Below are 72,089 nucleotides of genomic sequence, written 5' to 3'. Positions count from 1 at the left end.
CCTGGGTCACATCCTACCATTTCTCCAGCAGCAGTAGTCCATATGGCATTGGGGTCTCCAGGTTCCCCAGCACCAGACACTCCCTTGGGTTCCGATAGCTGCATGCCTCTGGTCCAGGTTTCTGGCTCTTCAGCTCTCGTAGATATGGGCTGTAGTGGCTCCTGGGCTGGAGCCTCTGCCGAGCATCCTTCCTCCTCGGCAGCCAGCCCTGACTGAGCAACTGTGCAGGCTGTTATACCTGACTTTCAGTTGGAGCATGCCCACCAGAGTCACAGGGACATGGCTTCCTCTGCTAGGAGGGAAGGGTTAACCCTCTCTGTACCAGTGTGGGTCCAATCTGCCCTGTCACCCCCACCCTCCAAATCAAACCAAACCCCATTGGAAAAGTCATAAAATATAATGGACACATAAGCAATAGGGTTCTATAGAAAGTACTGTAAAAATAAAACACAGGCTATAATAGAAGATATCTTTCTATAGAATTCTATTGGTCAGTTTAAAAAAATTATAACAAGGACACAGTTCTCTTTTGCATTCCAAAGGAGAGTCTAATAAGTCAAAAGAATGTACATCATTCTGTAAGACACAAGGAGACTTCAGGAAACTGCATGACTGAAAAAATATACAGTTATGGGTCAGAGGATATTCAGAATCCTTGCACTCTGACTTAGGACAATTTCATTTCATTGTTAGTAATGATTATAATTTTACAAATATAGATCTCCCAAGGTAATACAATCTTTTCAAAGTGACTATAAAAACAGCATTGAAGATTCCATGTTTACTCTCTTTCAATGGCTTTCAAATAACAGTTTGCTTAGGGCATATTCTAATTCCCATTACAATCAATAGTTCCCACTTATTTCAGTGTGAGTTATATCAGATAGGAAGGAAGTACAAGTTTGTTTGTTTGTTTTCTAACTGCATATTCATCTTGGCATGTATAAGTCAAGCTGTGTCTTTCTAGTTTGTGAATCATCATCCATAATAAAGACTCTATTGGCTGAAATCCCTCCTCATGCCTCCCCCCACAACATTCAGTTACAGCTACAACTATGCAAGCCTACCATCTTTGAATTATGCCCTCATTTACACCCTCACGACCCATTTGTCTTCAGTAGAGCTGCTGAGGTGTAAATGAGAGCAGAATTTGGCCCTGTGTCATAGATCTCGTTGAGGATCCGCTTTTGGACATGGTACCAGCAACTGAATGCCTTGGTGTTTTAAGTCCCCGGAATCCGAATGGAGTCCAGGTACTGTCCCAACGTTGGGCACCCTAGACACACTCTCAGGGTGAAAGCCTTTTGTCTAGCCACCCCCTTTTGAGAGCTTAGACCACACTTCCCTCTGTCTAGTCCCTGGAATCAGTGATGATCCCTCAGGTTCCCTCCCACCCACATTGCTTAAGCACACTCTACTTAAAGGTGTGAGCCTTCTGATTTATCGCTTCAAAACCTTTTGCAGGCAACTGAAAGGCCCAGGAATTTTGCACAGAGATCTCTAATGCTATCATTCTTTATTTAATTGCACAATACACAGAGAATACAGACCACATATAAAACAACAAATATCCTGAATGCAGTTCCTCTCATTCTAACTTACCCTTTCCTTGGCAGTCCTAGAGGGAGAATCTGAATTTCAGTTAATTGTAAGAAGAAAGCCTCGTCAACCTCATCCTCCTAGTACTGTGGTCTAAAGCACACACCTACCACAACATCACCCTTGTTGCTCTCAGTTCTAAATTTAACCCAAAGACTCTCAACAGGCTTTTCTCCAGCTTCATACTGGAACTCTGAGCAATCATACTGCTCTCTTACATACAGTGCAACTCCTCCACCTTTCCTCCCCTGCCAACACTCCTGAAAAGTTTATACCCATCCATGACAGTGATCCAGTCATGTGAGCTACCCCACCAAGTCTGTGTTATTCCAATCACATCATAGTTCTTTGACTGGGCCAGGACTTCCAATTCTTCCTGCTTGTTTCCCAGGCTTCTTGCGTTTGTGTACATGCACCTAAGATAACTAGCTGATTGCCCTTCTTTCTCAGTATGAATAAGGAGCCCCCCTCCCCCGCCCCGCTCATTGTACTCTCTTCTTTGTTTCAGAGTAGCAGCCGTGTTAGTCTGTATTCACAAAAAGAAAAGGAGTACCAGTGGCACCATAGAGACTAACCAATTTATTTGAGCATAAGCTTTTGTGAGCTACAGCTCACTTCATCGGATGCATCCGATGAAGTGAGCTGTAGCTCACGAAAGCTTATGCTCAAATAAATTGGTTAGTCTCTAAGGTGCCACTAGTACTCCTTTTCTCTTCCTTGTGTTTCCTCCCGGTATCCCACTTCCCCACTTACCTCAGGGCTGAGGTCACCATCCCCCAGCAAACCTAGTTTAAAGCCCTCCTCACTAGGTTAGCAAGCCTGCTTGCGAAGATACTCTTCCCTCTCTTTGTTAGGTGGATCCCATCTTTTCCTAGCAATCCTTCTTCCCAGAACAACATCCCATGGTCAAAGAATCCAAAGCCCTCTCTCCAACACCTTCTGCATAACCACGCATTTACTTCCACAGTTTGATGGTCCCTACCTGGGCCTTTTCCTTCAACAGGGAGGATGGACAAGAACACTACTTATACCTCAAACTCCTTTATCCTTCTTCCCAGACCCAGGTAGTCTGCAGTGACCCCTCTCAAGGTCATTCTTGGCAGTATCATTGTTTCCCATGTGGAGAAGTAGGAAGGGGTAGCGGTCCGAGGGCTTGATCAGTCTCGGCAGACACTCCATCATATCCTGAATTCTAGCTTCAGGCAAGCAGCACACTTCTCAAGTCTCTCGGTCTGGTTGGCAGATGGATGACTCTGTCCCCTTAGGGAGGGAGTCCCCGAACACCACCACCCATCTCCTCCTCTCGGGAGGGGTGGTAGTGGAACTCCCATCCCTATGACAATGCATCTCATATCTTCTGATCAATGGGGTTTCCTTCTGATCCCTTCCCTCATATGGCTCTTCCAAATCACTCTCTGCAGTAGTATCTGTGCAGAGAGCCTGAAAACGGTTTCTTACCTCTATCTGCACAGGGGGTACATGGGTTCTCCTCATTCTTCTTCTGTAGGTCATATGTTGCCAATTTTCTTCTCCATTATGCACTGCCCTCTCTGATTCTTTGGCATATTGTGCTTCCAGAACCAAATGCTGACTTCTATCCAGAAAGTCTTCATTTTCTCCGATGCAATGCAAGGTTGATACTTGCGTCTCTAGTCCTTTAACTTTTTCTTCCAATACGGAGACCAGTTTGCACTTTGCACAGACGAAGTCGCTTCTATCCTCTGGGAGAAAGATAAATATGGCACATCCTGTGCAGGTCACAACAGCTGATCACTCACTATCCATGTGTTCCTTCTAAAAGCATCCTCAGATGTTGTATTTATTTCTCACAGAAGCCTGAAAGGCAAAAACACTTTGTGGGAAATATTAGGCAAACTCCCAGGCAAACACCCTGTGTTTGCCTGTCCTCCGTTCACCACTGACTCAGTTCATAGCTGGCTGCATTTTTATAAGGCTGCTGGCTCAAAGCCTTTCCTCCAATAAACCACTCAAGGCCCACCTGAAACAAAGCACTCACAATTCACACTTTTCAAACAAACAAACAAACAAACAAACAAACACACACACACACACACCACCATCAAATGGTCCCTGCAGCTAGCTCAAGTCAAACAAATGGTCACAACAGACAGGCACTCGGATATTCACCCCACCAGCTCACAACACAGTTCCCTAAGGCAGCACTCACTGTAGCTCCTCTCGGACGGTTCCCAGGCAAACTCTCTGTTACTTGTCCTCTGTTTTGACTTCCTTTAAAGCACAAAAAATAAAATCCTTTATGTTTCTTGGCAAAAAAACTTGAGAATTTTTAAAGAAAGCAGACACTATCGTAAAAATAACCTTTGTTTTGTTGAAACCCCAATTTTCTGTTAAAAAAGTATTTGACAAATCATATTGTATTAACTGTGCTGTGTTAAGAAGAGTAACTATAGTATGTAGTAACAAATGTAGGCCCTGATCCTGGAGTTATTCACTCATGTAAGTAATTTTATAGCTATGTAATTTTATAGATATTAGAGATCCAAATGAAGACTATTAATGAGTAATATTACATGCCTGTAGGACCTGTACCTTATTTTTGGAACCAAAGATTAGAGGTTAGAATGATGCACTCAGACAGTGGGCCAACATGATGTGTAAAACATTGCCATTTGTAGTTACTTTTCACAATACAACCACATTTTAAAGGGATAAAATTGACCACATTCTCCTTCTCAGTTATTCACTACTGCAGTTGCTTAGGGGTAAACTTTAACTTGACTCTCTGGCTCACCACCATGTACTTTGATGTTTCTTCAGTGAGAGAAAAAGCTGCCCACAGGCACTGTCTGTTTCATCTTTGATATATCCCTTTTAATTTTTCATGTTTATATTATTTTCCCTTGGTTTTCAGTGGAAAGGGTTGTTTCTCTGCCTTTATCTCCTTTTCACTGAGTCAAACCACGAAAGTCTTGATGTGTTGCAGTCCTGCCGTTTCCTTCCTAATTTCTCAATTGCAGAAAGTTTTAGTCTTTAATAACAGAAACAGACTTAAGTTTATTCAGGTTTATATTTTAACAATAGTTAAATGGGGATGAAGAGACTTCTGCATCAAGGGGAGGATATACCTTACTCTTCAATCCCTACAACCTTGGCTTGCCTAAGTACCAACAGAATAAAGCAAACAAAAGCCTCTGAAAACACTTACCAGAACAGGCCTCATGTCACCGTGTCAAAGTGGGTCACAGCTGAGAATACCAAATTCAGGGTAGATTGCTGAGAAATAGTGCAGACTCACCCCAAACTGGTGGTTATTCTATCATTAGATCATACCAAGCCAGTAACAAAAGTGAACTTCTGGTTCTGGTTAACAAAAAGTCCAAAATGCAATCTCTTGAGGCATTCCAGCCCTTGGCTAACCACACAGACACTAGACTTTATGATGAGTGGTTACTGAAAACCAATTTAATCAAATATAGGGTCCTTCTAATCCAAAGTCATCAGCCACTTATCCAGGTCAATATATAACTCAGATCTTACCCAATAATCATGCTGATGCCAATCATTTAGTAACTAAAAACCTAAAGGTTTAATAATAAAAGAAAAGAAGAGAGTTATAAATGGTTAATAGGACATATACATACAAATAATTGCAAAATCCTTGTGTCAGGTTTGTAGAAATGATGGAATAGATGGCTGGCTTGTACAATCTCTCTGGTAACTTCCAAAAGATTAGAAGGTCCTCAGTCCATTGTTCAAAATGCTCCTTTTATGTGTAAATCCACAGTCCAGAGAATCAGGGCAGGAAAGAGGCAGAATGGAGATATCCCAGGGGTCTTTTATATCCTCTGCCATGTGCCTGGAAATGTACTGTCTCAAACAAAGATCACAGCTCAGGTGCCTGGGAAATAATTGTCCAAAGAGGGAGTCCAGGGTCACATGAGCATACCACATGTCCTTACATAGTTTACTGTAGCACAGGGGATGGCCATTGGCCCCTGAGAATTGGAGGTGTCTGCAGGACAAGCTATCTGGGTGGAATGAGTTTCTTCTATGGTCCATTGTGAGACTGAAGTGTCCTTGATGGGCCATCAATATATAGCTGCCGGGCCTTAATGTATATTCAATCTGGTGGGTTTTACTCAGTAAGACAACACATGTGTATGATACCAGTCCATAGCCAATATCCATAACTTCAGATACAAAGATGATACATGTATATAAACCTGATAATCATAATCATAATTTTCCATTGTCACCTTACATGACATACTTTGTACAAAGATTTGTTGCAATTGTATAGCAGTGGGAGCAACAATGATATAAATAGTCATCATCAATTATAAGCATCACACCTCACAGGAGAGAGAAACAAGGTGTTAACTGCCTGAGGATCCTGCTGTGGCTTAGGCATGAGCTTGGCACCTCGGCACACACAGTTGCACTGAAGTTCTGACACACAAGGGCAGTAATTTAGGTGCCTGGGGGACTTTATCCACAGAAGTTTAAGCACTGAGGAAACTTAGGCGTGTACATGGTTAGGCGAGGATTGTGAATGCAGTGCATGTTGAGGACTGATGCCAGCGCACACAGTATAAAAAGCTGTTGGTAGCATTGCACAGAGCAGACAAAAGTAATAGGTATCCTGCCATGCCGAAAGCGGGTGGCAAAATCCCACAATTAACTATTGCCAGCCTGAAAAGTGACCCCTTTTATAAACTATGAGGGTAAAGGTAAGACAAACACTAGTCTTGGTCTTCAGGATGCAAGTCCTTTCAAGCTCACAAGTAGCTGAGTTGTGCACCAGGTGCCTCCCTCACTAAGCTAAGGAGCAGGAGCTGAGTCAATAATGCAACCCTAAGACCTTAGAGCTACAACAGCTCCTGTTGGGTCTGGAGGAGCTAAGAACTACTCCCCTGCACCTCCCAAGTCTGGCTTCTGTCTAGCTTCTAAAACCCATTGTTCAATGGTACATGGGGTACTGCCATAAAGTAGAAAGCTCTGCCACACTGACAGGTGAAGTGATGTATACAAGTCATGGACAACTCCTATATTTTCAAATTCTGCCCTTCCATGAGCAGAATTCCAGGAGTTCCACTGTTGCTGGGGATATATTTACTCAGGAGAGAAGGGGGCATAATTTGCCCCTGAAAAGTTTTATACACACACATAAATTTTGCCTCATTTTGAACACACAGTTAACTCTCTGTCCTGCTTCTTTCCCGGAAGAAGAGTTTTTCACAAGTTTATGGTGTCACATTCAGGGAGAAAACATCACGTGTTCTAAAAAGGAGAGGACAGGTTTCTTTCAAATGAGATGTCTGGAAGGACAACAACCTTTTCTCACCTTCCCTCTCCCTCCAGCATACAGAGCATCAGGCAGGCTGGGGCAGACTTGGGAGATGGACCCTAAACCTTTCTGAGAGTTCAAAGTTAAAGGGAGAGAAGGATTGGGAAACACCATGGACTGCAATATAGTGAAGTTGGGCAGCTGAAAACTTTGATTTGTGATGCTGAGGGTGGAGGGAGAGGAAGAGAAGATATCTGGAGGGAGATCTATTGCCTTTATCCTCCCACTTAGTGACAGATCAAAGGGATGGAAAAGTGTACAGTGGAAGCTTGTGGCAGTCAGTTGACAGTACATGGGAAGGAGCAATTCAGATGACTAGAACTATGCTTGCTATGCTACCGAGTTCTGAAGCAGCATTCTGCTGCCTGTTACTTACCACCATGCCTTTTGGAATTTATCTCTTGGGGTGTTTGAGAAGGAGTACGTGTTCTTGGTCAACTCCGATTACTAGTAGGCAGTGAAGCTCCATTTAGCTAGGAACTATACATAAATTGGCAAAATATTTTTTAAGCCACTCTGTAATTGAACATTTTAAACTAAAAGTATTTTGTTTCACCTTTGAATTACAGGCATTTTTATGGCTAGTGAGTTGAATCCTTATGCTGACTTCTTGTCATTTCTATTAGGCCACTGATTTCTGCTAATCTTTAGGGAGCTGCTTATGTATTTTTCAAGATAACTTCAGTATTCACTTTTTTTTTCTTCAAAATTTACAACTCTGTATGGTAATATAGTTCATATATCAATAAACAGACATGTATTACTATCTGCAGCTTCTGCCATATGGATTCAAACACCGCTGGAGGCATTGTTTCAAATGAGTTACTTTAGCAAGCATTTCAATTTCTATTGGATTGTCCTTTTGGTTGGTTAGCCTTTGGTGTCCATTGGGGAGCCAAATGCACTAATCAATTACATTTTTCAGATTTGTTTGCTTGGGTTTATTTGTTTTGCTGTGGTTTGGTATTAAATATAAAATAGAATGTGTGTGTTAGAGAATACTACAAAGAGAAATGTGAGTTAAAGCTACATACAAACAAATAGCTACATACAAACAAATAGCTGATTACAAATAGCTGATTACCTCATAGTACACAAAACTGTGTTAATGTAGAGTTGCTCATGGTCCATTTCCTTTAATGAAATCACTAAAAATGAAGGAAATCACCAGCTAAAGGAATACTGAGATCCAGAACGATTTTGATTCACAAGATTACTACCCCCACACTATGATTCTCAATACATTTGGACTCCTTGCCTTTACAAATTCCCTTTTCCCTTGGAAAACACTCATATGACCAATACATTTGAATGGCAGGGATTTTTTATTTCAAGGTCTGTAATCTGCTACTATATCTGAAAAGTTGGGCAGTTGGAGTTAAAGTTGTGCATGTGAGTGTGATTTTGAGGGATTGGATATGCATGTTGTAAGTGAAAGGGAATTAGCTAGGGAGGTGGAGTCATTTGGATATTATATGTTAGAGATAAGGCATATGAAATTAATCATATAGTTTAACTGCACAGGAGACTCTTCATAGCATGGGCTTGGTGTAGGGCTGTGTGCTCAGAGGAAAGAGAAGTAGTTTAGGATATGGGTGGGGAAAGGGCATGTGGCAGCCAGAACAAAGGGGCATGGCAGGTGGTAATGTGAGACAATAAGGTACTGGAGGGTGTGTGGAAGTGAGAGGTACCAGTCTTGGAGACTGGGGCAGGATTAGGATATGTGAGTATATCCCCTGTGTGGGGACAATTGAGAAAGGCAGTGTCATAATGGAACAAAGGTTCATCAGGGGAACTTGTAGAAAGCAGCATGAGTACAGCTTCACTCCTGAGCAGCCTGCACCAGCTAGACAATCCACTTCAGGGATGCTAATGGGCTCCTGCATGAAGCATTAAAAAAAGTATTACAATGTTTTAAATGATTTTTGTAGAAACGTTATGTTGATTGATTTTTTTCCAGCCTACTGCTTAAATGAATCTTTTGCTTTTCATGGAGATTTCATTCTAACAAAAAATTTCTAAGCATCTTTAAAAATACCTACTCACTCTTCTCAAGATGTTCAGAACAGATAATAGTTGCCAACAGACTTAATTATCAGTGTATGGATGCATGATTTTTGTTTCATGAGAGGGGTTCCAAATCAGTATTATCAAGGCAGCCTGGTTGCATCCTCAACTATGGAATGTCTACTAACTCCACAATGGGACTGAGAGGAGCAAAGTTAAGGTGAAGTGAAAATCATAAGGAATGAAGTATGAGATAAAGATGCAACATTAGCTATATGTTTTGTTTGTTTAATGTTCTATTAATGTCCCATGAAGGATTTTTTTCTTCACTGATATTCAAACAATAATGGAAGTTATTGTTAGTGAAACTAAATGTGAACATGATTTCTCTAATTTGCACAATCTCAAATATTGAATTGATATGGAGAATAGAATTCAGATATACGTGCAAATGGTCCTTTTCTTTTTGAGAAACATTATTGTCACTGAAGAGTGCTGAAAGTAAAAGTGAGCCAAGATGAAATCAAAGACCAAACAACGGAATGAATTCAAGCAAAATTGCATCAAATAAAAGCACAAGTGATCACTAACCAAGATCATGTGAACTATCAGAACAATAATGGGTAAAATGCAGTAAAGAGACAGCTGAAAAACAAACAGTAATACATAAAATCAATAAATGCAATATTTCCAAGAATGCTTGATTAAAACAAATTGAACATATATTGTGGCAGAGCTCTGGCTTTGCCTCAGGGGGGAGCGGATGGTCCTGCCCTTCTAGGTGGTTAGGGCTTGCCTCAGAGGTTTTCTGTGACCCTTAATGTAGCCTTTCTCCCCTCATGACCATGCTTGTTCTTCTGGGTCTTTTACTGCTCATCTTCTTTCTCCCAGTCTTTCCACAACACACACCTTCTTACTCCCAGCTCCTACCAGCTGGCCTCTCTGAAACAGCTTCCTTTTAAACTAGTCCCAGCCAGTTCTAAATGGGCTTCAGGTGATCTGATTAGCCTGTTTCCCTTGATTGCTTCTAATCAGTTCTTAACTGGTTCCAGGTGTCTTATGGATTCTGCCTGACTTATTTCCTTCTAGCACCTTCCTGACTGCTCTTGCCCCTGCTCTGGTCACTCAGGAAACAGAAAACTATTCATCCAGTATGCAGTGTGTTTTCCTTCGACCAGACTCCTGCACCCAACCGGTCTGGGTCTGTCACAATATTTATACAGCATCTATTTTTTTTGAGATGAAGCTTACCAAGACTTTAGAAGACTAACTTTTGTTCAAAAACCCAACTCTTGGTAGACCACTGAAGGTAAAACAGAAGAGGTAAAGCACCCCCTTCCATCATTAAATCCAACACTGCATTTCCACTTTCAAAGGTCACGGAGAAGTGTCTACTCAGCTAATCTGATTTATTGACTAATTAAAAGATCAGTGTTTTAAAAATGCTTTTTGGGCCCAATCCAATGCCTTCAGTTGAAAGATACTCATTGCCCACATCAGCTGAAAGATACTAATTGCTGTCTATTGGTTTGGATCTAGCCTTTATACTTATTTGTGTGTAAACTGCAACCATTTTATAATCCAGATTATGAAGCCTCAATCATGCAAACACTTATACATATGGTTAATTCTTCCATGAATTAACTTTCATGAGTAGTTTAATTGTTTTTAGTGGAACTACTCATGTGAGTAAAGTTACATGGATGTATAAGTGTTTGCAGGATCAGGGCCTAAGCAATGAATATGAGCACATCAAATCTAGAAAGATTATGTCATCAAATCTCGACATGACATTATATCAGTAAAATCTTGCTGATATCAGCTTTACAGGAGAAGAATAATGGAAATCTTCTTATGCCCAATTTAAAATAATAAGTCAAAGAACCTTTGGACTAAGGAACAAAAAGTGCTCTTTCTTGTTGCATCTCTAAAGGTACAATACTTAGTTTGCTAAGCAATTTGTCAGGAAAAGACCGTAAGAACTATCAAGCATCAGTAGCTGCATTAACTAGTCATTTTTGAGTTGGACATCAAACAGAACTGGCCACTGTGCTGTTCAAAAACCATATTAGATGGCATGAAAAATCTCTAGCAGAACTGACTTGAGACATTGTGTGATTGGTATATCAGGAATATCCAGATACCTCAAAGGAATTACAAGCCATCTTCATCTGATCAGTTAATAGATTCTTTACTTGTCCTGAATTAGAAGCTGAAGATAAAATGTACTTTATAGAAAATATGGACTATGCCTGCAAATTGTAATTTTTTATCAAGCAAATCTCCCAATGTTATCTGAAGTAATTTAGAATTAAATAATGAAAGAAATAATTTGTTTTTCTTTTCATAAGAATGCTTTGCTATGTGGCAAAAAAGCTGTTTCTCACAGTGTATGAAGTGCTGGCCAAGCATCAAATTTACTTGTTTCTAGTGCTGTCAAGCGATTAAAAAATTAATCGTGATAAATGAGAGATTAAAAAATTAATCATGATTAATCACGTGATTAATCACACGTTTAATAATAAAATATAATGTATTTAAATATTTTTGGATATTTTCTACATTTTCAAATATATTGATTTCAGTTACAACACAGAATACAAAGTGTACGGTGCTCACTTTATATTTATTTTTGTTACAAATATTAGCACTGTAAAAAACAAAAGAAATCATATTTTTCAATTCACCTCATACAAGTACTATAATGAAATCTCTTTCTGATGAAAGTTGAACTTACAAATGTAGAATTATGTACAAATAATAACTGAATTCAGACATAAAACAATAGAGACTACACATCCACTCAATCCTGTTTCTTGTTCAGCCAATCACTCACACAAACAAGCTTGTTACATTTGCAGGAGATAATGACATTGTTCACAATGTCATCTGAAAGTGAGAACAGGAGTTTGCATGGTACTGTTGCAGCTGGCGTCGCAAGATATTTACAGGCCAGATGTGCTAAAGATTCATATGTCCCTTCATGCTTCATCCAGCATTCCAGAGGACACGCGCCCATGCTGATGACAGGTTCTGCTCAATAACAGTTGAAAGCAGTGCAGACCAATGCATGTTCATTTTCATCATCTGAGTGAGATGCCAGCAGCAGAAGGTTGATTTTCATTTTTGGTGGTTTGAGTTTTGTAGTTTCTGCATTGGAGTGTTGCTCTTTGAATACTTCAGAAAGCATGCTCCTCATCTCGTCCCTCTCAGGTTTCGGACGGCACTCCAGATTCTTAAACCTTGGTTCGAGTGCTGTAGCTATCTTTAGAAATCTTATATTGATACCTTCTTTGCCTTTTGTAAAATCTGTGGTAAAAGTGTTCTTAAAATGAACACCATGTGCTGAGTCATCATCCGAGACTACTATAACATGAAATATAGGGCAGAATGTGTGTAAAACACAGCCAGAGACATACAATTCTCGACCAAAGAGTTCAGTCACAAATTTAATTAATGCATTATTTTTTTAACAAGTGTAATCAGCATGGATGCATGTACTCTGAAATGGTGGTCGAAGCATGAAGGGGCATACGCAATGTTTAGCATATCTGGCATGTAAATACCTTGCAATCTGAACTACAAAAGTCCCATGTGAACGCCTATTCTCACTTTCTGGTGACACTGTAAATAAGAAGTGGGCAGCATTATCTCCTGTAAATGTAAACAAACTTTTTTGTCTTAGCGATTGGTTGAACAAGAAGTAGGACTGAGTGGACTTGCGATTAAAACTGCGATTAATCACAATTAATTTTTTGAGATAACTGCATGAGTTAACTGCGATTAATCGACAGCCCTACGTTTTTCATGTTTTAAACTGTCCCCCTTTACATTTCCAGGTTTTTGTTAGCATTAATGGAAGAAATGATAGTGATGGAAAAATGGTAGTGATAAGTTTAATGCATTCAGAATGTCATAGAGTCCTCCAGTCCTAGAGAATTGATTTGAATCTAGTTTTGGTCATTACTATTTCTTGGCTGATCAGTGTCCTATGTGAAATGGTTGGTCAACTTAGTTCTTAGTGAACAGGTGTCCTAATCGGCAACTTTACCAGCAAAATTATAGCAAAGGAGCCAAGGATTAAATCTCTATGAATAATGAACTGACACCTCACCTGAAGAGGCATGTTTCCCTGTTAAATGTTGAGACCATTTGGATCAATTGAGTATTGTGTGTCCAAGCTATTTAGTAAATACGAATACATTTACAGAGATCATGGCTGATTAATGAATGCTCCACAAACAGAAGAAAGGGATGTTTTAGGAATAGATATTATTTGCAATGAATAATTTGACCACATCTAGTAAATGTGTAATGACTGACACCATTGTGCAATGAGAAATATTAATAATGGGTTCCCTGAAAAGTAAATACCATTTAAACTAAAAACTAAACATTGTTGTGACAAAGTGGTTAGAGGGCTTGGATTTTCCACAATGCTCACCATTGAGCAACCTTTGCTCCCATTGATGTGAATGAGAGTTTTACCATTGATGTGAATGGGAACAGAGCTAGGCAAGCAGTGAGAACTTCTGAAGTGTTCACAATGTCTGAGAATAAAAATCCATTTTCCAAGGAAAGAAGAAAAAGTGAAATTAATATTTTGGATTTAGTATGCTTATAATCTGTCAGAATATTTTTCTAGTTCTTTAGGGTTGCTGACAGCAAAAATCAACAAATGTAGAGAGGTAAAAATACCTAGAATCTCTTTGTATTCTAAGATGTTACTAGATTCATAGATTTTAAGGCCAGAAGTTACCATTATGATGTCTGATCTCCTGTATACCACAAATCCTAGAACTTCCCCAAAATAATTCCTAGAGCAGATATTTTAGAAAAAAAATCCAATCTTGATATTAAAATTGTCAGTGATGGAGAATCCATCACAATCCCAATGTTCCAGTGCTTAATTACTGTCGCCATTAAAAATTATACCTTATTTGCAGTCTGAATTTGCCTCACTTCACCTTATGATCATTGGATCATGTAACATCTTTCTCTGCTAGATTGAAGAACCCATTACTAAATATTTGTTCTATATACTGATATTTATAGACTGTAATCAAGACATCCCTAAACCTTCTCTTTGTGAAGCTAGAGATAGATTGAGCTCTTTAAGTCTATCACTATAAGCATGTTTCTAATCCTTTAATCATTCTTGTGGCTCTTCTCTGAACCCTTTCCAATTGATCAACATCATTCTGGAATTGTGAGCATCAGAACACAATATTCCAGCAGCAAGTACACCAGTTACAAATACAAAGGTAAAATAACCTCTCTATGATTACTCAAAATTCCCATTTATGCATCCCAGGTTTGCGTTAGTTCTTTTAGCCACAGGTTTGCACTGGGAGCTTATGTTGAGTTGATTATCCACTACAACTGCGAAACCTTTTTCAGAGTCACTGCTTCCAGAGTCCCCCATCCTGTAACTATGGGCTACATTCTTTCATCCTAGATGTAGACATTTACATATAGCCATATTAAAGTGAATATTGTTTGCTTTTGCCCAGTTAACCAAGTGACCCAGATTGTTCTGAATCAGTGACCTGTCCTCTTCATTGTTGAACATTTCACTAATTTTTGTGTCATCAGCAAACACTATCAGTGATAATTTTATATCTTCTTCCAGACCATTGATAAACTTGTTAAATGGCATAGAGCCAAGACCTGATCTCTGTCGGACAGCACTGAAAACAGACCCGCTTCATGATGATTCCCTGTTTTACAGTTACATTTTGAGATCTATCAGTTAGCCAGCACTTAATCCATTTAATATATGCCATTTTTTATATTGTTCTAGTTTTTTAATCAAAATATCATGCAGTACCAAGTCAAATGCCTTACAGAAGTCTAAGTATATTATGTCAACACTAATACCTTTATCAATCAAAGTTGTAATCTCATAAAAATATGTCAGGTTAGTTTGACAAAATCTATTTTCCATAACCCATTTTGATTTGCATTAAGTACATTATTCTCCTGTAGTTCTTCATTAATTGAGACCCTATCAGTCTCTCAGTGATCTTGCTGGGATAAATCTCAGGCTGACAAACAGGTCATCCTGATTTCCCTTTTTAAAAATTGGCACAACATTAGCTTTCTTCTACTCTCCTGGAACTTCCCCAGAGCTCCAAGACTTATTGAAAAAGAAGATTAATAGTTCAGCAAGTTCCTCAGATAGATCTTTTAAAACTTTTGGATGCAAGTTTTCTGGCCCTGCTGATTTTAAAATGTCTAATTTCTGTATCTTCTGTTTAACATCCTCCAGAGTTACTAGTGGAATGAAAAAAGTATTACCATCATAAGTTGACTATATCATTTGTTTTTAGCCCAAATACAGAACAGAAATATTTATTGAACATTTCTGTTTTTTCCCCGTTATTATTGATAGTTCTGGATCAATATAATTGTTAGAATTATTTTCTGTTCCTAATATATTTTAAAAACTCCTTCTTATTGTCTTCAACTTTACTGGTTATAGATTTCTCCTTGTGTCCCTTGGCTTCCCTTATCAATTTTCTACAGTTCTTTAACTTCTGATTTATTGATTACTATCAACTTCCCCTTTCTTCCATTTTTTACAATCATAGCTGCCTTCACTTTCCTGCAAAGTCAGGTTGGTTTTTTTAGTCAGCATAGCCTTCTTCCTTAACTGTGAGGCATCTAGTAACATATTCTTAAATTATTCCCAGTTATGATTACCATTTTTATGATTATTTAAATATTATCCACTTCTAGTAGTAAAGTAGCACACCACCCTGCTTCACCATGTAAATTTTATTCTGCTTAAGTAACAGTAATCTCAGTGTAACATTTAATTCCTTCTCTAACATTTTAGAAAGCTGCACAATTTCATCACAGTGACAATTTTGCAGCATTTTTCTGAACTATAAATACTAAACACTTCTTTGCTATTCTTTTTCCTTAACCATTTATTTTTAAGAGCTGCTACCCTCTAAAATTGGTTAGAACCTGAAAGATGAGGGCCATGAGATGAGTAATTGTGTTCTTTACCATATAATTCTACATTACAAAAACTAAATATTCCAAGTCAGTCATATTTGATTGAATCATAAGGTAAAAACTTCTAATTTTTTTGTTTCTTCTTCTTCTTCTTCAAAAAGTGACTTGAGAAACTGGAACGGGGGAATGAAAAAAACAAACAACTTGTAAGATTTTCTCTAATTCAGTAAGCTCCAGTTGTAATGAATACTTAGGTCTGTCATGCAAGGCAACTCCTAATAGAGTGCATCTAAATATTAAAGCTGGTCAGGACATTTTAAATTATTTTAAATTTCAAGGACAACTGGAAAAAAATCTGTAATTTCCCCCCTTACTTTATTGCCAATTCTTGAGTGGTTCTCTCTCAAAATCTTCAGTTGAAGCTGTTCCATGTGTAGAAATAAATAGTCATTTGAGCTAAGAGTTGGGTCTTCTAACCACTCGTATAAGTGCCCTAACCATCAGGCTACAGAGTCATTCTCGGTCTTGTTCTCTCTCTCTGGCCTAATGACTATTACTGTTGCTTTTTGACCAGTTCTGCAATATACAGCATGCCACTAGTGAAACAGGAATTTTCTAGCCTAAACACTGGAGCTAATGGACAAACTAAAACAGACACAAATGTGCAAAAAAATATTGTCGCATAATGATCTTTTATAGATGAGTGTACATTTGTGTCATAGTGGTAACCTCCCACCAACAACTCTCTCTCATAGTCCAAATGAAATCCCATTGATTTCAAGAACAAGAATTTCATCCCAGTTTTTGAACATATTGTTTTCCTAACTTGTTCATGAAGGACCCTCTCATTTCAATGTTTTTTTTTAAATGTATAAGATCTGAGCAGATAGCACTTGACTGACACTTTTTCTACATAGTGAACATGTTGATTTAGCTGATTACCAACAGGTACAGCAACTGTGTTAGTCAGATATTTCAGCCATACTCCATATCTAGGCAAAACAAAACTGACTCAATGAATAAGAACATGATTTCCATCTATCTTCAAAGACAAGCTAATTCAGCTCTGGTATAGTTTAATATTTCTAGGAAAGTTGATCTTGTAAACCCTTGCAAGTGACAGCTCAAGAAAAGACAAAATTAGCTTGTGTGAGATTATACTAAAAACCTCAGTAAACCTAATGAAAACTGTAGAACAAACGTGAGAATTAGAAAGACTAAAGGTCTTTTGAAGCTGATTTATTGTATCCTCTTGACCCAGTCCTTGCATTAATGTTACTTTTGTGATTTGTAGCGTCTATTAGAACAAAAAAAGAAAGAAAAGCATGATTAGCATCTGTGGCATTAAGAAAATCATCAAAGAGTACAAAGAAATAGAAGAAAGGGAGGAAATGCTGAAGTCTTCAGAGGAAAAAAAACGTTTTATCTATTTTTCATTTGCTTTCATATTTATGATGAAGTTCTGTCTGCCTGATAGCACTGTAGAATGTTATGTCCTTTCCTGACATTGTAGGTAATCTGTGTTTAAGGGGAAATTATGTTACTAATTCATTTTAAGACTAGGGACCAATCCTGCAGTTCTTTCTCAGGAAAAATATCCAGTGAGTTTAATAGGACTTATTCTGAATAAAGACTTCAGTATAGAAACTGTAGTTATTCAGTAATATTTTAGCTAACTATCCGAAAGGAGAGGGATGATCCTACCATAAAGATCTTCACAATCTACTGTGACATCTCATTTCAGCACTACAGGTGGGTGGCATTTGGGAGAGTACCACCATCTTCCCCCCACACACAGTCAAATGTCACTAGCCCAACATGGTATCAATGTCGTAAGAAGGTGGCAAGCTTAAGGACCCCAGGGTGAAATCGGAACTCCAGGGAGGGGAGGTCATTCCCAAGGAACCTAGCTGAACCACAGGTTCATCCAAACTCTAGTGAGGGAGAACCAAACTTGAAGATCCCAGAGAAGATGTCTGATCATAGTTTGAACATATTCTTTATCTGCTATGAGCAGTATCTTATCTTGGTATCTCAAGTGGGCAAAAAAATCTGTTGTGCCCAGCACTTGGAAGAGTTTCACAAGCTCCATTCCCCAATTCCATCACTGTTTGAAATAGCATGTTTCTGCATTTCTTGGGTACGTATCATGATTGATGAGTCCTTTATTACACAAGTTCTAGTCCCACTCTAATTAGTTGAGGGATCTAGCCCTCTGAATAGTTAAGAACCAAGAGACTTCTTTGCTTTCTGTGGTTGTAGTTAAAAATCACTATTGGCCAACAGTTAATCCAAACGGAGTCTGAGATAGCACCATTTTCCTCTATTTGGAGAATAGTTGTGAGATAACTACTGGCATATGCTGGCTATTTTATAGTAAATATTGTTAACAACATCTACATAGGCATGATTCTCCTCTGTCATTGTAATAGAAGATGTCTGTGTTCACACTAGACTCTATTGTAATAATGTTTGTACAAGGTATGCCTTATGAGTTATTATTTAAAACACTCATAATTTGTTGCTCAATATTGGCTGGTTAAATATGTGTGGCAACATTGTATGTGAAGTTTTAAGATTCCCCTATAAGTTTCCCAAATAGACAGACCTCAGCACATGCCCTGCTCTTCTGAAACTTAATACTTGTTTTCCTCAAGGCAATTGGCTCTCCTCCTGTCCCTCCTGGAGCTCTCTCTCTCTCTCTCTCTCTCTCTCTCTCTTTCTCTCTCTCTCTCTCTCTCTCTCTCTCTCGGCAATCCTTCAGCTTCCCAGTCTTCTTGGGAATTACCTATAATCTTCTTTTGTTCTGGAGCAGTTTTTCCCATTAGTAATTCTTCAGCCTCCAGTCTTCTTAGTCATTGCCTCTACTCCTGTGTCTCTGGAATGACCTGGGCCTGGCTTATATTGACACCAGACCACTTACACACCCAGCAGCCTTGAAAAGGGTAATTAATTGGAGTCTCATAGACTCATAGACTCATAGACATTAAGGTCAGAAGGGATCATTATGATTATCTAGTCTGACCTCCTGCACAACGCAGGCCACAGAATCTCATCCACCCACTCCTACAATAAACCTCTCACCTATGTCTGAGCTACTGAAGTCCTCAAATCATGGTTTAAAGACTTTGAGGTGCAAAAAGAATCCTTCAGCAAGTGACCCATGCCCCATGCTGCAGAGGAAGGAGAAAAAACCCCAGGGCCTCTTCCAATCTGCCCTGGAGGAAAATTCCTTCCCCACCCCAAATATGGCGATCAGCTGAACCCTGAGCATGTGGGTAAAATTCACCAGCCAGACACCCAGTAAATAATTCTCTGTAGTAACTCAGATTCCCACCTTGTCTAACATCCCATCACAGGCCATTGGGCCTATTTACCATGAATAGTTAAAGATCAATTAATTACCAATATCATATTATCCCATCATACCATCTCCTCCAGAAACGTAATGAGTTTAATCTTGAAGCCAGATAGATCTTTTGCTCCCACTGCTTCCCTTGGAAGGCTATTCCAGAACTTTACTCCTCTGATGGTTAAAAACCTTCGTCTAATTTCAAGTCTAAACTTCCTGATGGCCAGTTTATATCCATTTGTTCTTGTGTCCACATTGAGCTTAAATAATTCCTCTCCCTCCCTAGTATTATCAGCTGGTTGGTTATGTTTTGTTTGCTTGGTTCACTGTTTTTTCTCCTCCATGTGACAGTTCCCACTGTCACAGTACCAAGTGTAATTCAGACAGAGGAGACGAAAGGCTGCCCAGGAACCAGTTTCAGGTCCCTGATCTCGTGCTGCCTGGCCCAAAGTAAGCTGCTGAGCACCAACTCTAACTTATGCCACTGGTGTAAGATCCTTATGCAGTGGAAAACTGGGTGTAACAGTTCTGATTCTCTCTGTTATGCCCCTCCCTACACCCACGATAACATGCCATCTCCGTTCCCTTATGCCAGGGATAGAAGGCAACAGCTGGAACAGGAGGTGGCACTTCCACCAGTTTTATGTCAGTTGGAGTTTCCTTTAGCAAAATTCTCTGCTGGCAAGTTCAGTGAGAATATCATTCATTAGAAGAGCCCATTCTCCAGGAGTGCACAATTTCAGTAATGCCAGGGTAAAGGCCTAAATTGCTTACCTTCAAGTTTTCTCCCAATACTGTATCATGAATTGTGATCACCGTTTTCTTTAAATAACACCAGTGACCCAGTATCCCCAAGACGCAAGAATGAATGCCATAACCAGATTCTTTGCTTGAAAAAGTTCTGCCTGTAAGTTTTTAGTCTATTCAATTTTAATTTCATGGCATGTTTCTTACTTTTTTATCTGTGTTAAAGGCCTAATTCACAATTAATAAGACCAAAAAAAGATTGCTTTTCAAGTTAATCCCCACAAGAAATGTGGTTGTGTGACTGAAACGTTCTCTTGATAAAGCCATATTTAACCATTCTGTTTGTTGTAAGACTGACTATACTATCTGTGACAAAATGATATTTTAAAATAAAATTAATTAGAATATTACTAGGAAAATTCTGTCAATCAGACAGTTTTAATTTCTAGGGGATTCTGACTTGTTATAAACCTTCTGTCATGTTCAGCTCTCTGTTTGCTTTGTTTTTTTAAACAACAACAACAAAATAATTTTGTCTAACATTAAAACAATTAACAAAAGATAGTAGTGGCTTTTAGATACTGCCAGTTTTTAGAGTACATCAGTGTATGTTCTTCTAATTTCAATCTGCCCCCTGCTTGAGAGAGACTTGATGACATGTCAGTGTCCTGCACTGGCATCAGGAAAGGGAAAAATATAAAAAAAATCTAATATGTCTTTAAAAGTCATATTCATCTAAACTGTGATCAAAAACACTACAATTTCTTCTTTATAATCAGACAATTATTTCGTGACACCACTGAAAGGACAGAGTGGGGGGAAATAAGGGCTTTTCTTTTTAGCCCATCTAGTCTGACAGATACTTTCCACAACCAAGTAAAACAGATAATGCAGTTGTTCTGGGAAACAAATAAAAATGAATAATAGTCTTTATTTATTACATACATTTGGAGAATGTCCATCACCATGGTACCATTTGCCAATGTCATATATTTTTAGAAGATTTTGTATTTTCTGCACTTAGGAAAAAAACAAGCAGCTTGCTTTTACACTTACGTCAAGCTTCCCTGTGAATACTTCTCAATAGATGGACTTTACGTAACCCATTTTATTTGTGTATGCAGAACTTTTCAGAAGTAATGGCAAATATAAACTGTGTTGGTTATCTTCTAAGGATAACCGGGATAATTGATATATGTCCTTGACTATATAAAATACTATGAATAATTTCTGCAGGTTTCTGGCATAATTGGTACATATGTCTTCATGACCTTCAAAATAGTTTAAAAAATCAGACAAGGAAAAGGGATGAAATATTTGTACTAATTTGGGGAATTTTCTCCGCGTAAACAAGGAGTGTATAAATATACTCTGAGGTTAGCTCATAATCTTTGGATAAGTGAAAATTTGAGCTGCAAGCCTTCTCCCTGAATTAGATAATATATTAACCCTTTCTGTTTGTGCTGATCTATCTTTTACTAATAAACAACAGTTCAGCTGAGTTATTTGATGTCGTATCCATCAATAATCTAAACTGAATCCTCTTACAGTATCAAGGCACAAAATGTACTAAAGTTTGTGCCTGTAAATTCACAAATAGAGGGAAACAAGCAATGAGAACTAGAAGTGTTGCTAAATTATGAAAGTAAATTATAGTAGGCAAAACTGGAACATGGTGGAATGATTCTCATAAATAGAATATGAGAACATGTGGGTTCAGTTTATACAGGAGAGATAGAATAGTAAGAAAAGGTGGAGGAGTGGTTATATGTCAAAAATGTTCACAATTCCAGGGAGCCACAGTTAAGTGATGAAAAGAGTGATTGTGAAATCTCATGATATCCATTCACCTCTCAAATAATCCCCATAGTGGAGTATTGGAGGAAGCTCCATTGCCTGCAACACTTAAAACTCCTGAAGAGAACACTAGAACATGTACCAGAGAGAATAGTCCTACAGTAAAGGAAGGAGGAAAAGCTACTTAGCAGACCTTTTCAGTTCTAAATTCAATGGCTAGGGTGCTGACTATAACCCTACTGAATTCACGGTTTTAGTGAGTACCATCTCTAAACTTTGTTTAAATAAATATCCCTCATTTCGAACGATTGACATGACCTTGAGCAGTGAACAGGTGAAGGAAAAAATAATTCATTAACTTGCAAAGTACATTAGCAAACTTTATCTACCATCAAAGATTCAATCCAGGAAAGCATTTTCTAAAGTCAATGGGATTAAAAAGTGTTTGGTATTGAACAGATTCTGCAAGGGAAGTCAGTAATTGAGTGTTAGGTCCCCATTTTTTAAAATTACATTTTACTTCTTCAGTGATTAATAAACCATTTCATTAAATGACTCATGACTGGAGTACTCTCATAGATGGATATAAACTTTTCAGGAAGGACAGGCAGAGCAGAAAAGGTGGGGGAGTTGCATTGTATGTAAGAGAGCAGTATGACTACTCAGAGATCCAGTATGAAACTGCAAAAAAAACTGAGAGTCTCTGGATTAAGTTTAGAAGTGTGAGCAACAAGGGTGATGTCGTGGTAGGAGTCTGCTATAGACCACCAGACCAGGGGGATGAGGTGGACAAGGCTTTCTTCAGGCAACTAATGGAAGTTACTAGATTGCAGGCCCTGGTTCTCATGGGGGACTTCAATCACCCTGATATCTGCTGGGAGAGCAATACCGCAGTGAACAGACAATCCATGAAGTTTCTGGAAAGTGTAGGGGACAATTTTCTGTTCCAAGTGCTGGAGGAACCGACTAGGGGCAGAGCTCTTCTTGACCTGCTGCTCATAAACAGGGAAGAAGTAGTCGGGGAAGCAAAAGTGGAGGAGAACCTGGGAGGCAGTGACCATGAGATGGTCGAGTTCAGGATCCTGCACAAGGAAGAAAAGAGAGCAGCAGAATATGGACTCTGGACTTCAGAAAAGCAGACTTTGACTCCCTCAGGGAACTGATGGGCAGGATCCCCTGGGAGAATAACATGAGGGGGAAAGGAGTCCAGGAGAGCTGGCTGTATTTTAAAGAATCCTTATTGAGGTTGCAAGAACAAACCATCCCAATGTGTAGAAACAATAGTAAATATGGCAGGTGACCAGCTTGGCTTAACAGTGAAATCCTCGCTGGTCTTAAAAACAAAACAAAAAAAGCTTACAAGAAGTGGAAGATTGGACAGATGACCAGGGAGGAGAATAAAAATATTGCTCAGGCCTGCAGGAGTGAAATCAGGGAGGCCAAATCACACTTGGAGTTATAGCTAGCAAGGGATGTTAAGAGTAACAAGAAAGGTTTCTACAGGTATGTTAGCAACAAGAGGAAGGTCAAGGAAAGTGTGGGCCCCTTACTGAATGAGGGAGGCAACCTAGTGACAGAGGATTTGGAAAAGGCCAATGTACTCAATGATTTTTTGCCTTTGTCTTTACGAACAAGGTCAGCCCCCAGACTACTGCACTGGGCAGCACAGTATGGGGAGGAGGTGACCACCCCTCTGTGGAAAAAGAAGTGGTTCGGGACTATTTAGAAAAACTGGATGAGCACAAGTCCATGGTACTGGATGCACTGCATCCGAGGGAGTTGGCAGATGTTATTGCAGAGCCATTGGCCATTATCTTTGAAAACTCATGGCAATCGGGGGAGGTCCTGATGACTGGAAAAAGGCTAATGTAGTGCCCATCTTTAAAAAAGGGAAGGAGGAGGATCTGGGGAACTACAGGTCAGTCAGCCTCACCTCAGTCCTGGAAAAATCATGGAGCACATTCTCAAGGAATCAATTCTGAAGCACTTAGAGGAGAGGAAAGTGATCAGGAACAGTTAGCATGGATTCACCAAGGGCAAGTCATGCCTGACTAACCAAATTGCCTTCTATGATGAGATAACTGGCTCTGTGGATGAGGGGAAAGCAGTGGACATGTTATTCCTTCGCTTTGGCAAAGCTTTTGATACGGTCTCCCACAGTATTCCTGTCAGCAAGTTAAAGAAGTATGGGCTGGATGAATGGACTATAAGGTAGGCAGAAAGCTGGCTAGATCATCGGGCTTAACGGGTAGTGATCAATGGCTCCATGTCTAGTTGGCAGCCGATATCAAGAAGAGTGCCCCAAGGGTTGGTCCTGTGGCCAGTTTTGTTCAATATCTTCATTAATGATCTGGAGTATGGCGTGGATTGTACCCTCAGCAAGTTTGCAGATGACACTAAACTGGGAGGAGTGGTAGATATGTTGGAGGGTAGGGATAGGATACAGAGGGACCTAGAGATATTTGAGGATTGGGCCAAAAGAAATCTGATGAGGTTCAACAAGGACAAGTGCAGAGTCCTGCACTTAGGACAGAAGAATCCCATGCACTGCTACAGACTAGGGACTGAGTGGCTAGGCAGCAGTTCTGCAGAAAAAGACCTAGGGATTACAGTGGATGAGAAGCTGGATATGAGTCAACAGTGTGCCCTTGTTGCCAAGAAGGCTAACGGCATTTTGGGCTGTATAAGTAGGAGCACTGTCATCAGACAGAGGGATGTGATCATTCCCCTCTATTCGGCATTGATGAGGCCGCATCCAGAGTACTATGTCCAGTTTTGGGCCCCACACTACAAGAAGGATGTGGAAAAATTGGAAAGAGTCCAGTGCAGGGCAACAAAAATTATTAGCGGGCTGGAGTACATGACTTATGAGGAGAGGCTGCGGGAACTGGAATTATTTAGCCTGCAGAAGAGAAGAATGAGGGGGGATTTGATAGCTGCTTTCAACTACCTGAAAGGGGGTTCCAAAGAGGATGGATCTAGACTGTTCTCAGTAGTAGCAGATGATGGAACAAGGAGTAATGGTCTCAAGTTGCAGTGGGGGAGATTTAGGTTGGATATTAGGAAAAACTTTTTCACTAGGAGGGTGGTGAAGCACTGTACGGGGTTATCTAGGGAGGTGGTGGAATCTCCTTCCTTCGAAGTTTTTAAGGTCAGGCTTGACAAAGCTCTGGCTGAGATGATTTAGTTGGGGACTGGTCCTGCTTTGTGCAGGGGGTTGGACTAGTTGACCTCCTGAGGTCCCTTCCAACCCTGATATTCTATGATTCTATGAATTGATCAGAAGCGTCCAATAATGAACAAAAAAATAATTCCTGCCAGCTAAATTTTTGCTATCAAAATAGCAGACTAGTCCATCCACCTTTCTTTAAAAAAATCTTGTGCCATTAAAATACAGCAACAACAAGAAAAAAACACAACAACATTGTTTTCACATGCCAGCTGTTAGGGGACATCAGTTGAGTATAATGATTTTCAGGTGTCATAAGCACTGGGACATGCTGAGGAAAATCAGGTTTATCTTTAAAACTGGCATTTAGGGGGCTTTACTACTCTATAGGGAACATAAGAATGGCCATACTGGGTCAGACCAAAGGTCCATCCAGCCCAGTATCCTGTCCACCGACAGTGGCCAATGCCAGGTGCCCCAGAGGGAGTGAACCTAACAAGCAATGGTCAAGTGATCCCTCTCCTGCCATTTATCTCCACCCTCCAACAAACAGAGGCTAGGGACACCATTCCTTATCCATCCTGGCTAATAGCCATTAATGGACTTAACCTCCATGAATTTATCCAGTTCTCTTTTAAACCCTGTTTTAGTCCCTTCACAGGCTCCTCACGCAAGGAGTTCCACAGGTTGACTGTGTGCTGAGTGAAGAAGAACTTCGTTTTATTTGTTTAAAACCTGCTACCCATTAATTTCATTTGGTGGCCCCTAGTTCTTATATTATGGGAAGTTCTTCACAGTCTGATTTGGTCTTAACTATCTTGAGCAGTCTAGTATCATCTGCAAACTTTGCCACCTCACTGTTTATGATGAATAGGAAACTGAGGATCTGGAATAAAAGTTTTGGGAGAGGAAGTAATAAAGAAATAGGAAAAGAAAAAGAAAAAAAGGAATAAAAATAACTTTAAGGTTAGTATGTGTTTTATTTTATTAATATTTCTACATTGTGAATTATATTTGTGGGAAAAAGAGGAGATGGATGGAAAATGTTGGTTTTAGTTGTTGAAAATCTATTGTGAGCCCTTGATAGAACTGTGTCTTATCTGAAGACATGTTAAGACCCAGCCTTGATTATTAGATGGAAAGAGAGAGGGAAATATTCTAATTCCAATATCCAATTCATATGAAGATTTTTTTGACTAAGTGGTACAACTGTTGAAGCTGTGTCTGACTCTCAGATTGTCTTCTCTCCGATTATGGAAGAATGGGTTCAATTTATTTCTGCAACTTCTTCCAATTATCCTTCACTTAGTTATGTCTTTCACAAATCAAAATGGAATAGATAGACTCTTTCCTCCTACATCTCCCTCCTAAAAACTCACTTCTTCAGTTTTGCTTACAAGAAGTGCATTCATCTGGCAAAAGTTGATGATGAGAAGGTGAAATGTAAGAATAGGAAGAAACACAACTCCAGACCTCCGTCTGAGTTATCATCTGCCCTTATTAATGTAAATCTGTTTTACGGTCATCCCTCCCGTATAACTTACAGTTAATGAAAGGTAACCCAATGCTATGAAGATATAAAGTGCTATAACAGTGCAAATTATTATTATTAAATTCCAGTGGTCCAGTTGTGTAACATTTACTCAGAGTAGTGGGCAAATATGAGAATTCTATGGGGCTGCTTGTGTGAGTGAGAGATCACCAGAGTGAGTAAGGGTTGCAAAATGGGAGCTGGGTCATCATACCCACATTGTATGAATAGGTTTCAGAATAACAGCCATGTTAGTCTGTATTCGCAAAAAGAAAAGGAGTCCTTGTGGCGCCTTAGAAACTAACCAATTTATGAGCCGATGAAGTGAGCTGAAGCTCACAAATGCTTATGCTCAAATAAATTGGTTAGTCTCTAAGGTGCCACAAGTACTCCTTTTCTTTTAGTGTATGAATAGGGATTTTTCCCTGGTCCAAAAGCTGGTACACAGAACTTAATGTCTACATTCCCCACAGTTTGGACTATGGGGTAGTGAATAGCAGTGTACACCAAAATGCTGCTCTGTAACTCCCCCATGTTGATGTTGTGGGCAACAAACTAAAATGTCCCTAGTTTGCTTTAATGTAATTGATTATATTTTAGTTCTCACCTGCAGAGTATACATGGGGGAGTTACAAAAAAGCACTCTGATATGCACTGCTGTTCACACCCCAGTAGTCTCAACTGTGGGGCAGTTTAGCAAACCTTAGACTTCCTAGTCCAGATCTGTTGACTTCAATGGAGCTATGCTGATTTACAACAGCTAAGGGTCTGGCTCCCTGCTTGCCAGGTCAGAGAGAGCACAGCAAAGAGTCTTACAGCTGACCCTGCTTGCAAAAGGAGGTGTTTAAAATTCAGAGCATGAGGACTGAGCTTTCAAAGAAGCTAGGTCTATGAAGACAGTGGATCTGAATGAGGATACTTTAGTTTCATGACACTAGAGGGCACCATCAAATACACAGGTCTCAAAAGACAGTTAACTTTAAAATTTTAACTTTAAAATATTTGTCTTCACCTCTGAAGTGGTGAAAACCAATTGCCTAAAAATGTTATAAGATGTCCAGTTGAGACATTCATGAATCACAGACACCTCATATAAATAAGGGGCTATTGGTATTATTAAAACAAATTGCCAGCTGTTTGACAAAGAGTTCTGACTACTCAATTCACAGCGTAATGAATCAGAGGAAACTGCTCCCCTGCCTTCACCATCCCCTCTATCAGCTCAATTTTAAGTCAATACAACTTTTTTTATGGATTACTTCATTAAAAATAATAGGCAGATTTTTGTGGAGCCAAAGTTGATGTTAGCTTTTTTAAAAAAAATATTGTGCACTCTTGCAGTTTAAGCCATCTGTCTTCCAATCTGGGTAGGATAGACAGAGACTGCATTTAAAGTATAAACTAGAGCAAGAAAAAGTAAAGCAGTCAAAGAGAACTATCCATACATGTTATTTTCTCTTTTTTTGTAATTTTGCAAATTCTGTTAATCTAAAATGATCAGGTTCTGACTTAAGTCCTTAATTTGGATGCCTCTGTTCCTATTAGGAGCTTTGAAAATTTCAGCCGGTACATACACACAAACACAAATTTTCAAAAGTGACTAGAAGTTTTAGAGTCCCTCAGATTTTGGGTACTCAACTCGAGACACTTTATATAGTCTTGATTTTCAGACTATGATTAGCAGCCACCCTCTGGAAATCAGGCCTCAAAACTGACGTACCTAAAATCAACAGATACTTTGACAAATTGGACTATGGAGTATACTTAATGTAATTACAGTAGTTACAGTTTAAAATTTTTCTTTTATTTTTTTACAGGTAGTTAACTCTTAACAATATAATTCCTGAAAACAGAGGTAAACAACACTTAGGGTTTCTCTTCACTACTGGAGTAAGTCGACCTAAGTTGCACTACACCAGCTACGTGAATAATGTAGCTGGATACGACATAGCTTAGGTCAACTTACCCCAGTGACTTCACTGTGCTGCGTCGATGGGAGATGCTCTCCAGTCAACTTCCCTTATTCTTCTCAGAGAGGTGGAGTACTAGAGTCTACCGGAGAGTGTTCTGCCGTCAGTTTAGTGGGTCTTCACTAGACCCGCTAAATTGACAGCTGCTGCATCGACTGCAGCAGCGTTGATCTCCCCAGTAGTGAAGACAAGCCCTTAGTGTAGATTAAAGGACATTATGATACAAACACTGAGCCATAATTCACATTTTCCAGAACTAAACTTTTATGAAACAGAACCAAAGCATATGTCCCCATGACTATTTGGTGTCACTGGAAAGAGTCTTTTAAAATAAATATTGCACTTCAGTTTTTGCAGCCCAAACAATGACATTGTGTGGATAAAATTGGCAAAGAGCCTGACATTAATGGAAATTGACTAGTATCTTGCCAGTTGAAAACAATGCAAAGATGCAATCAAGACATAAATGGTGAAAAGTAGCAACTTTTATTTTTTGTTTGTTTTTATAAAAGGCATCATTTCTGGCATAATTAAGAAGGAGGTTATTTAAAAATATATTGGCCTCCTCCTCCACTTATACCACTTCTGTGCAGGGCAACATCAATGAAGCGATTTCCATATAATAGCAGTGAAATGTTTTTAAACCTGACAGTGTCCCATTAGTGCCACTGGACTGTGCTGGTGTGGTAAAATGAACTGAGAAAGACTATTCAGTATTGACATTGTAAAGGCATTTTGTATTTCTGTGTTGCCTGTGTTCTTTAAAAGATATTTGTGTTCGATTTCCTTTTTTCATGAGTCACAGAGGCCATGCATTAACAATGAGTTGAAAATGGGGTCAGCTTCAGAGGTCACTATTTTATTAATGAGAACACTAAGAAAAATATGGTATAAAGCACATAATGGTTGTGTATTTGTGATAAACCTATGAACCATACAAATTGATTTATGATTATTTGCATTTTGGTTTCTAGAGCTCAGTTTCAAGAATCAAATAGTCTCAAAAATGTGTAAATTGTATTCATCTTAAAATGCTATTTTGATTAATAAGAATCCATAGAAGGGGTAGTGAAAAGCTGCTGTGTCTGAGAAGTTGCATGGAACATGTCATAAATACAAAAGGAAGGCTAACCACCTTTAAATCCCTCCTGGCCAGATGAAAAAAAACCCTTTCACCTGTAAAGGGTTAAGAAGCTAGGATAACCTCGCTGGCACCTGACCAAAATGGCCAATGAGGAGACGAGATACTTTCAAAGCTGGGGGGGGGGGGAAACAAAGGGTTCTCTCTGTCTGTGTGTTTTTTTTTTTGTTTTGTTTTTCTTTGTTTTTTGCCGGGACCAGAGCAGGAATGCAGGTCAGAACTCCTGTAAAGGACTAATATGCTTAGGTGGTTTTTCATGCAGGTCCCCACATCTGTACCCTAGAGTTCAGAGTGGGGAAGGAACCTTGACATGGTGGCAGAGCAGTGGGATTAACTTGAAATCATTTTGAGATCAATTTGAGATTTTTTGAACCAGAAGCACAGATTTTAAAAGAGGACATTTTTTTTTTCCCTTTGGGCTGCTGGAAAGCAGGTTTTAAGCTGAAAGCAGTTAGAGGTTTTTTTTTTGTCTCTGCCTGGGGTCCAGAGCAGAGACAAAGAGGAATTGTCTTTTGTGAGCTGGAGTTTTCTCTACCTAAAGGCAGGGTAGTAAACCTCCTGCAGGGAAATTCATAAGTCTTCACAGACCTGAAGGTGATTTTTTTTTTTTTACCTAAGAGCAACTAGAGGGGTTTTCTGTCTATTTTGCTGGAGACAAAGGTGTTAGGGTTTTTTTTATTATTATTATTTTTCTGTAGGCCTGACAATCACTGTCAGAACACAGGAATCCAGTTACAGCACAACCTATATGTATATATATATTTTGACAAGCCAAGTTTTTTGATTGTTTGTTTGTTTTATTTCTAACTCTTGGGTGTAAATTTAGTTAAAAACAGAGAGGCTAACATGACAGAAACCAAGGCACAACACAAACTGGAGTTAACCGGACTGGAGGCAGCAAAAGAGGCAGAAAAATCCCAAGAGGCTGCCCACAGGAGAGCTATGGAGGCAAAGGACAAAGAAATGGAGGCAAAGGACAAAGCAATAGAGGCAGAAAAATCCCAAGAGGCTGCCCACAGGAGAGCTATGGAGGCAAGGGAAAAAGAACTGGAGGAGAAGGAAAAAGAGAGGAAGCATGCACTGGAGATGGAGAAGGTAAGGGCTGAGCAGAATCTACTGGATAACCCTAACAATCCTTCCCCAACAATCCACAAATGGAAGTGACTATGTCCACAGTATAATGAATCCAGTGATATTGCTGAATATTTTCTCACCTTTGAGAGACTGTGCACTCTCTCTAAAATTTCTGAAGCTCACAAGATGACCACATTGGTCACAAAATTGACTGGAAGAGCTCTGGACATATTCAATAAGATGCCTGTTGATGAGGCTTCTGATGATAATAAGTTCAAGGATTTGGTTTTAAAGCAATTTCAAATTACATCTGAAATGTACAGAGTAAAATTTTGAACACTTAAGAGAGGGTCTGGACTAAGTAATGTGGCTGATCTAAACCAGATGAAGGATCTGTTAGATAAATGGGTCCAAGGAAGGGGTATCACTAGTTTTAACGGAATGTGTGATTTGATAGCTTAGGAGCAATTCCTGAATATGTTCAAGGAGGAAATAAAACAGTGTTTATGGGAAAAGGAAATGGACTCAGCAAAAAGTCTTACTTCTTATGTTGTTCGATATGAGCAGTCCCAGACCACCAGAGAGGTGGGGCAAGCTGGAACAAAATGGGTGGAGGGAGGAGAGAGGAACAACCCTGGTCGCAGTTGGATTGGGTACCAGAAGGAACACCCTCAGACCACACCCTACTACCGGGGGCAGTCCAAGGCCCCAGCTACACACCAAGGAATACTCCAGACACCTTATCGTCCTGTCACACCGTTTTCCAGCAGCCCACCTCGCCCAGTGATCCGTCAACTGGGCGATGTTTTAAATGTAATGTGCCAGGGCATGTGAAGGCCAATTTCCCCAAGAACCCCAACAGATTACAGTTCATTGCACTGGAATCACACTAGAGGTCCTCAGGCCCAGATACCTCCCAGATACCCTTGGAGTGGAGGGAAACTGAGTGTGGGTGGAAAGAAGGTCACCGCATGGAGGGACACCGGAGTGCAAGAAAGGCTATCCATGCTTCCTTAGTGGACCCCAATTTAATCAACCCAGAGGTCCAAGTGACAATTCAACCTTTCAAGTCCAACTCTTTCAATTTGCCTACAGCCAAGTTGCCTGTCCAGTACAAGGGCTGGTCAGGAACGTGGACTTTTGCAGTCTATGATGATTATCCCATCCCCATGCTGTTGGGGGAAGACTTGGCCAATCATGTGAAGCTAGCCAAGAGGGTGGGAATCGTCACCTGCAGATAGCCTAAGCAAGCCGTCATGCCTAGCTGTGTTCTGGAAACTTCTACCAGGACCCGGTCACAGGTGATGAACCCGGAACCCAGGCCAACCTCTGCAACAGCGGTAGTGGCTCCAGTCCCAGAGACCCAGACAGAGCCAGTCCCAGAACCAGAACCGGCGGAACAACCAGCACCAGACCCATTGCCAGCACTGAATCCAGTACTTGCAACCCCAACACCAGAGGGCCCCACTGAACCTGAACCGGCAGTAGCCGATAACCCTACACAAGAGACTCAGCCAGAGCCTGAAATGCAACATAGTGCACCAGTGGTGAGTGGTTCACAGTCAACAGAAACAACACCATCCCCTACATCGCTTCCAGAGGGACCAAGCCTAGGTCCACAGTCCAATGAGGAACTGATGTCTCCAGCATCAAGGGGACAGTTCCAGACCGAACAGGAAGCAGATGAAAGCCTCCAGAGAGCTTGGACGGCAGCACGGAGCAACCCACCGCCTCTCAGCTCTTCTAATCGATCCAGGTTTGTTGTAGAAAGAGGACTTTTATACAAGGAAACACTTTCTCGTGGACACCAGGAAGACTGGCATCCTCAGAGACAGTTGGCAGTCCAACTAAGTACCGGGTAAAGCTCTTGAGCTTGGCCCACGATCATCCTAGTGGCCATGCTGTGGTGAACAGGACCAAAGACCGTTTGGGGAGGTCATTCCACTGGGAGGGAATGGGCAAGGATGTTTCTACCTATGTTATGGATTGTGAGGTATGCCAAAGAGTGGGAAAACCCCAAGACCAGGTCAAAGCCCCTCTCCAGCCACTCCCCATAATTGAAGTTCCATTTCAGCGAGTAGCTGTGGATATTCTGTGTCCTTTTCCGAAAAAGACACCCAGAGGAAAGCAGTACATACTGGCTTTTATGGATTTTATCACCCGATGGCTGGAAGCAGTAGCTCTAAACAACACCAGGTCTAAAAGTGTGTACCAGGCACTAGCAGACATTTTTGCCAGGGTAGGTTGGCCCTCCAACATCCTCACAGATGCAGGGACTAATTTCCTGGCAGGAACTATGGAAAGCCTTTGGGAAGCTCATGGGGTGAATCACTTGGTTTCCACCCCTTACCATCATTAAACAAATGGCCTGGTGGAGAAATTTAATGGGACTTTGGGAATGTAAATTTGTAAATGAGCACTCCAATGATTGCTGCAGCAGTTGCTCTTTGCCTACAGAGCTGTATCACATCCCAGTTTAGGGTTTTCACCATTTGAACTTGTATATGGCTGTGAGATTAAGGGCCTTTACAGTTGGTGAAGCAGCAATGGGAGGGGTTACACCTTCTCCAGGAACTAACATTCTGGACTTTGTAACCCACCTACAACACACCCTCTGAACCTCTTTAGCCCTTGCTAAAGAAAACCTAAAGGATGCTCAAAAAGAGCAACAAGCCTGGTATGATAAACATGTCAGAGAGCGTTCCTTCAAATTGGGGGAACAGGTCATGGTCTAAAAGGCGCTCCAGGCCCATAAAATGGAAGCATCGTGGGAAGGGCCATTCACGGTCCAGGAGTGCCTGAGAGCTGTTAATTATCTCATAGCCTTCCCCATCTCCAACCGAAAGCCTAAGGTGTACCATATGAATTCTCTAAAGCCCTTTTATTCCAGAGAATTAAGGGTTTGTCAGTTTACAGCCCAGGGAAAAGATGACGCTGAGTTGCCTGAAGATGTCTACTACAAAGGGAAATGTGCTGGTGGCGTGGAAGAGGTGAACCTCTCCATGACCTTTGGGCATATGCAGCAACAGCAGATCAAGGAACTGTGCACTAGCTATGTGCCAACATTCTCAGCAACCCCAGGACTGACTGAACGGGCATACCACTCCATTGACACAGGTAACGCTCACCCAATTAAAGTCCAACCTTACTGGGTGTCTCCTCAAGCTAAAACTGCTATAGAATGGGAGATCCAGGATATGCTACAGATGGGGGTAATCCACCCCTCTAGCAGTGCATGGGCATCTCCAGTTGTTCTAGTTCCCAAACCAGATGGGGAGATACGTTTTTGTGTGGACTATCATAAGCTAAATGCTGTCACTCGCCCAGACAACTATCCAATGCCATGCACAGATGAACTATTAAAGGAACTGGGACAGGCCCAGTTCATCTCTACCTTGGACTTAACCAAGGGGTACTGGCAGGTACCGCTAGATGAATCTGCCAAGGAAAGGTCAGCCTTCACCACACATGTCGGGCTGTAAGAATTTAATGTACTCCCTTTCGGGCTGTGGAATGCACCCACCACCTTCCAAAGACTTGTAGATGGTCTCCTAGTGGGATTAGGAGAATATGCAGTTGCCTACCTTGATGATGTGGCCATATTTTTGAATTCCTGGGCAGAACACCTGGAACATCTACAAAAAGTCTTTGAGCGCATAAGGTAGGCAGGACTAACTGTTAAGGCTAAGAAGTGTCAAATAGGCCTGAACAGAGTGACTTACCTTAGACACCAGGTGGGTCAAGGAACTATACAGGCCAAAGTGGATGCTATCCAAAAGTGGCCTGTCCCAAAGTCAAAGAAACAGGTCCAATCCTTCTTAGGCTTGGTCGGTTATTACAGGCGATTTGTACTGCAATACAGCCAAATCGCTGCCCCACTGACAGACCTAACCAAAAAGAAACAGCCAAATGCTGTTCAGTGGACCGAAGAGTGTCAGAAGACCTTTAACCAGCTTAAAGCAACACTCATGTCTGACCCTGTGCTAAGGGCCCCAAACTTTGACAAACCGTTCCTAGTAACCACAGATGTGTCTGAGCGTTGTGTGGGAGCAGTTTTAATGCAGGAAGGACCGGATCAAGAATTCCACCCTGTCGTGTTTCTCAGCAAGAAGCTGTCTGAGAGGGAAAGCAACTGGTCAGTCAGTGAAAAAGAATGTTACGCTATTGTCTATGCTCTGGAAAAGCTAAGCATACATTTGGGGATGGCGTTTCCACCTGCAAACCGCCCATGCTGCGCTACAGTGGCTTCATACCGCCACGGGAAATAACAAAAAACTTATTTGGTGGATTTTAGCTTTCCAAAATTTTGATTTCAACATACAACACATCTCAGGAGCTTCTGACAAAGTGGCTGATGCACACTCCCATGAAAGTTTCCCAGAATCAATTGGTTAAAATCATCCTTGAGATGTGGAAAATATTGTTAGTCTTTATATACTTGCTAGTATATTTAGAGGTGCATGTGTCTTATTAACTCTGTTTTCTCCTAGAGCTCCAGGAAGAAATCACAGCCAGCATTTCACCCTATTTGTGATTTGGGGGGAGGGTCATAAATATAAAGGGAAGGCTAACCACTTTTAAATCCCTCCTGGGCAGAGGAAAAAACCCTTTCATCTGTAAAGGGTTAAGAAGCTAAAGATAATCTCGCTGGCACCTGACCAAAATGACCAATGAGGAGACAAAATACTTTCAAAGCTGGAGGGGGGTGGGGAAACAAAGGGCTGTGTGTGTGTGTGTGTGTGTTTTGCTGGGATCAGAGCAGGAATGCAGGTTAGAACTCCTGTAAAGGGCTAATTAGCTTAGGTGTTTTTTCATGCAGGTCCCCACATCTGTACCCTAGAGTTCAAAGTGGGGAAGGAACCTCGACAGGACAATATTGCATTTCAGTCATCTTCTGCATTTACACAGGCTACACCTTCACTATTACAGCTCTTTGTTAGGGTGCAGCCCGTCCCCCCCACTCACAGCTGGACATCTTTTCTAGCTGAAGCTTGGGGTTACTGAGGTAATGGACTCATCTCCACATCACTCTTTTGATTTAACACAAATATATAACATATTCTTGACTACTACCAAGAGATTTCCACAAGCACAAACTGAAGTCAGTGATAAAGCTTCCATAGATTTAATTAGGAGCAGAGTTAAGTCAATGCTGAGCACATTTGAAAATCCCACTTTAAGTGAGATGAGACAAGAGTAAATCTCAAAAGCACACAAAGGGAGTTAGATTTTCAAAGGTATTTAGGCGTTAAAGATACAAATATGTGTCTAATGGAATTTTCAAAAACCTCCCAGTGGGAGTTAGGTGGTTTGAATATCCCATAAAGAATCTATGTGCATTTCTAGGTCACTACATAACTTTAAAATCTGACCTGAATTGTCTCTTCCAAAGGTGCAGCACTGTAAACTGTGAGATTTTGAAGGCAGTTCAAAACCCTGAAAGCCTGGATATGAGGTCAAAGGTTTATAGTTAGTCAGGATTAGGCATAAACTGCTGTTTCTTATATAAGATAACAAAGCAACCTTACCACCTGCCCTAGGAAGAAGATGAGGAGATGTTAGCGGGACTTTGAGGAGTTTCATTCCCCATACAAGTAAGACACCCATTACTATATAGCCCCAAATATGTATATTACAATACACGTAATGCACAATTTTAAGGGTCTTTACTTGATATGGAAGCTTGTTCTGCCAGGGTTTCCTGTTCTGTTTTTTCTTTTTCTCTTGAAAATATTTTTTTCTTATGACTACATCAATCTTCATTTGGATCTGACTAAATCAAAAATTTCTTCTGATTTGAAATATGTACGTTCAAAACTTGGAGGGTTCCTGCATTCCAAGAGTTTCAGTCTAGGGCCATGAATAACACAGAATCATGGAACTGGAAGGGACATTGAGAGGTCATCTAGTCCAGTCCCCTGCACTCAAGGCAGGACTAAGTGTTTTCTAGACCATCCCTGATAGGTGTTTGTCCAACCTGTTCTTAAAAATCCCCAGAGATGGAGATTCCACAACCTTTCTAGGCAGTTTATTCCAGTGCTTAACTACTCTGACAGGATTTTTTTCCTAATGTCCAAACTAAACCGCCCTTGCTGCAATTGAAGCCCATTGCTTCCTGTCCTATCCTCATAGGTTAAGAACAATTTTTCTCCCTCCTCCTTGTAACAACCTTTTGTGTACTTGAAAACGGTTATTATATCCCCTCTCAGTCTTCTCTTCTCCAGACTGAACAAACCCATTTTTTTTTCAATCTTCCCTCATAGGTCATATTTTCTAGACCTTAAATAATTTTTGTTGCTCTTCCCTGGACTTTCTCCAATTTGTCCTCATCTTTCCTGAAATGTGGTGCCCAGAACTGGACACAATACTCCAGTTAAGGCCTAATCAGCGTGGAGTAGAGCAGAAGAATTACTTCTCATGTCTTGCTTAAAATACTCCTGCTAATACATTCCAGAATGATGTTTGCTTTTTTTGCAACAGTGTACACTGTTGACTCATATTTAGCTTGTGATCCACTATGACCCCCAGATACCTTTCCACAGTACTTCTTCCTAGGCAGTCATTTCCCATTTTGTATGTGTGCAACTGATTTTTCCTTCCTAAGTGGAGTACTTTGCATTTGTCCTTATTAAATTTCATCCTATTTACTTCAGACTATTTCTCCAGTTTGTCCGGATCATTTTGAATTTTAATCCTATCCTCCAAAGCACTTGCAACCGCTCCTAGCTTGGTATTGTCTGCAAACTTTATAAATGTACTCTCTATGTTACTGTCTAAATCATTGATGAAGCTATTGAACAGAACAGGATCCAGAACCAATCCCTGTGGGACCCCACTTATTATCCCGTTCCAGCATGACTGTGAACCACTGATAACTACTCTCTGGGAATGATTTTCCAACCAGTTATGAACCCACCTTACAGTAGCTCCATCTAGGCTGTATTTCCCTAGTTCGTTTATGAGAAGGTCATGCAAGACAGTATCAAGAGACTTACTAAAGTCAAGATATACCACATCTACCGCTTCCCCCTGATCCACAAGTCTTGTTACCCTGTCAAAGAAAGCGATCAGCTATCAGCATGGATTCACCACGGGAAAGTCATGCCTGACTAATCTAATTGCCTTCTATGAGGAGATAGCTGGTTCTGTGGATGAAGGGAAAGCAGTGGACTTGTTATTGCTTGACTTTAGCAAAGCTTTTGACACGGTCTCCCACAGTATTCTTGTCAGCAAGTTAAAGAAGTATGGGCTGGATGGATGCACTACAAGGTGGGTAGAAAGTTGGCTAGATTGTCGGGCTCAACGGATAGTGATCAATGGCTCCATGTCTATTTGGCAGCCGGTATCTAGCGGAGTGCTCCAAGGGTCGGTCCTGGGGCTGGTTTTGTTCAATATCTTCATTAATGATCTGGAGGATGGTGTGGATTGCACCCTCAGCAAGTTTGCGGATGACACTAAACTGGGAGGAGTGGTAGATACGCTGGAGGGTAGGGATAGGCTACAGAGGGATCTAGACAAATTGGAGGATTGGGCCAAAAGAAATCTGATGAGGTTCAACAAGGACAAGTGCAGAGTCCTGCACTTAGGACGGAAGAATCCAATGCACCGCTACAGACTAGGGACCGAATGGCTAGGCAGCAGTTCTGCAGAGAAGGACCTAGGGGTGACAGTGTACGAGAAGCTGGATATGAGTCAACACTATGCCGTTGTTGCCAAGAAGGCCAATGGCATTTTGGGGTGTATAAGTAGGGGCATTGCCAGCAGATCGAGGGACGTGATTGTTCCCCTCTATTCGACATTGGTGAAGCCTCATCTGGAGTACTATGTCCTGTTTTGGGCCCCACACTACAAGAAGGACGTGGATAAATTGGAGAGAGTCCAGCGGAGGGCAACAAAAATGATTAGGGGTCTGGAACACATGAGTTATGAGGAGAGGCTGAGAGAACTGGGATTGTTTAGTCTACGGAAGAGAAGAATGAGGGGGGATTTGATAGCTGCTTTCAACTACCTGAAAGTTGGATCCAAAGAGGATGGATCTAGACTGTTCTCAGTGATAGCAAATGACAGGACAAGGAGTAATGGTCTCAAGTTTCAGTGGGGGAGATTTAGGTTGAATATTAGGAAAAAAATTTTCACTAGGAGGGTGGTGAAACACTGGAATGTGTTACCTAGGGAGGTGGTGGAATCCCCTTCCTTAGAAGTTTTTAAGGTCAGGCTTGACAAAGCCCTGGCTGGGATGATTTAGTTGGGGATTGGTGTTGCTGTGGGCAGGGAGTTGGACTAGATGACCTCCTGAGGTTCCTTCGAACACTGATATTCTATGATTCTATGATGGTTTGACATGATTTGTTCTTGACAAATCCATGCTGACTGTTGCATATCACCTCATTATCTTCTAGGTGTTTGCAAATTGATTTCTTAATTATCTGCTTCATTATCTTTCCGGGTACAGAAGTTAAGCTGACGGGTCTGTAATTCCCTGGGTTGTCCTTGTTTCCCTTTTTATAGATGGGCACTATATTTGCCCTTTTCCAGTCTTCTGGAATATCTTCCATGACTTTTCAAAGATAATCGCTAATGGCTCAGATATCGCCTCAGTCAGATCCTTCAGTATTCTAGGATGCATTTCATCAGGCCCTGGTGATTTGAAGACATCTAATTTAAGTAATATGCCACCTTAGCTTCACTTTAGTTAAGTTTTATGTGCTGGGATGCTCAATGGAGTAGGTTTCCAAAACCCAAACCAGATAACTAGAATAATATATTTTCAAATACCTTTACAATTATGTGTCATTTTTGTGAGAGTGGGAATTTGCATTGATCACTAAAAAACAATGAGTTACAACACTGACCACAAATTCACCTATGAGAAGAATTTCAGAAAAGCCACAATACCTTGCAGCTAGAGATACAACTGAGCTGTTTGTATTAAAACAAAATAAGATATTTTTTCAACCGGTTACATCAATCAAGTATCAATAAGACGCAAGTCCTTTTTCTGTTTTTGTTATTTTAATAATAATTTTCCAATTTGTAGTGTCATCAATCAAGATGCAGTCAACCTGAATATTGTTTCCAGTAGCATGTAGTGCTATGGCATGAGGTGCCTTAAGTTTGTAATATTTAAGCATGAAGTTGCAGTCCCTTCCAAACTAAAGGCTATAATCTCTTGTCAAGGATTCCTGAATATAGTTTTTAAATATACAGCAAATATTCACCATGTGCCAGCAGAGCTGTGGAAGTGATTCTGAATTTTCTTCTTTCAGACCGGAGGACTTGGATATGACAAGGCTTTCTAGATAGATCCACATTCCTAAATATGGGGCATGTTCAAACTAGCACCTCATATATCACTGTAATTCGTAGTAAAATAGGAAAATTGTGAAATACGCATAAAACTTTCCTGAAAAAGAAGAGAATGGAGACAGATAGTAAATTATATCAACAGGTTGATGCCTTAAGTCGATTCACTTTGTGTGACTATATTTATGACTACAGATGCTGCAAAGAAAGAAAATGTAAGATCACATCAAGGAGCTGAAATAATAATTTCCTCTTCAAAGAAACGCATGGACTTTTACATTGTTGAGCAGACACAATGATGGCATTGGGGAAGAGATACATTAATTTACCAGAAGTGTCAGAGGAATACATTTTTTTAAAAAAATGCCATAGCTGTCCTTTAAACAAACAACTAGGCCTATGATAACAGCTGCTTCTCAAATGAAAGTCATCTGGGATAGTGAAGCACCCAATGTTTACTCCAGCTGGTCCTTATGTGTTCTCCTATTGGATTTTGAATGTTATGATTCCTGATGTCAGATTTTTGTCCATTTATTCTTTTTGCGTAGAGAATAAATGGACACAAAAACTGGTAGGAGAACACTTCAACCTCTCTGGCCACTCAATAAAAAAATTAAGGGTGGCAATTTTGCAATGGAAAACCTTCAAAAACAGACTCCAACGAGAAACTGCTGAGCTTGAACTAATATGCAAACTAGATACCATTAACTTGGCTTTGAATAGAGACTGGGAGTGACTGGGTCATTACACATATTGAATCTATTTCCCTGTGTTAAGAATCCTCACACCTTCTTGTCAACTGTCTAAATGAGCCATCTTGATTATCACTACATAAGTTTTTTTCTCCAGCTGATAATAGTCCATCTTAATTAACTAGCCTCTTACTGTTTGTATGGCAACTTCCGCCTTCTCTGTATGTATATATGTCTTCTTACTCTATGTTCCATTCTATGCATCCGATGAAGTGGGCTGTAGCCCATGAAAGCTTATGCTCTAATAAATTTGTTAGTCTCTAAGGTGCCACAAGTACTCTTGTTCTTTTTAATCAAACTGAATTTCAAATAAGACATCTTCTCTAGAGGTTAAACCAGAAGACTGGAAGTCAAGAAATCTTGACTCTATTCCCAATTCTGCCACAAAACCAAATGTAATTATATGGGTTCATAGTTCATTTGTACATCTGAACTAAAGTGAGACTGTTATTCAAAGTTAGATATTTTGAAGCATTCAATTGTCATACAACAGTAATTAATTTAGAGATTGCCATTGAAAAGAAAATATGGAGAAATAGTGTGTAACCAAAAATGCATGTTTTACAAGAAGCGGAAGTACCAAACATGGTGTGTACCTGTGTGAGACAAAGTCTTGGAAAGAAATTAGAAGAGATACAGAAAAGTTTTGCCTTTTTATTGCTTTGAACTATCTTCCTATAGTTTGGGAATATGAAGGGATGTAAGAATTGCAGTGAAAGCAATAAGATAAGGAGTGGCTTTGACACTTCAAAAGGGAATAGAAATACTGTGTGCTGGATCAGTTAGTTTAAGCAAGCGCTCGTATTTAGTAGGGAAAGTATTTTATTTTGTTACTTCAAATATTTGATACCATGGCTGAAATGTGGCATGCAGAGGAGTGCCATGACTTCATCACATTGATTTAGTAACAGTTTTTACCAGTTATGACATTAATTATTAGAAAATGAGATGATCACAATAAGATTGAAAGCCCCTTAGTACAGGGACCATCTTTTTTGTTCTGTGTTTGTACAGCACCTAGCACAATGGGGTCCTGGTCCATGATTAGGGCTCCTAGACATTAAGGTAATACAAATAAATAATAAAAATAATAGTTAAACATAAGGAAAATGGAGTGACTAGTATCAGATTTATAACAAGGCACTGTGTAACCCTTACATTTATAAGTGTTTCATCCTCTGAGGTACCGAGTGCCTCCACCATCAGTGGAAGCCAAGAGGGCTGAACACCTCACAGGAGGTCCTAGAATAAGCCTTCCAGTTATGATATTAATGTCTGTGAATGGTTTGCTGATCTCCTCAGAAATGTTTGCATCTATCAGCTCAACAGTTATATGTTGTGTATATAATGCATGTGCAATATTCAGAATATATGAAATGTGCCATATAGAGTTCATATTTTTCACTAAAATGCTTGTTCATATTTCATACTCCTTCTTCATATTGATTTAGGGCCAGACTGTTCCCTTTACTCATAAATATTCCCAGTAATGTCAATGAGGCTATTTTGGGAGTAAAGTGTACTCAACATATGGTTATCAGAATCTGGCCAAAGTAACTCTCTTCTCTTTAATCAGGGTATAGAACCCTTGCTGATGTTAATGAAGGTTTGGGATGTGGAAGATGAAAAGAATTTCAAAGTCTGTGGAGTGTTCAGCACTAGCTTGTCTGTAGACAGCTTTCAAATTTCCCATGGCTATTTATTTATTTAAATGAATTATAGTTCACACAAATCTCTTACCATTGTTAGTGGGAAATTTGCATCTCGTTCACTGCTCATGATGTTGAAAATATACTGCTTTGTCTTTGGCTCAAAGATGCCTAGTGAAACCAAAAAACAATCAAATTAGTGTAATGAAAGGAAAGTAGATAGTTTCTTTAACTACTGTGGAGCCTTCAGGAAATTTGGTGAATGCCCAGGAAAGAGGCACCTGTATTACCCAAAGGACACAGACTGAATGTCTGAAAATTCCACTGAAGTTTCATGCATGCCAAAAGAATGTCAACGTCTCTGAATGTACATCACACATGACACTTAGGGGACTAAACTACTGAACCCTATTGCATCACTAAAATGTAAGATGATGGGATGATTACAAAAGATAAAGAAGTAACTGTATATATGAACTGCTGTGAGATTCCTGTGGAAATAGCTATAGCATCCACATTAATAACACCAAATTAATTAGTTATGATCACTATTAAAGTGAATACCAAATGTAATGATAATAATGGACACTTAAAATGAAATAGAGACATAATAAAATAAGAAGTCCCAACATTATGATTTCATGTGGTATTCATCTTAGTAGTAATTATCACAATGAATTAATTTGATATTTCAATGGTTGTAACATGTATACTTTCAGAGGAGATCCAGTATAATTTTCAATAAAGTGTCTTTTCTGTTGCTGTCCAATTTTGTCTACACCCAACAGAAAACATACAATTCAGCTGTAAATAGATGATTACAAGAAAGAGGTGAATATGTGAAAAAATAGATGATTATCCAATGTGGAGCCTGGCAAAGTGCGGAAAGGGACAGTTAGGACTGGTCTACACTATGACGTTACGTCAAATTTAGTCGTGTTAGATCAATTTTATAATGAATGCGTCTCCTACGCAGGACGAGATGCTGAGGCTAATGGGGGAGCAAACGGACATGATGAGGCGTCTGCTGCAGGAAAGGCAACTAGACTACAGACCCCTGCTGCAGCCACTGTTGGACCACCTCACCAAGTTCCATATCCTCCTCACCCAGATGCCCAAGAATGCAGGAGTGGGGAGGCTCCGGGCACCCTGCCACTCAACTCCAGGAGATGGTCCAAGCAACAGAAGGTGTCATTCAAACAGCTTTGATTTGTAGTGTGGCTACAATAAGCAATGTGGTCTTTGTCTTTCCCTCCTCCACCACCCCATCCCATTATCAAACCCTTCGTACACCCAGGCTTCCTTTTATTAGTCAGCATTGCCAGTGATCTCAAGGTTTTTTTTTTTAATAAATAAAGAGTGAATGGATTCAGAACAATAGGGACTTTATTTCCTGTGCCAACTGTGGTCAAAGGGGGGAGGATGATTGACTTACAAGGAAGTACATTCATCAAAGGGGGCAGCTTTGCATTAAGGACAAACACACACAACTGTCACACTGTAGTCTGGTCAGTCATGAAGCTGTTTTTCAAAGCCTCTCTGATGTGCAGCACACCTCAGTGTCCTCTTCTAATTGCCCTGGTGTCTGGCTGTTCAAAACTGGCCACCAGGCAATCTGCCTCAACCTTCCACCCTGCCATAAATGTCTCCCCCTTATGCTCACAGATATTATGGAGCACCCAGCAAGCAGCAACAATGGGAATATTGCTTTTGCTGAGGTCTAACCTACTCAGCAACCTGTGCCAGTGCCCTTTTAAATGCCCAAAGGCACATTTTACCAGCTGTCTGCATTTGCTCAGCCTATAGTTGAACTTCTCCTTGCTGCTGTCCAGGCTGCCTGTGTACAGCTTCATAAGCCATGGGAGCAAGGGGTAGGCTGGGTCCACAAGGATAAATATTGGCATTTCAACATCCCCAACAGTAATTTTCCAGTCTGGGAAGAAAGTCCCTTCTTGCAGCTTTCTGAACAGCCCTGAGTTCCAAAAGATGTGAGCGTCACGTGCACCTTTCCCCACCATCCCATGTTGATGTCTGTGAAATGGCTCTTGTGAGCCACCAGTGCTTGCAACACCATTGAGAAGTACCCCTTGCAGTTTATGTACTCTTTGGCAAGGTGGTCCGGTGCCAAGATAGGGATATGCATTCTGTCTATTACCCCACCACAGCAAAGCCATCCACTATGGCCTGCACATTTCCCAGAGTCACTACCCTTCTTAACAGAATGGTATTGATTGCCCTGGCTACTTGGATCACAGCAGCCCCCACCCTAGTTTTGCCCACTCCGAACTGATTCCCAACTGACTGGTAGCAGTCAGGCATTGCAAGCTTCCACAGGGCTATCGCCACTTGCTTCTCAGCTGTCAGGGCAGGTCTCATTTTGGTATTCCTGTGCTTCAGGGCGGAAAGCAACTCACAAAGTTCCATGAAAGTGGCCTTATGCATGTGAAATTTTAACAGCCACTGGGAATCAACCCATACCTGTGACACTATGCAGTCCAGAATCTGCATTCCACAGTATCAACATGCCCCAATGCTGCCATTATATCCCAATTGCCACATCCCATGCTTTCAGGAACGTCTGTGTCCATGTCCTCCTCACAATCTTCCTCGTGCTGGCAGCTCCTAGCTAGGCTTTACACATACTGCAGGATAATGTGTGAGGTGTTTGCAATGCTCACAAAAGCAGTGTACAGCTGAGGGGGCTCCATGCTTGCTGTGCTATGGTGCCTGCCAGGATAACTCAGGAAAAAAAGGCGCAAAATGATTGTTTGCCATTGCTTCCAAGGAGGGAGGGAGGAGGGGAGACTTACGACATGTACCCAAAACCACCCACGACAATGGGCAGAAGGGACTGTGGGATAGCTACGCACAGTGCACCACTCCGTGAGTCAATGCTAGCCATGGCATTGACGACGCATTCCACTGACCTAATGTGCTTAGTGGGGACATGCACAATCGACTGTATAAAATCGGTTGCTAAAGATCGACGTCTATAAAATTAACCTAACTTTGTAGTGTAGACATACCAAGCTCCACTAAAGAGTGTTGTTATTTACACAAAAGATACCCCTGCTTAGTCCCTGTCTGACCAGCATCACTCCGTTGGAAGGCGCAACAACCATGTACTACAGTGAGCTGTTGCAACTGAAAGGAGAGAAAGTATCAGACAAGAAAAAAGCAGTTTGGTATGGATGTTGGGGGGGGAGGGGGATAAATTATGCAAAAAAGTATTAGATCAACCAATGAAGAGATCTTAAAAATATTACTTAACTAAAATATTAATATATTATTTTGTTTTTCATGGGAAAAAGCTGGTCTAAAAACCCTGTGAGTGATTCATAGGGGATAAAATTCATCCGTTGTACAGCTGGCGGTTACAGAGTATATGTACCAATTAAGGATGAAATCCTGGTCCCACTGAAGTCTATGGCAAAACCCCATTGATTTCATTTGAGACAGGATTTGACTCTAAATCCCTAAAAAGAAAAGGAGTACTTGTGGCACCTTAGAGACTAACCAATTTATTTGAGCATAAGCTTTCGTGAGCTACAGCTCACTTCATCGGATGCATGCAGTGGAAAATACAGTGGAGAGATTTTATATACACAGAGAACATGAAACAATGTGTGTTACCATACACACTGTAACAAGAGTGATCAGGTAAGGTAAGCTATTACCAGCAGGACAGTGGGGGCGGGGTGGGGGGTGGGACCTTTTGTAGTGATAATCAAGGTGGGCCATTTCCTGCAGTTGACAAGAACTTGTGAGGAACAGTGGGGGGGGGGGATAAACAAGAGGAAATAGTTTTACTTTGTGTAATGACACATCCACTCCCAGTCTTTATTCAAGCCTAAATTAATTGTATTCAGTTTGCAAATTAATTCCAATTCAGCAGTCTCTTGTTGGAGTCTGTTTCTGAAGTTTTTTTGTTGAAGAATTGCTACTTTTCTTTTTGTGGATACAGATTAACACAGCTGCTCCTCTAAATCCCTAAAGTAGTACTTAAACGTGACTTAAGTAGTATATAAGCCTTAAAAATTATGCAGGGACCAAATCTGCTAGATTTTGATTATCCTCAACCCCCATGGAAGGGAATTAATCTGATTTTTTGAAGAACATGGCGGGGGGGAGGAAGGGGGTAAACTGTTACCATGGTTCTTAAAACCCAAAGCAGCAAGTCCAATATATTCCCTTCTCAAAAGGTAGAAGAGGGTGGCAGTACCCACTGGCTCATCTGTCAGGGGACTTGTAATTGTCAGAATTTTATGCCAGGTCCAGTATGTCATTAGGCTGGAAAAGAAAAGGAAAAACCACTGCTACGATTTGGAACACCAAAATCGCTAAAATAGGGTGTAGGGCCAAATTCAAGATTCCATGTCAGTGGGGGACCAGCCAAATAATATTTCCCACCAGTGCTGTGCTAAGTCCTGGCCAATAGCCATTTAATTTCAATGGTGTTATGATGCATGGTAACCATGATTCTGCACCCTTCCTGTTTGGCAGTGCAGCTGGTTCTGCAAATCAGGGCGCAGAAGCAATGTTTGTAAAACACTTAAATTCATTCCACAGGGTACAAGTTGTACAGTAGAGTACAAAGTATGTATCACTTTTAACTGATTATATTTCAGTTCAGGCACTTAAAATTCAAAATCACATCCCTGAATCACTACAACATGACAAAAACATTAACTAAATAAGTCATAAAACACAATTAATTATCAAATACTACCACCATGGGACAATGACTTCTAACACAAACACATCCCTTTCCTGCATACACAGCTGACTTTTTTTCAGTGAGAATATCAAACATATATCTTTAGATCCCTCTGGTATTAACATAAAAACATTAATCTCTTTCTTGAAAATTTTGTCCTCATACACACACACCCTAAATTTTCATGGGCAACACTCTGAAATATGTCAATGGTTCTTCATTATTGGTTCTCTTTATATTCCCAGGAGTGATGATCAGCAGAATACATAACCATTTTTTTTATTAACTGGATTCCCATGGGTACCACCAGATATATATCAATAATTAGACTGGGGTGTACAGTTACTACTTATGCCCATAGAACCATTTGATCTTTATGTAGTGCAATGTTTACCAATTTCTACTATGCCAATTTTTATCTTCCCCATTTTGGAACACTTTCCCCCTGCAGCTGTTTATTTCCAAAAGGCAAATTTCCTTGCCTGCCTTCAAATTATTTGAATAACTAACTGCTGACTCATTTTCTGGCTGGTGTACAGGCTAATGCAAAGGACACTTTCCCTTGTATTGTTTCCATCATCCCTGCTAGAAGTAACAAATTCTGTTCACCTTGTTGTAGCCACATTGGCAGTATTTAAGAAATCAATTGTTTTGCCCCGTTCCTAATTTTGGCAAAGATCCATTAATGGGCTTTCCCCATTTCTGTAGTACATTTACTGTCCTGGGTTTCTTTGATCCATTCTAGGGGTTTCATTTCCCTTATATCCCCAGTACGCACATGACAAGGTTCATTGGCACAGTTCCCTAACTCAAAAATTTTTGGCCAGAGGGAATAGTCATTGTACTGGGACTTGATTCCCAGATTTGAAGCAGGTGAGGCTCATTAAATCCCACTGACATCCTCATGTCAATGTCCCTTCCTGGCTGCCAAGCAAATCCAATAACCTTCAGTATTTTACATTGGGGTTGTGTTAGGGCAGCTATATCTTTACTGGGCCTTTACTGTACTGTTCCTTATAGTACACAGAAGATATTGTGGTAGCATCCCTTTTCTTAAATTTAATTCTATACAACACCCTAGTGCCTTCAGCTGACTTACATGCCATAGGTTGATTAAGACTTGCCAATTATTACCGGCTACTATTTGGCAACCAATGTTATAACATACCCTTTTATATTTGATAATTCTACTTGTGCTTAAATGTTTTGTCTTTATCCTTTCATTGCCACCAACAGATAAAATATGCATAGGATGCAAGGTTTATCTTTAAACCTACTTCCACCACCTGTTAACAGACTGATGTTCCTTGGCCTCTGCCCTTCTGCAACATTTGTTTCAAATCAAAGTGCTCACTGATTCTTTTCTTCCCAAAGCAGTATTCCCCTTTTTAAACACCCATTACAACAATACTAGCAACAAGACACAAAGAAAAAAATTTCTACCCCCTTTGGAGGGGGCAGATTAATGCTTAAAATACCCCTTCCTTTTACAAATCTCCTTGCTGACTGCAGGCAAAACAGAGGAATTACCTCCATACTTTCATGAGGTGGTATATCTCAGTGTCCTTTTTTATACAACAAACCAGGTTTGTAATGTTTTCTCTGCTGTGCCATGTTTTAAGGTTATTTACAAGTAGTAGCTGAAAAGCATCATTACCATATAACTTAACATGAGGTATGTTTCCAGTTACCATTTCTAGCATGCTTAAAGCTTTCCCCCCAAAATCATACACATTATACATTGTTACAAGGTTACTCGTTAACATTACATTTATCCCAATGTTTAATATTAACAACAACATTAGCATCAAATCTATTACAAGTATTTATTACAATATCTTCTTTTATTTCGATAATTTGTCTCTGGCACCAATACGTTCAATACTCTTAGAACCCTTGCATAGGCTTTCAATTTAATTATATTCTTGGGGGTTTGGTGAAATAAAGAGGTAGGAGTGTCATGCATATGAGCAGAACCCTTTTATATCTGTCTCCAGATTTCAGCACTGCGCATACACAACTTGTCACGGTTCCTCCCCCACTCTGAACTCTAGGGTACAGATGTGGGGACCTGCATGAAAAACCTCCTAAGCTTATCTTTACCAGCTTAGGTCAAAACTTCCCCAAGGTACAAAATATTACCCCCGTTATCCTTGGACTGGCCGCTACCACCACCAAACTAATACTGGTTACTGGGGAAGAGCTGTTTGGACGCGTCCTTCCCCCCAAAATACTTCCCAAAACCTTGCACCCCACTTCCTGGACAAGGTTTGGTAAAAAGCCTCACCAATTTGCCTAGGTGACTACAGACCCAGACCCTTGGATCTTAAGAACAATGAACAATCCTCCCAACACTTGCACCCCCCCTTTCCTGGGAAATGTTGGATAAAAAGCCTCACCAATTTGCATAGGTGACCACAGACCCAAACCCTTGGATCTGAGAACAATGGAAAAGCATTCAGTGTTTTACAAGAAGACTTTTAATAAAAAAATAGAAGTAAATAGAAATAAAGAAATCCCCCCTGTAAAATCAGGATGGTAGATATCTTACAGGGTAATTAGATTCAAAAACATAGAGAACCCCTCTAGGCAAAACCTTAAGTTACAAAAAAGATACACAGACAGAAATAGTTATTCTATTCAGCACAATTAATTTTCTCAGCCATTTAAAGAAATCATAATCTAACACATACCTAGCTAGATTACTTACTAAAAGTTCTAAGACTCCATTCCTGTTCTGTCCCCGGCCAAGACGACTACAGACAGACACAGACCCTTTGTTTCTCTCCCTCCTCCCAGCTTTTGAAAGTATCTTGTCTCCTCATTGGTCATTTTGGTCAGGTGCCAGCGAGGTTACCTTTAGCTTCTTAACCCTTTACAGGTGAGAGGAGCTTTCCCCTGGCCAGGAGGGATTTCAAAGGGGTTTACCCTTCCCTTTATATTTATGACACAACTATTTTCCCTAACTAGGGTTAACCTGTCCCTCTCAGTATCAGGACTGATTTGTTTCCCACCTTCCTTTCCTGGAGTGTTCAAATCTGAGTCTTTGGGTTTCAAGTAGTTTGCTTGCTGACTAAGTATATCCATTATCTGCAGCAACTTTGTGCTACAATAGATGAGCAGATTTTTCCCTCCCCTGTCAGCTAGATAATTTGCATCAACACAGATGCTTTCTAGCTTGCTTGCACCAGCACAGAGACTGGACTCTGTCTTAAAAGGGACACAATCAATTTCCACCAGAGTTCTGATTATTTTCCATTTTCAACTACTGCTTCCAAAACACAGAGCGATCTGAAAAAAGAAAACAACCTATCATGGCTCCTGTTGGAACCCTAATGGGATTTTAATTAAATAGCATGATATGTTTGCATTTCTTTTACACATTCTACATGATACACTCCATGTTTCATGGAAAAAAAATGCACATTTCTTCTATCAGAGGGGTAGATCTGTTCGCCTGTATCCACACAAAAAAAGAGGAGTCCAGTGGCACCTTAAAGACTAACAGATTTATTTGGGCATAAGCTTTTGTGGGTAAAAAAACCCACTTCAGATGCATGGAGTGAAAATTACAGATACAGGCATAAATATATATTGGCACATGAAAAGAGGGGAGTTACCTTACAAGTGGAGAACCAAGGTTGAAGGCCATTTCAGTCAGGGTGGATGTGGTCCACTCCCAATAATTGATGAGGAAATGTCAATACCAAGAGAGGGAAAATTGCTTCTGTAGTGAGCCAGCCACTCCCAGTCCCTATTCAAGCCCAAATTGATGATGTTAAGATTGCAAATGAATTGTAGCTCTGAAGTTTCTCTTTGAAGTCTCTTTTCAAAGGTTTTTTTTTGTTAAAGAATGGCTACTTTTAAGTCTGTTGTTGAATGTCCAGGGAGATTGAAGTTTTCTCCTACTGGATTTCATATGTCACCACTCCTGATGTCTGATTTGTGTCCATTTATTCTTTTACGTAGAGACTGTCCGATTTGGCTAGTGAATGTGGCAGAGGGGCATTGCTGGCACATGATGGCATATATCACATTAGTATAAATGAGCCCCTGATGGTGTGGGTGATGTGGTTGGGGCCTATGATGTTGGCCAGTGGTATTCTGTCATTTTCCTTGTTGGGTCTGTCCTGTAGTAGGTGACTTCTGGGTACCTGTCTCACTCTGTAAATCTGTTTCCTCACTTCCCCAGGTGGGTATTGTAGTTTTAAGAATGCTTGATAAAGATCTTGTAGGTGTTTGTCTCGGTCTGAAAAGCAGTCTCTGTTATTGTCCTTGTTGAACCTCAAATTCCTTTTGGCCCAATCCTCCAATTTGTCTATGTCATTCTGGACCCAATCCCTACCCTCCAGTGTCTACCATATTCCCCAGGTCAGTGTCACCTGCAAAATTCCTGAGGGTGAAATTAATTCAATCATCCAGATCATTAATAAAGATGTTGAACAAAACCAGCCCCAGGACCGACCCCTGGGACCCTTCGCTTGATACCAGCTGCCACTTAGACATCAAGCTGTTGATCACTACCTGTTAAGCCTGACTATCTAGCCAGCTTTCTATCCACCTTATAGCCCATTCATCCAATCCATACTTCTTTAACTTGCGGGCAAGAATACTGTGGGAGACAGTATCAAAAGCTTTGCTAAAGTCCAGATATATCACATCCACTGTGTGACAGATTTCTGTTACCAATCTGCCTGAGGCATCAGGTGATCAGACTGAGGCCACAGGATCATTAAGGGAGGAGATGACAGAACACACCAAGTGTCTAAGTTTTAAAGATTTATTGATAAAATAATAAAACAGCAGAGAGTGATGGGTGCTCCCCACATCACTCAGAGGAAGGAAGAAAGTGTTAGTGCCCCAAGCCCTAACCCACTTTCATACTGACACCCACACTACCCGAGGCTGGCCAGGCCTGGGTGTAACATAAGAAGAAGAGGGGAGGGGTGGACGGGAGTTCTGTCCTGTGCGCACAGGTCATCCAGGGTTCGCTGCCAATCTCCGAATTGGTCCAGCTCTCAGGAGGGTTTTAAGTCCTGGGCTCCTTTGGAGGCGTTCCATTCCACAACCTCTGTTCCTGGTGCTCTTTGTGCTAGTCTAAACCGGCTTTCTGTGGTCTTCTCCACTTTCCCAAAACACAAAGGCTCCAGGGACGCAAAGTTCTGCTCCCCCCTTGTCGTCTCACCAGTGTTTTCCATCTCTGCATCCCCGGTTCAGTGTACTTTCTGGTTTCTCATGGCTGGCTGTGGCTGGGTGAGAATTTTTTGTCTAGTGCCATGACCTTGGACTGGGGCCAGTGTCTTATTGTCGGACTGAGCCCTGCAGTGTTGAGTTAACCAATTCTTTGCTCTCTTTCTCCTTCCCCCTTTGGCCTTCCGCAGCCTGCAAAAGAATCTTCCTCTCCCCACTCACACCTTAGACCCTCCCCAAAATGCTTTGCAATGCTTGCAACAACATTAGCAACAAGAAGTGCTGATCTGCCTTCCCCAAGGGGAACCCCTGAGGTTGTGACAACTGCTTTCCCCATATCCACAGAGCCAGTTATCTCATCATAGAAGGCAATCAGGTTGGTCAGGCTTGACTTGCCCTTGGTGAATCCATGTTGACTGTTCCTGATCACCTTCCTCTCCTCCGAGTGCTTCAAAATGGATTCCTTGAGGACCTGCTCCATGATTTTGACAGGGACTGAAGTGAGGCTGACCAGTCTGTAATTCTCTTTCTTCCCTTTTTAAAAGATGGGCACTATGTTTTCCTTTTTCAAATTGTCCGGGACCTCCCCCGATCACCACAAATTTTCAAAGATAATGGCCAATGGCTCTGTAATCACATCCACCAACTCCCTCAGCACCCTTGTATGCATCAGATCTGGACCCATGGACTTGTGCATGTCTGGCTTTCTAAATAGTCCTTAACCTGTTCTTTCACCACTGAGGGCTGCTCACCTCCTCCACATACTGTGCTGCCCATTGCAGCAGTCTGGGAGCTGACCTTCTCTGTGAAGACCAAGACAAAAAAAAAAAAAAGCATTGAGTACTTCAGCTTTTTCCACATCCTGTCACTATGTTGCCTCCCCCATTCAGTAAGGGTCCCACCTTTCCCTGACTACTTCTTGTTGCTAACATACCTGTAGAAACCCTTCTTGTTACCCTTCACATTCCTTGCTAGCTGCAACTCCTATTGTGCCTTGACATTTCTGATTACACCCCTGCATGCTCTAGTAAAATTTTTATACTCCTCCCAAGTCATCTCTCCAAATTTCCATTTCTTCTAAGCTTCCTTTTTGAGTTCAAGCTCACCGAAGATTTCACTGTTAAGACAAGCTGTGCCAATGTCTGCCCAGGCGCTCCTGACCGACCTTACCGAGGCAGCCAGGAGCACCTCGGACATGACGAGGATGGCTACCAGTCGTATTGCACCGTCTGCTGCCACAAGGCAATGGGTTGCTGCTGCTGTGTAGCAATGCACTACCGCATCTGCCAACACCCGGGAGACATACTGTGAGAGTCACCACTGTGAGAAACAGTTCCCAGCTGTTGGGAAAACCGGTTTCTCTGCTTGCTTGCTGTGAGTATCATCTTCCTCGTCCCCAAAACCTGCTTCCGTGTTGCCTCCATCTCCACTGAAGGAGTCAAACAACACAGCTGGGGTACTGGTGGCTGAACCACCTAAAATGGCATGCAGCTTATCATAGAAGCAGTATGTTTGCGGCTCTGACCCGGAGCAGCTGTTTGCCTCTCTGGTAGGCTTGCCTCAGCTCCTTAAGTTTCACGCGGCACTGCTTCGGGTCCCTGTTATGGCCTCTGTCCTTCATGCCCTGGGAGATTTTGACAAAGGTTTTGGCATTACGAAAACTGGAAGGGAATTCTGATAGTACGGATTCCTCTCCCCATACAGTGATCAGATCCTGTACCTCCCATTGGGTCCATGCTGGAGCTCTTTTGTGATTCTGGGACTCCATCATGGTCACCTCTGCTGATGAGCTCTGCATGGTCACCTCTGCTAATGAGCTCTGCACTCACCTGCAGCTTGCCACGCTGGCCAAACAGGAAATTGAAATTCAAAAGTTCGCGGGCCTTTTCCTGTCTACCTGGCCAGTGCATCTGAGTTGAGAGTGCTATCCAGAGCGGTCACAATGGAGCACTCTGGGATAGCTTTTGGAAGCCAATACCGGCTAATTGCATCCACAATACACCAAATTTGACCCAGCCAGGCCGATTTCAGTGCTAGTCCCCTTGTCGGGGGTGGAGTAAGGAAATCGATTTTAAGAGTCCTTTAAGTTGAAAAAAAAGGGCTTTGTCATGTGGACGGGTGCAGGGTTAAATCGATTTAACGCTGCTAAATTTGACCTCAACTCCTAGTGTAGACCAGGGCTTAGTAGTTCTGCTATTTCACATTTGAATTCCTTCAGAACTCTTGGGAGAATACCATCTGGTCCTGGTGACTTATTGCTGTTTAATTGATCGTTTTGTTCCAAAACCTCCTCTAATGATACCTCAATCTGGGACAGTTCCTCAGATCTTTTACCTAAAAACAATGGCTCAGGTTTGGGAATCTCTCACATCCACAGCCATGAAGACAGATGCAAAGAATTCATTTAGTTTCTCTGCAATGGCCTTCTCGTCCATGAGTGCTTCTTTAGCACCTTGATCGTCCAGTGTCCCCACTGGTTGTTTAGCAGGCTTTCTGCTTCTGATGTACTTAAAAAGAAATTGCTATTAATTTTTGAGTCTTTAGCTAACTGTTCCTCAAATTCTTTTTTATCAGTCCTATATTTTTACACTTCATTTGCCAGTGTTTATGCTCCTTTCTATTTTCCTCACTAGAATTTAACTTCCACTTTTTAACGGACACTTTTTTGCCTCTCACTGCTTCTTTTTCTTTGTTGTTTAGCCACGGTGGCTCTTATTTGGTTCTCTTACTATGTTTTTGCTGTTTTTAATTTGGGGTATACATTTAAGTTAGGCCTCTATTATGGTGTCTTTAAAAAGTTTCCATGCAGCTTGCAGAGATGTCACTTTTGGCACTGTTCCCTTTAATTTCTGTTTAACCTATTCATTTTTGTGTAGTTCCCCTGTAATTCCAGGATTGGAATTTATCAATAAATTAACTCATGAACTACAACATGGGCGCTTTTAGGGAGCAACCCCACTCCACCATCTTTTTCCTTTAAGATCTCCCCATACAAATCTACAAGAAGAATTTATGTTAGTCTTATGTGCAGCTATAATACAAAACAAACATCAGATAGATATTTTACTGCCAGCTATCAGTAGAGAGTCTCTAATCTGTACACTAAATACATTATTTTGATACACACAGATGCTAAGAGCCTCTCTTTCTCCCTTAGGAGTCGTGAAAACTTCACTCTTATTTAACATAATAAAATATTGCTACCTCCTCACTTTCCACATTGGTTTCTCAGCTGGCAACTATTCCAGTAATCACACAGGCAAGATTCTGGAGCTAGACATACAATTAAATATAGTTTGACTTAACTAAGCTGTATGGTCATCATGGGCTTAATTCAGATTTTGTCTAAGCAAGAACAACTCCTGTTGACTTCATTATTTCCCATTACACCAGGAACAAATTTGGTCAGAATTCATCTGAAAAGCAGAAATCTGTCCTAATATACAATTCTGGGGTTACAGATAAAGGCCTCACATTAAGCACCACATAATTCACACTGAAGCCCTTACAACAGAATGTTTTTTCCTCTTTGTTTTAAGAGGGAATCTGTAAAAAAAAAGATAGAAACCAAAACAGTATTTGTATGTAACTATTGCTATCTGATTGTCTAACATAGAATAGGACTGTTATCTAAGCCAGGCAGAAAACTTTCAGTAAAATACAATAAACAATTGTCACTCCACTGTATCTACATTTTACCAACAAACTGTGTAAGTTTACATCATCTATTTGTGACTGGTCAGAATGTTTAACTAGCATATCCTGATGGAAACAGAAATGAGCCAATTAAACAACCATCTTAATGATCAGAGATTTACAGGGATATATTTTGCTGGCATACCCTTTTATTCCATAAACTGCTATAAAAATGTCACGTAAAGAGAAGCTGTGAGACATTGTTCAGTTAAAATAAATGTTTAAAATCATTTGATTATTAAAACTGAAAAAAATATCAAATTTTCTTTTCAGCATTACAATGGTTTTCATCCACAAGGACCCCTCTTCTATACCAGGACATCTGAAATGTCCCTCTTATCTGGATGGGATCCTATTGGGACACCCCCCCCCCATTCTGATTCAATAATTTGAGAAAGGCAATGTAGGCCAGGATCCCCCAGTTTGAGAACCTATGAATTAGTATGTTGCAGTTTTACTTAGTTTCTCTCAAACAACAGACTTGAATAGAAACAGACAGACAAGTTGAGTGAAGTAATATCTTTATTTGACCAACTTCCACTGGTTAAATAGGCAAACTTTCAAGCTACACAGTGTTCTCATTCAGGTCAATAGAAATAGACTAACTCGTAGCAAAACAAAAGCAGTATTTGCTAGTCAATATCATTTTCATAACCCTACCAGCTACACAATGTTGCTATATCTGACTTGTTGTCCTTGTAAGGAAAATTTTATTTCCAAATAAAAGTTGTAAATGTTACTTGGTTTTGCAGTTTGGGGTTTTTGTTTTGTTTTTAAGTAATGGAAACATTTTAACTTCAGGTTTTATAGATACTTACTTTTAAAGCCTAAATTTTGGACCCAGTTATGAATAGACTCATTGGAATATTTTAACACATCATTCTCATTTAGAACAGGGAAATAAAAATGAACTGAACAAAGGGTCACAAAGCAGGAAACGTATTTTGGCAAACTGTAAAGCTTTCTAATTAATTACAATGAATAGGCTTTTGGACAACACTAGTTTACCATTTAAGCAGACTAGGTGAGCCATTTAGCCCTTGTTAAAAGTAATTGAATGTATTGTGCTGATTCTGTTTCTTAGCAATTGTCCCAGTTAAGCAGGCATTGTATTTATCAGGATGCCAATTAAAGGTTAAAACCTAGTCCTAATGAAAATCAGTGGGTGCTTTTCAATTCAACCAACATTTTGTCCTAAGTGAATTGTACTGTGCTAGATATAGTGAAATTGAAAAATATTACCTCACAATCAACAGATCCTGTTTTTTAAAATAAAAATCTAAAATCTCTAAATATGAAAATGGTCTCTTAATTTGAGGCCATGACAAAATACTGATATTGATTTGAGTGTAGGTATGAACATGGGTACTCACTTGTTATTTTATTCATATTTAAGTTCAGAGCCATCACAATTTGGAAGATTCAGATAACCCTTGTGTCCTTGATTTTAGTTACTGAGGGAGAAAAGGAAAGATTTTGGCAACAATGGGATAAAATTATTGTCTTGGTGTCAAACAAAAGCATATAGAACTCTTATCCTTTTCATGACTCTACCCCTATATTTTCTACTTAAAGACTCAAACCTCTGATCGTTTTACACCGAGGTTTATTTCTTATAGGCTATACATGGGTTGACAGTGTCATCTTCTATTAGCATGGATCTCCACACATATGCAGATAGTCCTAATTCTGAAAATAGCACAGCAGCTATGATTAGGTTGCCCTAAATGTCCATCCTTGGGTCTGTTCTCCAGGCATGGGGGCAAGAGATCCCCCAAACACTTACCTCGCCTCTCTTCAACAATCTCTTCTCCACTGTCTCTATGGCTAAGGATCTAATACTGACAAGTCTCACTGGGGCTAACTACTCCAAGTTGTTCCTGGATCACTGAAGGTCATGCAGTCAATGCCACTTATGCTTTGCCTGCAGTGTGAGTGAACAAAGATCTTCTCTGCCAAGTACACTTGCTATATGCAGTACAAAGCTTTTCAGCTTGTAGATAATTAAGCAATTACAAATTAAACAAACACAAAGGAAATAAGCAAGAAAATAAAATCAATGTAATTAACATTGAGAACTGATTCTCGACCAAGGAACTAAAAGGGAACATAATGAACAGTTGAAAAGAGTCAATAGGTGGCAGGCAAATGCCACATTTTCTACAAAATGTCATACATTTGTAATTAACGCGGTTTTAATTATGAGCTACTGTATACTTTGCAATAACAAGAAATTCCTTTAAAATGTACAGAACTAAAGATGGTTGATAAAGTTATCTTAATATATTGATCAGCAAACTCAAAAAGCACTTTTTACATTGGTTTTGTAATTAATGAGTGGCATGTTGCAAAAATAGGCTTTTAGATAGCTCAATTTGACAGAAGTGATATAGTAATCATCATATTAATGGGGGGGAGCAAAATTTGACAGAAGTGATATAGTAATCATCATATTAATGGGGGGGGAGCAAAATACCCCAAGCACTGATTTGTTTATTGCATTTATTTATTCTTGGTGCTGTGAGTAGCATATGTCTAGTTTGCCCCCAAAAGAAAATGGAAATGATTTGCTGCAAAGGGGATAACATTAGAGATTTGCTAAAGAGTTAATTCATATAATATAATACTTAGGGCCAAATTCTGCCATTCACCTGGAAAGAGGCCTAATAGCCCCTCCTCCCAACATGGGTGCTCAGATGTGATACGAAAATATTTGTATTCTGTTGAAATTAGGCACCTACTCAATGCATTCCTAATCTATGCATGTAGAGGCCATTGCTGGTTTAGGGAGGATAGGAACATCCATACAAGGAATGTAATAACCGTAGGCCATGTATATTTATATTTATTTATACATACCTACATAGGAAAAACAATGGATCAAGTTTCATGGAAATTCATGACACATTTTTATTGTTTTTTTCCCCTCTTTATTTTTATGTTACAATTTCCTGCCCTGAAGTTACACACATGACAATATTTTCCTTTGAATTTCACTGGTGGATTTTAATTCCCTAAAGCTTCAATGAGAAGCACAGGGGTCTGCCTTTGTGTTTCTTATTGGAGGATGAGGCCAAAGGGAAAGAAATATAATTGAAAAAATATCTTCCCAGCCACATACTCTGTCCCAGAACACACAAATACAGTTACAGAATGGGGTTCTGATAACATTTGTGTTACAGACACTGGAAAGAATGAAAAATTAGCCTATTTGGTTCATCATTAACAAGACATTCAGCTAAAAGCCTACGTTTCTATTGCCCTGCTGTCTGGCAAGCTGCCTAAATAAAAACCCTGTTTAAGCAAATTAATGTTTTAAGAAAAAGTGATATACAGAACAAAAGAAAATGCTTAACTAAGTAGTACCAGACTCTGGCTCTTACTTTGCCCTTCAGACAAAAGCTTGTATCATTTGGCAATTTTCCCACTTTTAACATGAATGTATTTCTTTCAACATGATCTTTCTGGGTATCCAAATTGCAGCATTTCCAAAGTATTGCAGAATATACTCTGTCTCATCTAATTTCTAGTTCTAAATTGGAGACCAAATTCAACTTGAAATGAGAGAGTGGGTAAATATCACTTGCGGCCTCTTTTACTACACTGTTCAAAGTTAAAAAAATCCAGTTGAAAGAGGAGGTGCTTGTGTCTCTCTTATAACTTATAGCCCAGTTGTTGGAGAACTCCCCTGGGATGTGGGAGACCCAGATTCAATTGCTCTTTGCCTGACATGGAAAAAAGAATGCAAACAGGGTTCTCCTACCTTCCAGGAAAAAACCTTCAGCAATGGGCTATGGCATATTCTGAGTTCATAGAATCATAGAATATCACGGTTGGAAGGGATCTCAGGAGGTCATCTAGTCCAACCCCCTGCTCAAAGCAGGACCAATCCCCAATTAAATCATCCCAGCCAGGGCTTTGTCAAGCCTGACCTTAAAAACCTCTAAGGAAGGAGATTCTACCACCTCCCTAGGTAACACATTCCAGTGTTTCACCACCCTCCTAGTGAAAAAGTTTTTCCTAATATCCAACCTAAACCTCCCCCACTGCAACTTGAGACCATTACTCCTTGTCCTGTCATCTTCTACCACTGAGAATAGTCTAGAACCGTCCTCTCTGGAACCACCTCTCAGGTAGTTGAAAGCAGCTATCAAATCCCCCTCATTCTTCTCTTCTGCAGACTAAACAATCCCAGCTCCCTCAGCCTCTCCTCATAAATCATGTGTTCCAGACCCCTAATCATTTTTGTTGCCCTTTGCTGGACTCTCTCCAATTTTTCCACATCCTTCTTGTAGTGTGGGGCCCAAAACTGGACACAGTACTCCAGATGAGGCCTCACCAATGTCGAATAGAGGGGGATGATCATGTCCCTCGATCTGCTGGCTATGCCCCTACTTATACATCCCAAAATGCCACTGGCCTTCTTGACAACAGGGGCATACTGACTCATATCCAGCTTCTCGTCCACTGTAACCCCTTGGTCCTTTTCCGCAGAACTGCTGCCTAGCCATTCGGTCCCTAGTCTGTAGCAGTGCATTGGATTCTTCTGTCCTAAGTGCAGGACCCTGCACTTATCCTTGTTGAACCTCAGATTTCTTTTGGCCCAATCCTCCAATTTTTCAAGGTCCCTCTGTATACTATTCCTACCTGCCACCGTATCTACCACTCCTCCTAGTTTAGTATCATCCTCAAATTTGCTGAGAGTGCAATCCACACCATCCTCCAGATCATTTATGAAGATATTGAAAAAAAACTGGCCCCAGGACCGATCCTTGGGGCACTCCACTTGATACCGGCTGCCATCTAGACATGTAGCCATTGATCACTATCTGTTGAGCCCAACAATCTAGCCAACTTTCTACCCACCTTATAGTGCATTCATCCAGCCCATACTTCTTTAACTTGCTGACAAGAATACTATGAGAGACCGTGTCAAAAACGTTGCTAAAGTCAAGAAACAATACATCCACTGCTTTCCCTTCATCCACAGAACCAGTAATCTCATCATAGAAGGTAATTAGATTAGTCAGGCATGACCTTCCCTTGGTGAATCCATGCTGGCTATTCCTGATCACTTTCCTCTCATCTAAGTGCTTCAGGATTGATTCCTTGAGGACCTGCTCCATGATTTTTCTGGGGACTGAGGTGAGGCAGACTGGCCTGTAGTTCCCAGGATCCTCCTTCTTCCCTTTTTTAAAGATGGGCACTACATTAGCCTTTTTCCGGTCATCCGGGACTTCTTGGGGGCTCTCTCACCCTCTCCTGTTAAAGCTGTTCCTCTTTGTATAAATAAAGAAATAGTTATTGAAGCAGGGGCTGAACATTGGGTCTCCCACATCCCAGGGGAGTGCTCTACTTACCAGTCTACCAAGAGATTCTCAAGCTTGCTCTTTCCACTTTGCACTTTGCTTCTTTGCACTTTGCTTCTCTTTTGAGGACTGCTTCCTATACTACCTCTGTCAGGCTCCTTCTCCACCATCCTCTGGGCATGCCCTTTCCTCTGGAACAAGCTCCTGACTCTCCCTAGTGTCAGAGAGAATGACTACAGACCACCTCATCCCTGCAATATCTTTCTGCCCTCAGCTAGCTGGCTTTATACAAGCCCTTTCTGTACTGTCCAGATTAGCTTCATCCTTTAATTGATCCACATAGTTCCCAGGCTCTTCCTCCCAATGCACCTTAAGCAGTTAATTTGACACCTAGCCACCTTAACCCCTTCAGGGGCTGGTGTGCGGCGAACACCTCATCACACTTCCCCATTCACTATTCCACACATGAGATAACCAGATAATGGTGTTTCTTGTTTTGCACTAGTGGTATAGAATTGTATTTTTGTGCTGAATGATGTTCCTAAATAGTGTGAAGTAGCGGTCAGCTGCAGTTAGCAGAGTCAATTTAATTCCTCACCGAGTACGGCTACTGAGCTTGAGATGAGAGAGTGGGTAAATATCACTTTAGGGTGTAGTAACGGAGGCCTACAATGTATGAGGAGTTATTATTTAAGAACTGTCCAGGTATTAGGCCTTTTAGAAAAAACAGAACAGAGAGCTAAGCGAATAAACTCATTGTATAACTGCTAGATTTCTTCAGTAGTCTGAGGAAACTCAGAGTTGCAACAGTCTTGTACAAAAGTGTACCACTGGTGCAGCTAAAGTGAATTTCCCTTTTCCCCTCTCTGTGAATTAAAAATAAATGTCAAACATTAAAATATGATATGATGGTCCACATAGAGTAATAAAATAGGGACGTGGATGGAATCTCATATTATACTTAAAATGTGGATAAAAGGGAAGTCAACTGGTTTGTAAATTTTGTAATATGGTAATTTTTATAATTAATTTTCTTAAAGAAACAATAAAAAATCACTTACTACAGTTTGTGTGTGTTATCAAATACCACACATTTCACAAGATATCCAATAAAATTATGCAACTATGCAGCTTACCAACTTGTCAAAGCTGCAAGACCAGACAATACAAAATCAGACAATGTTCCACAGACATAACATCTTGGGGGAGCAGGTGGAAAAACAAAACTCCACACAAACAAAATAGACTGACAAAAATAGACAAAAAAAAAAGAGGAGGGACTGAAAGGAGGGAGAGGAGGGGATGGGGAGAGGAAGTGAAGAGATCAAGTGGAATGGAAGTCTTACATGACTTGAGATCTCAGCATGCTTTATCCAAGTGTATCAAGAAACAAGGTCCAAATAAATATAGTTGCTCTCGAGATCAATAAGCTATAATTTATTTCACTCCTCTCTCAGATGAGTCCAAATATCACTGCTCTATTCTAGGCATAAGCTTGCTCCTCCTTTTTTATAAAATCATGCTGTGACACTCCATACCTTGGGGAACACCCTGCATCCCCATATTCATCCTTCTAAAATGATTGTGTGGTATCCAATGCTAAGTTTGTAACATCGGGTGTCTTCAGAAGGCTCATGTTGCACTAAGCATTGCTATAGTTATGTTATAGGTTGTCATTTCATGTATATAGTTATGAGGCTGAAAATCTGTCCTCATGGCTTAAAACAAGCCCAGGCAAAACTCTCCAAGAGGAGAGGGGCAGTTCACACCTCATCAGGGCATGTATGGGACAAACCCAGCCCAGCCTCACAGAAACAAAAGATACTGGCCTAAGCAGCAATAAATGATCTGTTGGACTCTGCAGTGAGTCACCCCCCTTACCATGGTCAGTTTGGGACTACAACGAGGTAATGCTTACCTGACTCTGAAGGAGACGGGTCAAAGCCAAGAAGGAAGAAAGAACATGATAAAGGGAGAGATGTTTGCCATGCTCTCTCTCTTCATCCTTCATCTACAGACACCACCACCAAGCGACTGAAACACTGATCAAAGGGGAGAGCCTGGCTGAAGGGCAACCAGCAAGCCTGTGGTGAGAAGCATTTAAGTTTGTAAGGGCATTGAAAGTTAAGATCTTAGAATGTGTTTTGCTTTTATTTCATTTGACCAATCTGACTTCTTGTGCTTTGACTTATAATCACTTAAAAAATCTATCTTTGTTGTTAATAAATTCATTTGTTTATTCTACCTGAATCAGTGTGTTTGTTTTGAAGCGTGTCAGAGACTCCCCTTGTGAAAACAAGCCTGGTACACATCAATTTCTGTGTTAAATTGATGAACTCATACAATCTTGCAGCATCCAACAGGCATAACTGGACACTGCAAGCCTGAGGTTCTTAGGGTTGTGTCTGGGACCAGAGATATTGGCTAGTGTCATTCAGTTGCACAATCCAAGTAGCGGCTGGCCAAAAGTGCTCACTCATGTAGCTGGGAGAAGCTTACATGCTAGAGGCTGTGCTTGAACAGCCCAGGAGTGGGGGTTCTCACAGCAGAGCAGGGTAAGGCTGGCTCCCAGAGTCAATGATTGGAGTTATCTAGCAGATCACTGGTTCAGATAACACCAGGGGAATGTCACACATGCCCTTAGTAATCATTATGTCACTGAAGAACCAAAGTTTTTGTGGTTGTGTTAAATGCAGTATAGTAGGTACATATACTAGGATATATTTTTCAGCTGAGGTTTGGTTACTAAAGCCACTATTTTTACCCTTGTTTTCACCTATTTTCACAATTGCCTGATTGTTGCAAGTCCTATAGTATATGCATTAAGGCTCCTTTATATAAAGTACAGCACCAAACAAACATCAGAAGAGAAGGCCCCTCATATTGCACAACTCTTGTGATGTCCAATGCATTTGAATAGAATTTTTTGCTTTATCACACCTAGCCTGAGAGCCAAAGAAGCATCTTTAGCATTCTGTTATATGCTCAGGGTGAAGGCGTCATGTCTTGGGAGACAAGATTAGGGAGGTAAATGACTAGAAACAGAATGTCTATACTAGCTAAAATAAGGGTGAACACCCAGGGAACCATTTACAAGGGGCAAGATCACAATGGATAAGAGATCCTGGAATGTAAAATGAAGAACAGAGTAAGTCATACATGGACAGTGGGTGGACAGAATGTGCTGTGCAAGGATTGGTTCCTACAAAGTGACCAAGCCAATCCTAAAATGTGTTATGCAAAGTATAGAAGATGTGATGTAATGTGTAAATGTCTATAAAGGAAGAGGTTTGTGTGTAACTTTGGACGTATGGTACACACTCTACCCACCCCCTATGATTGAGTCTGATCATCTTAGCTTAGCTTTGTTGTATGCCATATGAAGGAACCTGAGGGATGAGACTGGAGTTGGTCAAAATTCCAGACCAATGTAATTCCTCTTCATTAATAAAATATGTACAGTGAGATTTTATGAAGCAGTTGCAAGGTTGCCAGTAGCTCTGGGGCCTCTGGCAATCCTAGAGCACTAGGATACAATTGATACATTAGCACATGTTTTAGTTGTAAGTACTGCCACTCTCTTGAGGGTGGCAGGTCATATGGTGTTAGAAAAGAGACACAGCTGTCATATCTGACTACTTGGGAAATCCATATGATGCCTTGGCTCAGTCACTTCTTTCTAAAATTATGGTTTACCCCCACCCCAGTTTGCAAGTTTGGCAAGGATGAAAGTGATACCTCTTAGCTAGACTAGCCCAAACATGTTAATGCAACCAGCACTCTAGGGAACTTCTTTTTCTCCATCGGATAAAAGAAAATGCGAAGACCTGCAAGGGGAATTGGCTACATTAACATCTGTTTAGTTTTCACCTTTGTGGGTATACCTGTGTTACCATGCTGGAACCAATTTGACATCTCTGACATCATAAAAGTGTTAGTAATTTTGTATGTCTGGGAGCCTAATCCCCATGCCCCCTCTCAGCTATAGAGAACTGGAGTTTTTAAAGTTATATAGTTATGGACATTGACCTGGGTCCCACAAGAAGGCTCTGATAATGTTATTAAATAAAAAGATAGTTATATACACATAGTCCATGTAGAAGATGGAGAGGCCTAGGCAAAATATTCATTTTTATTGTATTAGCCTTTCTCCACAGGCTTAGGGAGAGGGAATGCCACCTATTTGTATAACTAGTTATTTAAGTAAAGGTGTGACATATGGGGGGAGGGATAGCTCAGTGGTTTGAACGTTGGCTTGCTAAACCCGGGGTTGTGAGTTCAATCCTTGAAGGAGCCATTTAGGGATCTGGCGCAAAAATTGGGGATTGGTCCTGCTTTGAGCAGAGGGTTGGACTAGATGACCTCCTGAGGTCCCTTCCAACCCTGATATTTTATGGCTAGAAAGGGTTAAACATCATGCAAAATAACCCACAGAAGACATGTGGGGACATAATGTTTTTGTTTTTTGTATTTACATATGTATGAGTGCGGTAGACAATGTAATCAACAGTCCCAGTCTATACTGCTTTCTGATAATTTAGAGGTCAAAAGAACATCCTATCATGTAAGTGAATTATAAACATGGGATATCTCAATATTCATCTCTTTGAAATGTAGTGTGAATGGTGGTGGAACAAGCAAATTACTTTATATCAATTCATATAGCTTAGTACCAGTGATGGAATTCCTTCAAAGTCATCCTAATTACCCTTTATTCCCTGAGAAATTCCAACTTGTCAAGAGACATGAAATTGTATAAAAGATCCTTGGGTCCTGATTCTGTCATCTCAGATTTCCTTAGACTTCATTAGGGGAGGTTTGAGTCGAAAGATTGAGGTCCCAGTATGCTAATATACCCTGAATATGAGACTTAGACATTGGACTATAAACTATGAACTATTTCTGAAAGAACTCTTTGCAGCCACAAAGCTCACCATCTCTGCAATGAATCTGCAACAAAATGAATTAAACTCATGTCTGTATTTATATTGGTCTTTCAACCATACTTCCTCTTTTGTTTAATACATTTTCGTTTAGTTAATAAGAATTGGCTGTAGCATATATTTGGGTAAGATCTGAAACATTCATTAACCTGGGAGGTAATGTGTCCCATCCTTTGGGACTGGTAGAACCTTTTATTTTATATGATGAAATAAGATTTGCAGAAATCATCATATTTAACATGGGTACCCGGATAGAGGCTGGAAGCTGGATCACTGTATTGTTTGGACTTCTGAGTAACCAGAAGGTAATAAAGAAGCTGTTTCATGCTGGCTTGGTAAATCTAAATACTGGAATATCCACCAGCTTTATGGGAATTGTCTGCCCCATTCTTTGCAGTTACACCTACAAGATCTCTATCAAGCATTCTTACAACTACAATACCCACCTGCTGAAGTGAAGAAACAAATTGACAGAGCCAGAAGAGTACCCAGAAGTCACCTACTACAGGACAGGCCCAACAAAGATAATAACAGAACGTCACTAGCCATCACCTTCAGCCCCCAACTAAAACCTCTCCAATGCATCATCAAGGATCTACAACCTATCCTGAAGGATGACCCAACACTCTCAGATCTTGGGAGACAGGCCAGTCCTTCCCTACAGACAGCCCCCCAACCTGAAGCTAATACTCACCAGCAGCCACACACCACACAACAGAACCACTAACCCAGGAACCTATCTTTGCAACAAAACCTGTTGCCAGCTGTGTCCACATATCTATTCAGGGGACACCATGATAGGGCCTAATCACGTCAGCCACACTATCAGAGGCTCATTCACCTGCATATCTACCAATGTGATATACGCCATCATGTGCCAGCAATGCCCCTCTGACATGTACATTGGTCAAACTGGACAGTCTCTACGTAAAAGAATAAATGGACACAAATCAGATGTCAAGAATTATAACATTCATAAGCCAGTCGGAGAACACTTCAATCTCTTTGGTCACTTGATTACAGACCTAAAGGTCTCAATATTACAACAAATAGACTTTAAAAACAGACTCCAACAAGAGACTGCTGAATTGGAATTAATTTGCAAACTGGATACAATTAACTTCGGCTTGAATAGAGACTGGGAGTGGATGTGTCATTACACAAAGTAAAACTATTTCTCCATGTTTATTTCCCCACCCCCACTGCTCCTCAGACGTTCCTGTTAACTGCTGGCAATGGCCCACCTTGATTATCACTACAAAAGGTTTTCTCCCCCCCCCACGCCCCGCTCTCCCGCTGGTAATAGCTCATCTTAAGTGATCGCTGTCCTTACAATGACAGGTTTCAGAATAGCAGCCATGTTAGTTTGTATTTGCAAAAAGAAAAGGAGTACTAGTGGCACCTTAGAGACTAACCAATTTATTTGAGCATAAGCTTTCGTGAGCTACAGCTCACTTCATCGGATGCATAAAAGTGGAAAATGCAGTGAGGATATTTTTATGTACACAGACCATGAAAAAATGGGTGTTTATCCATTATCTGCTTTATGGACACTTGATCACAAAGTGGAGTAATCAGAAGTGTAGCTGTTTGAATAATAACGCACAGACTCAGTTCAGACATACATACCAAGGTCCCACCATTGTGGTTAAAACAAGAACTGAAATGGAAAATTTATACAGCTGTCCTGGGCTGCTGGAGAATGGCAGTTCTTGAAGTGACTTTGCATTGTATAATGGTCTGTTAAAATAATTTTTAAGAGCATCAAAGAACATGAAGAAATTTTGTATAAATTATATGAACTTTAAGTTGGACATTTCAGCAGCTGGCAGAATGTTGATAAAGAAACTGCAGCTTGAGAAAGCATAATTGCAAAGTTGACTAAGGGATGGACTGCAAAGTGGCTCATGGAATCCAACTTGGGAATGTGAGTTGCAGACTGGACAAAACCTGCTGGTGTTTAAGGTATGTCCCAAGATAGGTCATAGATGTTGGTACACCTAACTTGTTTTATACAAGCTGGCATGAAAAGATGCACAAAGAGATTGGACAATTTCAGCCCCTTTGGCAAGAATTCAAAAAGCTGATGTCTTATTCCCTGATTGGATAGTGAGAGAGGATGATTCTCATTTTGACTGGACATGTCTAATCTTTGGAAGTAGTATGGATCACCATCTAATTGGTTCATGCCAGCATCTCCAAGAAAGGAACCAAGTTAGGCCATTTTTTCCTATTTCTCCTGGGTGATCTGTCTCCTTCAGTACAGTGCTTAGTAAAAGCTGAAGATCCCTGGAAGGGAAAAGACTGAGGTCCTTTCCTGGTCATCTGGGAGTCTTCCTGGTGACATTAAGTACCTATCTCAAGTAGCCACCTTTAACTCACTTTCTATTTTCCAGCAATTTGGGTCTCCCAATTGCACACCATGAAAATACTATAGTTGTGTCCACCTTTTGCTTCATTTGTGGTTGTGTTGTCAACTCCTGCTATGAAGAATAACTGAGCTGAAAACTGATGTCTGAGTAAAAATCTGGTGATAAGTAACAGATACTTTCTCTGGAGTAAGAACCAAAATTGAAAACTATAGAGCCTTTGGGAAGGAGACCTTGGTGAATTGGCATGTAAATAATTGACCAAATTGTCTTGTGATCTAGCTTTGGCTTGTTTTTCCTCTGTTGTGTTAGCAACACCGGAGCTGATAATCAACTGGCACAAGTAAGGCCCTATTCTGAGGAACTCAGTCAAAAATCAAAACAAAGTCACCTTCCCAAGACAGTGATTGAGTATAAGTATTGATTTATATTGTGGTTTTGTGATTTGATTCAGAAAACCTGAATGGTGTTGTCACGGGTCAGGCCCATGGTCGTGCCTGCGCACTCCAGCCAGGGCTGCACAGTTTAGCGGTTGGGTCAAACTCTGCCCCCAGGCTCAGGGCTGTACAGCCTAGCGGCCAGAGTCAGTTACTGTCAGGATGGGCCACCACCTCAGGGTGGGTGGTGGCCAGCATAGGGAGACCCAGGCCCTTTCTCTTCACCAGATCCCAACCCAGGGCCCTGTCAGTGGTGAGGTTGCCTGCCACCAGCTCAGCGGGGATCTGGCCAAAACACGCTGAGCTAGCCTCCGGTTGTCAAACCAACTCACCGCAAAGACTCTCTAGGTTACTTCCTCCCTTCTTCTCCACATCTCATGGCTCCCTAGTTCCTTCTCCCTCAGTCACGTCCAGTTCCTGGGGCTTGAGGGTTGCTGTCAGCTGGCTGGCCTCCACATCATGAAGTAGCATGGCCCTTCAGCATGAGCTAGCAGCCCACCTCCTTCCCCTACAGCTATCTGCCCAGACTGGGCCAGGCTGCTCCCTCTTATACTGGTGTTGCACTTTGACCATGTCCAGTAGGGCTGTGGGGGCGTGGCTTCCTCAGCTCACAGTGAGGGGTTAACCACTGCAGTCCCAGTGTGGGGCATGCATGCCCCGTCACAGGTGTTATCAGGCAAAATTCTAGTTTGTTAGCCAAAGCGTAGTCCAATACTATGTTTGCCTTCTTATATCCTACATTGTTAGTTGCTGTGGTTAAGAATATTTAATAAAATGCTATACAACTAAATTCAACTCTTGAGTCCTTTATTTAAGTAAGCTATCAAAATGAAAAGAACCCTAAGAAAGGTGCTAAGGGTAATCAGTTAATCAGTTGCTTAATTAAGGTTTGTTTTATACCCTATCTTTCTTACAGCATGCCTTTGGATTGGGCCCAGCATGCAAGATAAGCATTAGGATATTGAGATTGAGGCATTTTGCACATATTGAGAGGCTGAAAGTTAGGTACCAAGTTAGAGCAAAAAATTAGGCATAGAGTGAACATAGACAGCTACAGTGTTAGGCAGCAGCCAAGCAGGGGGGTTGTGGATTGCAGTGACATCTAAACTCATTTGTGGATATGGGACTCAGTGTGGTATGAAGCCCATACAACATTATAGAAGAAGCAGCAGCAGCTAATACAGTTAAAGTCATGGAAACATTTCTATTATAATCCCCGGATTTCAATAACATACCTTTCTCAAATTTTCACTCCTCAGGTTGAACTGGAATTTTTTGAACGTTTGAACAAGATTGTGTAGAATTCTCTTTTGATAGGGCACAATCCTGCAAAGTGACATGCACTTTGGCCGCAATCCAAGTTTAATTTGAGCATGTGAGTAGTCCCACTCACTTAATTCGACTACTTGCATGTTCATACAAGTGCTTTGCTGGATCAGGGCCAGAATATTCAGCATCTTGCAGGACTGCATTTTTAATCTGCTAGTCCCAGTCAATTTCTCAAAGGAGGCGTTTCCATTGACAACTATATTTAAAGAATAACAGATTTGTTTCACTGAGCACGACTGTGAATGTGCCATTTAATCTAACCTCTTGATCTATAATCTGTAACTCAGAAATCTACGTGCAGTCCATCATGGAGCCTCAAAAGCTCACACATCCCCGACAATTCCAGAATTGTTTGGCACCTCTACAACCCAGACAGTTCTTTTCTATTTCTAATGGCCTGCATTGACTCAGCTTTAATCAGAGTCAGTTTATGCTATTAATCATCTGACCTAGTTCTGATTTAATCAGAATACATTAACAACTTCTCTTTGGTAAAAATGAGGATTGTGTTATAAGACCAAACTGAACATTTTTTCCTTGTAAATCTTTCATAGTCCTTAATATTATGCTGCTCTCTTTCTTCACTAGCTAAACCTGTACTGCCGCACTGTACTGGGATTTGATTTTCTAAAGATAAAATTAATTAAATATAATCAGCATTAGCAGCCTCTGTTCAAAAAGGGATCAATCGGAAATTGTTTTCACACTTCCTTACAATGGTTAGCTGAGACAAAGTATTCTCTGTTAGGCTTACATTCAATTGTGCTTGCACTGTTTGAATCACAACTCATTTAAGGGCAACAGTTTTGAAATGTATTCCATCATCAGTGGCTAAAACAGGCATTGTGAAAGAAGGTTGCTGATTTGTCATAAAAGATTTGAACTGTTTGGGTGTCTGGTGCTACCTGCACCTCAGCTCAGGCTTAATCATATCCATCAAAGGCGAAATATAGAGTGATTAACACATAGTTTAATTATTTTTAACCTCCAGATTTAAATGTTAGAGATCATAGGAGCCAAACTCCACAAATATGGGGCTGTTTTTAAATCTGTACACGGCTGACTTGACAGGCAACCAGCAACCTAAATCTACAAGTTGAGATTTCACTACAAGCAGCTGCTGCCTGCTGCTACTAGTAGTCATTCTGATAGAGGGATGAAGAAAGATGTGGAGATCAAGGAGTTAGGTGTAATGTTTATAATAAATATCATATGACCTCAGTGTGATATTATACTCCCTGAATGTATAGAGTTAATCAAAGGAGGCTGATGGTGGAAGCGAACAAGAACCAAAACAAGGGCAGAGATAAGGGGCTATCACAGGGAATACCAAAGTCCTTGGGCAAACAGCTGGGAAGCTGTTAGAAGGAAATAACCCCCTACCTGGTTTCTAGGGGTCTGGTAAAGCTTACTCTTCCTAATTCCAACCTGGGATCAAAGAGTATTTAAAAAACCTTAAATATGCTAGCCTAGACTGCAAAGGGGGATGTTAGGGTTGTCAGTAGACTTAAGCTGACACAGACTGAGTTATATACAGAAAGAATTCTGCAGAAGTGCAATTTGTTTGGCCAGTTCAGAGATGGAGGTAATGCGGCGGTGTGCCACTTGCAAAGCTTGCAAGAAAAGGATACGGTAAGTTAAGACCCAGGAATATGGGACTCTGTTGTTTTAACCCATTTTCCTAAATGGTGTGTTCCCTTTGGCAAGGAACAT

The sequence above is a fragment of the Lepidochelys kempii genome, chromosome 1 (assembly GCF_965140265.1).
Source record: "Lepidochelys kempii isolate rLepKem1 chromosome 1, rLepKem1.hap2, whole genome shotgun sequence".
In the NCBI taxonomy this organism is placed as follows: Eukaryota; Metazoa; Chordata; order Testudines; family Cheloniidae; genus Lepidochelys; species Lepidochelys kempii.
Note: the sequence above shows the minus strand (reverse complement) of the source record.